At 40.5% G+C, this 72,089-nt stretch overlaps 1 long non-coding RNA gene across 1 annotated transcript; it reads right to left on the bottom strand.

Annotated features, from left to right (window-relative positions):
* Positions 1 to 14,792: 14,792 nt before the first annotated feature.
* LOC309389867 lies at positions 14,793 to 57,327 on the bottom strand. Its single transcript, XR_014175021.1, has 3 exons — positions 57,090 to 57,327; positions 26,987 to 27,041; positions 14,793 to 14,805 (listed from the first exon to the last, which is right to left on the bottom strand). It is a non-coding gene; the product is annotated as an uncharacterized lncRNA (long non-coding RNA).
* Between the last annotated feature and the right edge of the window lie 14,762 nt (positions 57,328 to 72,089).

Raw genomic sequence — 72,089 nt, 5'->3', positions numbered from 1 at the left:
TAGATGGTAATTTGAGTGGATCCCATTGCAGTGTTCCTCCTGAGCTCCAATGATGCCGATCTCTGTAACTACATTTAGTTAAATGTGGTTACAGTTTCTCTCCAAACCATCCAATTAGATTTAAGACTAGAGAGGACTTATATTTGCCAGGATAATACTGACTCCAGTTCTGAACAAACAAAGTCTATTTTTCTCCAACTTCAATAGGCTTCTGAGTCTCCCCTCTAATGAGCATGAATGAATCTCATTGGCAGGCCATTTCCTTCTCAGACTCTGACAAGAAAGTCACCTTTTTCTATTATAATTTGGTTACTAGCTCTTTTGTGGATCTGAATTGTAGAAGTATGGAATAAAATTTTAATATGTTGCCCATATACATACATCATATACTCTCATCCTTAGAAATTAAATGCCTAGTCATGAAGTTGGTCTGCCCAATGTCAACACAAAGAAGAACCTGATATCTGTAAAAGATGATGTGATTGAAATGAAAGTGAATGCAAAATGATCTAAGATAAAGGTAAAGGTTCCCCTCGCACATATGTGCTAGTCATTTCTGATGCTAGGGGGCAGTGCTCATCTCCGTTTCAAAGCCAAAGAGCCAGTGCTGTCCGAAGACATCTCCGTGGTCATGTGGCTGGCATGATTAAATGCCAAAGGAGCACGGAACGCTGTTACCTTCCCACCAAAGTTAGTCCCTATTTTTCTACTTGCATTTTAAATGTTTTCGAACTACTAGGTTGGTAGAAGCTGGGACAAGTAATGGGATCTCACTCCATTACATGGTGCTAGAGATTCCAATCAACAAGATCAGCGTCTTAGCCACTGAGCTTGCAAAATGATCTAGAGGTTGAATTATTGACCAGTGTTTGTTCCTTCCTTCCTTCCTTCCTTCCTTCCTTCCTTCCTTCCTTCCTTCCTTCCTTCCTTCCTCCCTCCCTCCCTCCCTCCCTCCCTCCCTCCCTCCCTCTGTCCCTCCCTCCCTCATTCTCTTTCTTCTTCTCTTTTTCAGATGAAATCTGTATGTCTATTATATGGAGACACAAGTAAATTGGTAACAAATAATAACGGGAAAGTCCAGTATCTTAATTTATATTCTATGTTTTGACTTTTTCTTAAAAAGGAAACAAAACCTTGGCTAGCTATTGTTCTTCCATTAATGGAAGGAGAGAGCTGCAGCTCTGAACAAGAAGAGGCTAATGGAACACATATTTAATATATTCAGTTCCCTGGAACCAAATTAATTATATCCTACAGTACTGAAAGAATTAGCAGAGATGATTGTAGAATTGTTAACTATAATTTTTAAGAACTCCTGAGAAATGGGATCTCAAAAGACTGGAGTAGAGCAAATGTTGATCCATGAAATGTGTCGTCTTCAAGTAAATTATTAAACAAAATATTTGTTGGCTCAGAATGCAACATTTAACAATAGCAAATTATGGATTGTATGGCCAAAGAAAGAATTTAATCCAGTTCTGCCAATCAGATGATTTCTTCATTGCCAATACCAACCATCTTTAAAAAACCAAAATGATGATTATTTGTACTGCATATGACATCACCATATTCTGGGGATAGTATAAAGGACAGCAGATGCCCACCGAAACAAACAAACAAAAATCTTGTGCTCCCTGTAGTAAAACCCTATAATTAAACAAACCAAAGCCTATTAGTTGACAAATATTCCCAGTGGAATATAGGTAGCTCTCAATTTACGACCACCATTGAGCCCAAAATTTATGTTGCTGAGTGAGACATTTGCTAGGTGAGGTTTGCCCCATTTTGCAGCCTTTCTCGCCACAATTGTTAAGTGAATCACTGCAGTTGTTAAATTACTAACACTGTTGTTGTTAAGTGAATCTGGCCTCCCCATTACTTTCCTTGTCAGAAGGTCGCGAAAGGTGATCACATGACCCAAGGACACTGCAACCATCATACATATGAGTCAGTTTCCCAGGGTCTGAATTTTGATCACAGGGCCATGGGGATGCTGCAATGGCCATAAGTGTGAAAAAATGGCCATAAGTCCCTTTTTTCCCCAGTGCCATTGTAACTTCAAATAGTCACTAAACAAACTGTTGTAAGTCAAGGACTATCCATAATGTCTAATTCTAAATGACATTTTAAAAACTAAGTTATTCTTAATAAATAAATACTTTAAAAAGCATTCTAACTTTTTTTTTATTGAAAAAAAGATTTCAACACACGATTGCACATAATCTTGTAGTAGATACCAGTCTCCCTAGAAATGGCATTAGATAATCATGGTTGATGAGTAAAACATACTTTTAAAAATCTTTCCCTAATAGAAACATTATTTCCCACTTCTTATTTTTCCCTCATCAGGGGTAGTAATGACTCTAATTAGATCATGAATATTTCTTTCGTTTTTCTTGAGATGAGAAATAAACATGATTTTAATTTTTCATATCAATGTACCACTATGTCTTAATAGATATAATTGCAACTGGGTAAGGTGAGCCTCATGATTGGAATATAGCTGCTAAATGATTCAACTTGTTCAAAGGGAAGAAACCTAATAGAGGAAGCAGAACAGTTGCCTTGTAGGTTAAAAATTTCCACATCTGCAAGAAAGCTCAAGAGAACAAATCTTGTGGTGCTATTGAGAGCATATGGATTAAAATAAATGGTGTGTGTGTGTTGTATGTGTGTGTGTGTGTGTGTGTGTGTACACAGAGAGGTAAACCATATAGTTGAAGATAGAGGAATGATATCCAACATAGCACATTTTGGAAACCTGGGACTGAATTATTTTGTGCACTGTGAAGAACATTATACATGTTGTATTCAAACTGTTAAACTGAGAAGATATGAATGAAACTTGACAACTGTGGCATTTCAGTTAAGATTGAGTTGTGATTCTTAAGAACATGATACTGTGGACCATTTGCATGTTAATAATCATATAATTAAACAACCCCATCACATAAACAACAATAGTTGCATATTAATAATAAGTGCATTTAGGCATATTTAAATCATTTTAATAGTCCTGTTTCAATAGTCCTATTCTAGCATGGTTAAATCTTAATCCAATATATAAATGCCCCCTTCCTTCCTCCCTCCCTGTGTGTGTGTGTGTGTGTTCCAGCATAACTCTGGATCGCCTCTAGCAATTTCAACCAAACTTGGTACACAGATGACTTACTCTGTGGAAACAAATACTGTGGGGTAAGTGTCACGTTCTGAGCATGCTCACTAAGTTTGTGCATTGGTGGGAGAAAGCCAGCAGTTGATAGGCTAGCCATATGACAGCTTGGAGTATAAAAGGGAGTTGTCAGATGGAGGCTTCAGCTGTTGCCAATCTCCGAGCCGGTTATCCTGTTAGCTTGTTACTGTTATTGGGAATAAACTTGTTAGCTTTTATTCTTGCCTGTGCCTCAGTTATTCTGGCAACCACCCTCATTCTCAGAATAGAACACTGGCGACGAAGGTGGGATCGCCAAACTGAGGTGTCAGAGTCATTGGTCACTACTGAGCTGAATGTCACTAGCTGAAGTCACCGACTGAAACCGAGCTCTGTCACTCACAATGAGACATCGCAACCGGCTCCTGACAGGAATGGCCAACCTAATGTTCGCGCCTTTCAGTCAGGGTTCTGAGACATGGGAATCGTACATAATACGATTTGAATGTTTCCTGGTCGTGCATAACTTCACAGGGTTAACAGATGAAAGGAAATGTGCCTATTTTTTGTCAGTTTGTGGCCCTGAGATATTTGACACAGCGAGAACTCTCATGGCTCCAGCACCTAACAAATCAGTGCCATGGGAGCTGCTGATGACCAAGCTTAAGAACCATTATGCACCGTTGCCATCCAAAATAGCCCACCAACATGCTTTCCACCATAGGAACCAAGCCGAAGGCAAATCAATAAACCAGTAAGTGGCTGCCCTGAGAGCAGCGGCACTCCATTGCGAGTTTAAAGACTTAGATGATGCCTTACTTGACCGTTTGGTATGAGGTTTGCAAGATCTGCGGCTGCAGCGGCATCTGTTGGCGAAATCTGACCTGTCTTTCCAATCTGCACTAGATGAAGCCCACACAGCGGAATTAGCAAAAAAATCACTGACGGCTATTCAACAGAGCGAGCCTTTCTCTACCGACGCTAAGTTTTCAACCTCAAACATGACCTCTGTTCATGAAGGGGATGTGAGTGAAGAGTCAGAGCCCGAGGAAGCTGATAACATTAATCACCTTAATGAGGCGGAAAAAAAGAGCTGGCCCCATGGCAAAAGTTTGTCTAAACCTGTTTGAATGGGTTGCGGAAGCAAACATGTAACAACTGATTGCAGATTTAGACAAGCGCTTTGCCAGCTTTGTGGCAGGAAAGGACATATTGCAAGTGTGTGCCACGCTTCTCAACCAATGACAGCTCCATCAGCCAAAGGCTAAGCCGCCCAACCAGAGAGATGACTGCCATGCAATTCTCTGCCAGCCTACCAGCTCCGAATCTATCAATTGGCAATCTTGCCATAGCATCAAGAAGAAGATTCAATTGATGGTGTATATCAAGGAGGCGCCCTGTCAGATGAAATTGGACACAGGCTCTGCCATGTCCATTGTGTCTTGGAGCACCATTAAGAGACTGATCCCTAAAATGGCAAAAAGCCACCTTCAAAGGTGCAGCTTAACCTTACGGAACTATCAGGGCACACATTAATTTCCCCATTTCACTTGGCCAGCAATGGCCTGGCGGAATGCATGGTATGTTCTTCCAAAGAAGCACTCACCAAAATGGGCCTGGCCAATTGGCAGGAACATATAGATGCCTTCTTGTTGGCCCATCACAACACGCCTTGCCCGACCACCAACATTAGCCCCGCTGAATTATTGATGGGCCGGCTTAGAACTTGCTTGGATAGGCTTCACCCTAAATATACCACGGACAAGCCCTTAGACTCCAGGGGGGGGGGTCCAATCTTTCGTCCCTGGGGAGGCAGTCTATGTTAGAAACTACATGGGCCATCCCCTATGGCTACAGGGCATTGTGGCTGACCAGACACAGGATGAAGCAGGACGACGGCCGTGTTGCGGACAAGATGGGGCTAACCAGCGCATCAATCTGACCCAGTCCAGCTAAGACCTAAGGATGTGGCTGGGAGCACAAGCGCAGCACCAACAGAGGAGTCTGAGGCCTACCCAGGAATGTTGGACACTGACTTACTGTTGGAGTCAGGCTGACCCCTGTTCTTCCCAGTTCCGCCACCATCGTCCTATGAGTCCTGGTTCTCGGGGAGTCGTCCATCAACTCCTGCAGCCAAACCTGAATTGCGGCATTCCAGCCGGGCCAGGCATCGACCGGCCTACTTGCAGAACTACACTTGTGCAAATGTGGTGGGAAGGAGTGTCACGTTCTGAGCATGCTCACTAAGTTTGTGTATTGGTGAGAGAAAGCTGGCAGCTGATAGGCTAACCATCTGACAGCTCAGAGTATAAAAGGGAGCTGTCAGATGGTGGCTTCAGCTGTTGCCTGTCTCCAAGCCAGTTATCCTGTTAGCTTGTTACTATTATTGGGAATAAATTTGTTAGCCTTTATTCCTGTCTGCACCTCAGTTATTCTGGCAACCACCTATCATTCTCAGAACAGAATAGAAGGCACTTTGTGCCTTGCTCGATATGCCCTCGCAAGAGGCTACTGGTGGATCAGGCCATCCAATACCGGCTAGAGATTTGGGCCATCCAACCGGTGGCCTCATCTGAGGGGTCAGGGCTTTTATTCCCAAAGAACCACAAAGAACCAACGCCCATTCTCCTATGATCGTGGCGGTAGCCTCCTCCACAGTAAGACTTCTTAGGGGGGAAACGTTGGGTGTTTCTGTTAGATCTGTCCTGGTTAGATCCCTAGGAGTGAAGGATTGTCGTTGCAGACAGGAGAAGGAAGATCCCCATCCGCCCTTCTGTAGAAGGAAGAGGGGTGACTGCCCTGTTTTTTTATAGATGGATGAAAGGACTTTGTGCTTGTCTTTAGACGCCATAAGGTACAAATCCAAAGGGGTACCAAATAATTGGGTGCCACTGTAGGTGGAGGCTGCTAGGTACCACTTGGTACGGACATCCGCCTGCCATGGCTGAGCCAAAGCAGATGCTTGGCCGTGACTGAAGAGGCCATGGCTTTAGAAGTGAACCTGGCCACATTGAGAGAAGAATCAGCATAATCAACGGTTGCCCTAATCTTGTTGAAGGCCCTATGCAATCTAGTGTCAGTGGGATCAATGCACTCCTGGAGTTGTTCAATCCAGAGTAGAGTTGCCATGGAGAAAAAAGAGATGGCTGTGGAGGCCCTAACAGCCGAAGCCCCTGCCTGATACTTTTTGACTAAGGTTTAGTCTGACCTTTTCTCCTCAGGTTTGAGGACTTCTTCAGGGGCTCTAGACACCACTGTAGGAGACGATAGAGCTGCAACCAGTGCGTCCACTGTTGTGGACCTGTGCATGGGGACTCCCACTGCTTTTGGATCATGTTCATGAAGCTCTTGGGGGCAGGAATCACCTCCTTCTCCACTGTAGGTTCGGTGAATGGAGTGCTGGGACACTCGGTGGTAGCCAGTTCTGTGATCTAGAGACAGCAGCCAGAATGGGACATACCAAAGAATGGGATATCCACTAGGGTGGGAATGATAAGAAAGTCTGTCAAGGCACAACTACTTGTTGCAGCACTCTGTGACCAAAGGCTGCGTCAGCTGATGCTTACTTATCTAACTTGTATTGACGTATGAAGACCGTGGGAGACGTCCCTGTGGATGCCCAGCAAACTTCTACTAATGTAGCTTGAGTAGACCAAGCAGCAGTGGTCGCAGCACTCCGTGTAGAGTGGGCTGTAATGTTCAGAGGTACCTGCAAGGACTGAAGTTCATAAGACAGTTTAATACAGGCCCTGATCCACCACCCCAGACTGACGGTGAAGCCTTGCTACCCAAAGAGGCTCAGCAAAAGGACACAAAGTGAGCCCCTGAGTGGTGGAACAAAGCCGTGTGGTCAATGTAGATCTTGAGGGCTTGGCGTACATCAAGAGTGTGCCACTTACGTTCCCTCTCATGACGAGGAGACAGACAGAAATCAGGTAAGGTTAATTCTTGACCTCTGTGGAATCAGCTATTGACCTTCAGTATGAATGTCGGGTCCAGTCTTAAGATGACCCAGTCTGGGTAGACTCGGTGTGTGTGTTCTGTTAAGATACAGCCTGTTGTGCCTTAAAATGGATTCTACTGTACTGCCATAAAATGGCTTCTACTATGCAGTGCAGTAGAATTGCCATGGTGATGGCTTCACAATACTCCACAAGGGGTCTCCCTCTGGTAAGGGGGGAAATCCAACATTAGAAATTACATTTGGTACTGACATTTCCTCCCTATAAATAAATACCCGGGCAATGTCGGGTTATCAGCTAATAAGGAATCAAAACAGTACTGCAGTATGGCTTTAAGAAATCAATTAAACAGAATGTATGGATGATATTTTCTAGGGACAAACTGAAGATGTTTCAAAGTGATAGTAGTAATGCTAGGGAATTTTAATTAGTCTGATGTCTTGGCAGAAGACAAATTATGGAAGTATAATCTCTCCACAAAACTCTATATTTGCTTTACCAATATTTTTTCTTAAAAGGAAGGATCAACTTTTTTGTACAGCCCCTGCCTTATGAAAGACCATTCCCCTTGAGATCTGGCAAGCCTTAATTCTCTGAACTTTCCACAAACCTTGAAGAACTGTCTTTTCCCCTAAACATTGGGAAAATAAGGTTGGGATTTCAGGGATTGTATTGATGGGTGGGTATAGTGGAAGAATTGGGCAATTATTTTTATTAATTTATTTTGGTTGCCTCCTTAATTCAATATGTATCTTCCTGGAACCATGAAGCTGAGGAAAAAGTATGACTTTTTAAAGGAAGCACCAGAGGTGATATTCAGCAGGTTCTGACCAGTTCTGGAGAACCGGTAGCAGAAATTTTGAATAGTTTGGAGAACTGGTAAATACCACCTCTGACTGGCCCTCACCCCATCTATTCCCTGCCTCTCAAGTCCCAGCTGATTGGGAGGAAATGGAGATTTTGCAGTAACCTTCCCCTGGAGTGGGATGGGAATGGAGATTTTACAGTATCCTTCCCCTGCCATGCCCACCAAGTCATGCCACACCCACCAAGCCACACCCACAGAACCGGTAGTAAAAAAAAAATTGAATCCCACCACTGGGAAGCACCAATGGGTTTAGCAAATGCACCCAAGGCATTTCCAAATTATTTTTCCTTCTTAGGATCAATCCAAAGAACTGCATAACCCTATTTTTGAATATATAAGCTAGTATTGCTGAACTAAAGAACATTGTGCCCACATCACTCACACTACAGAAGAACTCGCACCATCAATGAAGTTTTAGTTTTATACAAATCCACACTGATATCTAATAATCACTGTATGCTTTTGAAAATATAAGTGGATGATGTTAATGTCTACTTTAGAAACTTTCCATGTATCAGACTGATGAAACTGTACTAGAACATCCTTTGATGATAGGAACAATATTTGCTCCCTTCCAATTATTTGATATTTTACTCATTCTATAGCATTTCTCTAAGATGATGGATAGAGATTTAGCAGACACTCAGGAAGTTGTTTTGGTATTCTAGAATGCCCTTTTAGCCAGCGCTTTTTTGACATTTTCCCAGGTTGCTTTCAGCATCGACATCCAATCAGTCAAGCTGACTGAGGAGAGGGGATCTCTTGGATACTCAAGCAGTGGGACAAAGTCCATGCTTCTCACTATTTTGAACGGCGTGAGTCCTGTGCTACTGTGAACAGCATTATTGTATGCGACCTCAGCAAAAGATAAAAGGTCTGCCCAATTGGACTGCTGATAGTTCACGTAGCACCTCAGGTACTGCTCTACCATGGTGTTCAGTCTCTCTGCTGCCCCATTAGTGCTTGGATGAAAAGCTGAACTAAGACCCTGAGATGACCCAATGGACCGCAGGAACTCCCTCCAGAACATAGCTATGAACTGGACCCCTCTGTCTGAAATAATTCTTTGAGGTACTCCATGCAGTTGGTAGATATGCTTCACAAATAGTTTAGCCAGCTTGTGAGCCGAGAGTAGTCCGCTACAGGGTATGAAGTGTGCCTGTTTGGAGAACAGGTCTATTACAGTCCAAATCACTGTGTTTCCTCCACTTTTTGGCAACCCTACTATAAAGTCCATTGCTACCTCCTCCCATGGCCTCGTTGGCTCTGCTACTGTTTGCAGCAGTCCGGGGGGGTTTCCCGGTCGTCTTTTCATTGTGGCGCAGATGGTGCAACTTTTCACGTAATTATCCACATCTTTCTTTATGCCAGGCCACCAGAATTGCCTCTGAGTTAAGTGTAAAGTCTTTAGGAACCCAAAGTGGCCTGCTGGTTTGACGTTGTGACTCCTCTGGAGAACTAGGGTACATAGGGATTCTGGGATGTAGAGTTTCATCCCCTTCCATGGTCATCTCTTTTTGTCAAGACGTGTTGGTTGTTTTGGAGCCAGGGGTCTGCTAGCAGTTCAGTTTTGAGTCTCGTGGTTAGGTCGCTTGCTGGTTGGTCTTGCCGGTCACAGCGAGGCCACGTGGTGGTTACTTGGGCAGCTGTTTAAGAAGAGGGAATTATGGCATCCATTATGTGCTCCCGTTCACATTTGTACTGAGGCATGCGGGAAAGGGCATCAGCTAGAAAGTTCCTCCCGCTTGGAATGTGCTTTAAGACAAAATCAAAACAGTTGAAGTATTGAGCCCATTGGACTTGTTTGGGTGATAGTTTCTGTGGGGTCCTAAGTGCCTCCAGATTTTTGTGGTTGATCCAGACTTCAAATGGTTTTTGGCGCCCTTCCAACAGGTGTCTCCAGGTTAGCATTCCCCATCTCACTGCAAAAGCCTCCTTTTCCCATGCAGCCCATCATCTCTCCGTGTCTGTGAGCTTGCGGGAGGTGTAGGTGCAGGGTTGTAAGTTTCCTTGGTTGTTTCTTTAGAGTAGCACCGCTCCCACTACCAGGTCGCTGTCATCAGCCTGGATCACAAAGAGTTGTTCAGGGTCAGGATACTTCAGCAGCGGCTCCTTTGCAAACATTTCTTTTAGTGTTTCGAACGCCTCTTGGCAGGTTAGGTCCCACTGTAGGTGTTGTCCTGGACAAGGTTTCATTCCTGGGCTTCCTGTCTTCAGGAGGTCTGTCAGGGGTTTGGCAATCTTCGCAAAGGAGGGGATGAATTGCCTGTAGAAGTTTGCAAACCCTAGGAAGCTTTGTAGCTGTCTGCAGGTGTGAGGAGGTTGCCAGCTTAGGACGGCTTGCACTTTGGCTGGGTGCATCTCTATTACCTCATTTGACACTCGGTAACCCAGGTAGTCTAACCGTGCACTGTGGAATTAGCATTTTGATACCTTGATGTAGAGGTTGGCTGCCAGAAGTTTTTCCAGGACTTGGCGGACCAGGGGTACGTGGTCATCCGTGGTCTCCGTGTAGATAAGGATGTCATCTAGGTAGATGAGGACCCCCTTGTAGAGGTGCTCATGCAGCACCTCGTTTATTAACTGCATGAATACCACTGGGGCCCCCTGAAATCCGAAAGGCATCATTTTGAATTGAAAGCTCCCTAGGGGGCAGTTGAAAGCTGTTTTCCACTCATTTCCCTCTCTGATACATACTCGGTAGTAGGCGTCTCTGAGGTCTAGTTTGGTGAAGACTTTTCCCTTGGCCAGATGAGATAGCATGTCCTTCATGAGGGGTATTGGATAGAGGTTGTATACGCACACCCCATTTATCCCTCGTAAGTCCACACACAACCTCATAGTTCCATCTTTTTTTACTTTGAAGAGGACTGGTGCTGCGACCCGTGGCTTGGCTGGCTCAATGAACCCCCTTGCTAGGTTTTTGTCTATTTATTTGCGCATCTCTTGCATTTCCCGGGTTTGATGGCATACAGTTTGGACTTGGGTAGTTTTGCCATGGGGAACATTTTGATGGCACAGTCTGTCCCCTGGTGGGGAGGCAGAACATTGCATTCGGCCTCGCTGAATACTTCTGCGAGGTCCTGACATTCCATCAGAATCAGTTCGGCCTCTGGGGTTTTGTCAGATGTGGTTGCCAGTTGTTCTTGTGGGCTCTTTTGGGGGGTTTCCAGCATGGGTGGTGTTTCTGCTTGCTGGTGTGGGAGGGGTTGGGGGCCCCTTGATATCCTAAGTCTGTGGGTACCCCCTTGCCACCAGATGGTCGGTCTCCACTTGTCTAGCCAGGAAAGTCCCAGTATGATTGCGTCTGTCATTTTGGGGGCTATTATGAATCGAATAACTTCCCAGTGATCCGCTAGTTGTAGCCTCACTGGTTCAGTTAGGTGGGTGGCACCCAGAAATCTTGATAGATTTTTAAAAGTCGGTTTAGGCTCTCTGTGACATTCCCAAGAGATGACCTAATTAATTTACGATCCTCGAGACAAAGTTCAAACAAAAATCATTTATTAGGATCAACATCTTGGCTTGATCTTCTGTGGAGCCTAAACTGTCTTTTGCTTAATTGCATTTGAACTTTACTCCTTTATCTCCTCCCTTCTGTCATACGTCATATATCATATTCACGAACTAGGTTGTAGAAATATGAGATCCAAATCTGGCCGAAGGTACGCATTGAATCCTCCCTCGAATGCCAACCTGATAATAGTCATGGCAACACTTTAGAAGTTGACAAACTCACCATGGATAATTCCATGCAGTATAACTCAATGCAATAAATGTTATCTGCCACTGTTTCTTGGACATTATTTCCATTGACAAAAATAGAAATGTAAAAGAAACAGTGGTGGATAACATTTATTGTTCTGAATTATTCCATGTGGAATTGTCCCACAGTGAGCTGTCCCTCTGTGAAGAGATAGCCACAGTGGGTTGGCTGCAGTAAGATGCTCATGGTAACATGGCCACAGTGAGAGGGCCTTGGTGAGATGGCCACAGTGAATTCACCTTGGTGAGTTGTCTCATTTGCCAAGAAAATGTGTAGTTTCTTAAGGAGATGCCTACTGTTACATCCGCTACATTCCCTCCAAAGCATATTTCTACTTTGAATTAACTACAGTTAGTTTTGGACTTACAACCATTCATCTAGTGACCATTCAAACCATTCAAAATTACAATGACACTGAAAAAACTTACAAGCCTTTTTCATCCTTATGATCACTGCATGATCCCCAGAGTCATATGATCAAAGTTTAAGCACTTGACAACTGACATGTATTTGTGACAGTTGCAGTGCCTCAGGGTCACATGATCATCTTTTACAAACTTCTGAAAAGCAAAGTCAATGGGGAAACCAGATTCACGTAACAATTGTATTACAAACTTAATAACTGCAGCAGTGGTGGGATGTTGCTGGTTTAACAACTGGTTTGGTGAGTGCACCAGAGGTGGGTTTCAGCTGGTACACACAGGTATGCATGTACCAGATTGAAGAATTTAGTATGCCTTCCCGTACTGGGGCTTCCGGAGGTCCCATACTGGAATGGTCCCTCCCCTGGCCTGCCCGCCCCCGCATTTGCTGCCCCTGCCCATCTGGTCACCGCTCTCTCTCACCCCGCCCATCTGCACCAGGCTTGCCTCACCCACCCACTTCCTTTGCCAGAGCGGCAGATTCAATGGTTGGGACAAGCCCACGTGGCATGGACTCTCTTCTCTTTGACACCTGCCCGATTTCCAATGGGGGGGGAGAAGTCCATGCGTTAGAGGGAAGTGAAGGGCGAGCTTCTGCTAGGAACTGCCTTTTCCCTCCCTCTCTAACACATGGATTTCTCTCCACCACCTTTGGAAACCAGGTGGCTGTCAAAGAGAAGGGAGCATGTACCGCATGGGCTTCTTCCAACAGCTGAAGAAGGAACAGGAGGGGAGGATTTGGCTGTTGGAAGAAGCCCACGTGATGCTCCCTTCTCTTTGATAGCAGTCTGGTTTCCAATGGGGGGGGGGGAGAAATCTGTGCATTAGAGAGGAAGGAAAAATGCATGGTTTCTCCCCCTCAATTGAAAACCAGGTGGCTGTCAAAGAGAAGGAAATGCAGGCTTCTTCCATAGCCGAGGAAAGAACAGGAGCGGAGGACTCAGTGGTTGGAAGAAGCCTGCCCCATCAGGCTCCTCCAGGGCTCTGCGCCCCCCAGAAACAACGGGCCCAAAGGAGGGTCCCTGTCCCGGGATCCTCTGGGGAAGGGCTGGGAACCACACTGGACCTCTTTCCGGCTGCTGTTTCTCTCTCGCCCTCCATCATGGGAGCCAGGCAGGGCAGCGGGTGCCTGCACAACCTCACCCAGCACCTTTGCTGCCCAAGCCTGCGGGGGCAGGACCAAAGTTTTGGCACCCAGAGTCAGGGCGTGTGGGGAGCCAAATCCCTCTGATCTCGGCTGGCCCGAGCACCAGCCGTTCCTTTGCCCTCAGCTCCAGGGCAGACAACAGCCGCCTCCCTGGTACAGTTCCCATCCGCCTGCTAGAGAAAGACAAAGCCCCGGGAGATGTGGACAATCAGTTGTGCCGGATTCGCAGCTCTGAGGCAGGGAGGAAGATCGAGAGATGCAGAGCCACAGACTCCCCCCTTTTCTCCCTTGGGTGGGACCAGCTCGCCTCCTTGGGTGGGACCAGGGCACACATGAGATGAGTGGAGTTTGCAACCAACTTTAAAGTGAATGGGATAGATTGTGACTAAATGGGACAGAGAACATAGAGGGATGCAAGGGAATGTGAAGGTAATGTAGTCCAACCCCTTTCCAAGGTAGGAGTCCTTATACTTCCTTCTCTTTGAGAGCTGTCAGTGGCAGACACGAGGGAAATGGTGTGTGTGTGTGTGCGTGCGTGCGTGCGTGCGTGTGTGTGTGTGTGTGAGAGAGAGAGAGAGAGAGAGAGAAAGGAATGACACACCTACAATACTTGCACGAGGCAGTCAAGACCCAGTAATCCCCGCTGGCAAGCAGAAGTCTCCCATCTCCCCCCACCCACCCTTCTGGCAGAGCTGCAGTGTTGGAGCTTGGAGGTAAGGTGGGCTTTTTTTCCCCTCTGCCATTCTGAAAAAAAAGAAATCTAGTGCAGGAAGAGGAGGAGGGGCGACGTAAAGGAGCGCCGCCTTAAACCAAAGCTTCCGAGTAACTGGGAAAGAAAGCTGTGCTTTCGAGTGGCAGTTTTTGGCAGGTTCCTCTCTCTTCCAAGAGAGAAGAAAACAGTGAGAGACAAAGATAGAAAGAGAAAGAGAGAAAAAGAAAGAAGGAGAAAGAGAACGAAGAAAAGAGAAAGAAAGAAAGTTGGAGAGAGAGAGACAAGAAGGAAGGAAGGAAGGAAGGAAGGAAGGAAGGAAGGAAGGAAGGAAGGAAGGAAGGAAGGGGAAGAGAAAGGAAGGAAAGAAAGAAAGATGGAGAGAGAGACAAGAAACAAAGAAGAAAGAAGAAAGAAAGAAAGAAGAAAGAAAGAAAAAGAAAGAAAGAGAACTTATGATCACAATTGAGCCCAAAATTTTGGTTGCTAAGCAAGAGTGTTGTTAAGTGAGTTTCACCACATTTTCCAAGTTGGGCACTCCCATCCAGTCACATGACCACTGAGCCACTCCCACAAAACAGGCCACACCTACAGAATAGGTTCTAAAAGCTTTTTAAACCCACCGCTGGAGTGCACGCTTTGTGCATACATGCACCTAAACCGCTTGTGTGCAGTGCTGAAAATGGAGCATTTAGAAGCTAAGCTGCTTACCTTCCAAGTCAGTAGCAATAAGTAAAACAGCGGGGCGGGAAATCAGCTGTGCCATGCGATTGAGATGAGCTAGAGAGCAGGAAATAAAGGACAAGATAGGGCAGGTATGTGTGGGTGGGGCCAACTGATCGTCAGACCTACCGGTTCACCCGAACCAGTCCAAACTGGTTGAATAGTACCTCTGAACTGCAGTAATTCATTTAACAACGGTGGTAAGAAAGGTCATAGAATGCAGCAAAACTGTTGCTTAGCTACAAAGTAACTTTGATACCTGAGGAACTGAAGACGGAAGAACTGAATGAAACGTCTCAAGACTTTCTTTAAAAAATAGTAATTATTTTTTTGACAATGGGATGGAGGGAAGGTTTCTTAGATGTGCAGAAAACACAAAAAGGGGTGGAACTGTTATGTAATTATATTACATAAAATGGTCTTTGTAAAGAAATAGGCTGAAAATAACAGAAAGGTATTTAAACAGAGAAAAATGCCAAGGTTTTCCTTTACAAAAAAACGTAATATAGTGCACACACAAAGAATGGAAGGGACTTGGTGTGGTGAAAATAAATACAAGTATTCAATAAAATGAATGAAAAAAATTAAAAGCACTCTATTTTTCTTATTAGATTACATCATAATCTAATAAAAATATGGTCCTTTGATATCTGAGAGTCCCACAAGACAGGTGTTCACAAAATCAAAATTATTTGTTGAAAAATAATACAATATTAAAATCCCATCAAAGAATCTTGAAAAGTGGCAGTAGCATCAATTTTAATTTTTTAACATGGTAGTTATCCATAAATATAACTCATACAAACAAAAGCTCTTTTAGGGCCCTTCACGATGTTAAAAGTGGAGCAGAGTCCTGAGAGATTACAAAAAAAGGTTAACAAATGCATGCTTACATTAATCATGGCCCCTGATTCCATATGTGTCTCATATGTCACATGTCTCACTGTCTCATTACAAGTAGCCCTCGACTTACAACAGTTCACTTAGTGACTGTCCTACATTACAATGGAACTGAAAACAGTGACCTATCACCAGTTTTCAAGCTTACGACTGTAGCAGCATCCTGATGGACACCTGATCAAAATTCAGACATTTGGCTCATATTTATGATGGTTGCGCAGTCCTGGGTTGGGTTTTGCAACCTTCTTTCAAGCAAAGTCAATGAGGGGGAAGCCTGATTCACTCAACAAACCTGTTACTAACCAAACAGCTACACTGATTCGCTTAACAACTATGGCAAGAAAGGTCGTAGCAAAATTCAAAATGTAACCAATGTCTCACTTAGCAACAGAAATGTTGGGCTCAATTGTGGCTGTAAGTCAAGGATTACCTGTATTGGTACTTCAGCAACAAGAGAGAGAGTAGGTCTTATTGGAAAGGTTGTGGTGACAATGGATTTTTAGAATTCTCATTTTCCTGACAGACATCTATGGAGAGTCTCAGTCATCCAGGTCATGGTTGTCCCAAAGCTGCGTTTTCAAGTGGCAAGTGGACTTTCTGGTTTTTCTTTGAAGATCTTTCACTTCTCATCTAAGAAGCTTCTTCAGCTCTGACTGAAGATCCTTCCAATCCTCACAATCCAGTCAGAGCTAAAGAAACTTATTGGATGAGGAGCAAAACATCTTCTAAGAAAAACCAGAAAGTCCACTTGCCTCTTGAAAAATCACTTTGGGGACATGTTTCTGACACATCCTTCAAATTAAGCAAAATGCTGTCCTTGGCTGTATCAAAATCTTAAATTGCCAGAGTGGTCTCTTAAGATATATGCAACAATAGGCCCATTTTCCATAATATGATAATATGAATTCTTTGGAGTTAGCAACCTGCCTCCGTCTGAACCCTTTACCCTAATGCAGTGGCAAGTTGGGCAATTCTTCCTATCACTATTTCAAATAGCCCTGCGACTACATTAAACGTGGAAGGATTTTGGTGAGGTTATTTTGTGACAGATGTGTCTTCCCTGCTTTAGAACTAGTCCAGATGTCTGCAATAAAATGGACGATATGGGTTGTGTTTTTTTGTAGAAAACAGGGACTCTGGCTTTGGCACCCGTCTTCATTTCTGCTAAATGCCAGAAGGTCTTCTGAATGCAAATTGCTTCATTAAGGATATGGTTTGTCTTCACTGTGCATTATAGCACAGGTGCTTTAACATCTCCCTTCCCTCATTCCATTCAGTCAGTGTAGAGAGTCTCAAGAATCATCTAATGAAAACACTAATACGTGAACATAACTAAGATTAGTCATATGCTTTTGCTTCTGAGCTAAAAGAGACATTCTGGAGCCCAAATTTGCCAGATAATTATGATATTGGAGTCCCTAGAAATCCCTATTCTCATGGTATAACTGTAGGCTGTGAATATTCTCTCCCTCTCCCTCTCCTACTCTCTCGGTCTCTCTCTCTCTCTCTCTCTCTCATCCATCATATATCATCTATCTAGCTATCATCTATCAATCTCTATTTATTCTGAATGTTCTCCCACTTATTCATACTGAATTCAAGCATCTCTTCCATAAACAAGGAAAGTACCATTCTGGAAAGATGTTTTCCCAAATGAAGTTGATAGTAATTTATAAGATGAATTATTCCATAAGACAGCAGAGAAACATTTTTTTTTGGCATGCTGGGTCCCAAAGTTATATCACAAGAAGTGCATACCAGTGATGTGCGGTGAGGTTTATGGCTGTTGAGGCTGGTGACATCATCAGCGCGAGCCACGGTCCCCTTCATGTTGACTCACGAAGGCGGGGAATGGGACCACATGTTCATGAGGGAGGCTGAGCTAGAGGAGCCTCCTGCACACGTGGTCCCATTCCCGGACCACGTGTGCAGAAGGCTCCTCAGCACCTTTTCCCTTTTCCCTTCTTTTTATTTTCATGATGAGAGCGGTGAGGCTCTGCCTCCCCTGCCTCCCCTGACCGCATGTCCCTGGTGCATACATGTGTGTGTATACACACACACACACACACACACACACACACACAAACATATATCTCATGTAGGAAATGTTATGTAGGAAAAGTTAATGCTTTTAATTAATTAATTTTATTTATTCATTAGATTTGGTTTTAATTCATTACTTTACAAGCAATTCTAGGTGGCCAACATATATAATACCCTTTCCTCTTCCTGGTTTATACAACAACAACCTTGAGAGGTGGGTTGGGCTAAAACAGAGTGACTGGCCACCCAGCTGACTTGTATGTTTAAAACAGGACTAGAATTCACAATCTCCTGGTTTCTAAGTTAGTATCTTAACCACTACACCAAACTGTTCTTTAATAAGCCAGTTCTTAATAAACTTTAATAAATATGTTCTTTAGTAAGAACAAAGGAATGGCTTGCGCTGTCCTCGCAATGAATACTAGAACAAAGATCATGCATATATGCAGTAGATGTGCAAATCTGGCAAGGAATCAAGCGAATGTGAGAAGTATTGGATCTGGGTTCAAAATTCCCAGATCAATTTATATGAAGAACTTCTGACATTCAGCAAATCACATATCTTGAGGCTAAGGTACTCTAAAAAATTATTATAGAGATGAATGAGAGCTGCTGCTGTTTCAATAATTCATATATGCACGTCAATGAAAATCCATTTTAGGCTGTGTATGCCACATTTGTATACATTTTAAAATTATGACTAATCCAACAATAACAAAAACTGTGATGTTGGATACTTGTGTACATTTGCAAAAAAAAAAGTGTTTGGCTAACTGTTGGAGACATAAAACTATAATAGTATTTTACAATATATGATGTAGCCTTTGATCATAGACGCTCCCTATTAGACAGAATTTATTTTACAGATTTATTTTGTCCTAGAAGTGTCATTAGCATTTATTGGTACTAATTACTTTTGAACTACATAGTAACACTTTTGAAATTAAGCAAAAAAGAACATGGGAAAACAATGATAATAAAATAAGGTGAATATCCATTACCTAATTTTATAACCAAATAAACATTTTATTGCCAGGATTCCTGACTAGAGGATGATTTAGAAAATTGGCACCTCTTAATTTATATACTTAGTTTCTAATTATTCCTGTCTAAAACTGCTTAACTGATTTAAAATGTTAATACATTAATTGTATGACATGACTTGGCTATATGCATATAACAGTAGTAATAATTTGTTTAAAAGAGCCATGTTTTGTGGATTTTTATTTTATTTTTCTATACAATAAAAATGATTAAATTAACAATTTCAAGTCCCTAGATTAAGGTAGAGGAAAAAGCTGTAATGGAAAAAATAATTTAGTTATTTTTTAAAAAAAATCTCCCTTCAATGAAATGAGCTTTTAAAAATGTATTTCCTTGGAAATAATGAGCAAAAATCACCAAGTACTTGATCATTAATCAAAGTAAAATTTGAGTGGCAAGTCATTTGCTATCGAACTTAAAATGATTCTCTTTTGCAAAAGGACCAACAGCTCCTAAAGCAACTAGCGTCCTTCAACATTTGATTTTCCTTTAATAATTATTTATAATTATTTTCCTTTAAATAGGGAAAAAGAATAATGAAATGAATAATTATTATGGTTATTCCAAGAACAAGAAAAGCATTCCTTTAATATGTTAGTAATATAAACATATTGTAGTCCTGAATTCTTTTGAAAAGTAAATATGTATGGAAAAAAGTTTCCTAAATATAGGATTAAATCTTGTGAGTGCAGATAATGAAATAACTTATCTTACGATCATCACCTTGTTGGTTGCATCGTATGATTTATGATTGTAGCTCATGATCTATGACTTATCACTTTGTTAATAATAATAATAATAATAATAATAATAATAATAATAATAATAATAATAATAAATATTTATTTCTTAGCCGCACCCTCTCCCGAAGGACTCGGGGCGGCGTACAATAAAACACATAAAATACATATCTAGACAAGACATACATATAACAAAGACGTATACCAAGACGTGTACAAGGAGGAGGTGGGCTGATGAATAAAAACAATTAAAATCACAATGTTTAAAAACCCCTAAATAAATACAATTAAATTACCCAAATAAAAAACCCGTCAGGAGTGATACAGTTAGATCATAGTTGAGCCAGACCAGCTACTTGGAATAGGTGGGTCTTGAGCTTTACACGGAAGGAGCGGAGGTCAGAGGTATTCCTAATATCCAGAGGGAGGTCATTCCACAGGGCTGAGCCCGCCACAGAGAAGGCTCTACTCCTAGGCGCCGCCCCTCGACACTGTCTGGTGGACGGCACCTGGAGGAGACCCTCTCTGTGCGAGCGGATTGGACACAGGGATGTATGGGGCAGAATACGATCCCGCAAGTAACTAGGTCCTGAGCCATGGAGCGCTTTAAAGATCGTTATCAAAACCTTGAAACGCACCCGATAGACCACAGGAAGCCAGTGCAGCTCGCGCAGGAACGGTGTCACATGGGAGTACCTAGTACTCCCCATAATTACCCGCGCGGCTGCGTTCTGGACCAACTGTAGCCTCCAGGTGCATTTCAAGGGAAGCCCCATGTAGAGAGCGTTACAGTAGTCCAAGCGAGACGTCACCAGCGCATTTTGCTGCAACCATGCTTTTCAAATTATACTGGACTATGACATTTTCAGCACAGACCCTAGGCCCCGACGAACTCTTTTAACACTCTATGTATTTAAGGTCAGACCGGTCCAGTAGGGGGCGCAATTGGCGCATCAGGCGGACCTGGTGGAACGCCCCCCTTGCCACGGCTGTCACATGGTCATCTATGGACAGCCGGGCATCCAGGAGGACGCCCAAATTGCGCGCCCGCTCCACGGGGGCGAGTTGAATGCCCCCGATGGCCAATGATGGGATTAATTGGCTGAACCGGGGAGCCGGTACCCACAGCCACTCCGTCTTGGAGGGGTTGAGTTTGAGTCGGTTGTCATCCATCCAGACCCGTACAGCTTCCACACACCAGGACATCACTTCGACGGCCTCATTGGGGTGGTTCGGGGTGGAAATGTACAGCTGAGTATCATCAGCGTACAGATGATATCCCACCCCGAAACCACGGATGATCTCACCCAGCGGCTTCATATATGTGTTGAACAGGAGTGGCGAGAGGACCGACCCCTGTGGTACCCCGCAAGTAAGGGGGCGTAGGGTCAACCTCTCCTCCCCTGCCAACACACGTTGCGTCCGGCCAGAAAGGTAGGAGCCGAACCACCGCAAAATGGTGCCCCGGACCCCCAACCCCTCCAGCCGGCGCAACAGGATACCATGGTTGATGGTATCAAAAGCCGCCGAGAGGTCTAATAGGACCAGGATAGAGGAACAGCCCCTATCTCTGGCCCTCCAGAGATCATCCACCAACCCGACCAAGGCCATCTCCGTGCTGTGACCGGGTCGGAAGCCGGACTGGCGCGGGTCTAGATAATCATTTTCCTCCAGATGTCGTGGAAACTGGTAAGCCACCACACTCTCTACAACCTTCGCCAAAAAGGGAAGGTTGGAGACAGGACGATAATTGGCCAGCTCCAAAGGGTCCATGGAAGGCTTCTTGAGCAAGGGTCTCGCCACCGCCTCTTTCAAGGCGGCCGGGAGAGACCCCTCGCTCAACGAAGCGTTCACTAGGCCCAGGAGCCAGTCTCGTGTAACCTCCCAGGATGCCAGTACAAGCCAGGAGGGGCACGGGTCCAATAAACATGTGGTGGGTCGCAGTCGTCCACGCATTCTGTCCAAATCCTCGATGGCAACCAAGTCAAACTCCTCCCAGGTCGATTCCTCAAGACTAGCCACGGACGTCTCCATTGGACCACTGACAGGGACCCAATCCTTCCGGATTTGAGCGATTTTATCCTGCAGATATTTCCCAAATTCCTCTGCCCTGCCCTGTAGAGGGGCCTCCCGCGGCCTCTGAAACAAGAGGGAGCGGGACACCCGAAACAGGGCGGCAGGGCGGTTCTCTGCGGATGCAATGAGAGTGGCACAATATTGGCGTTTGGCCACTCTCAATGCCACAAGGTACGTCCTTAAATGGGCTCGTGCCTGTGTTCGATCAAATTCAGAACGGGAGGATCTCCAACAACTCTCTAGATGTCTCTTGCGGTATTTCATCACCATTAGCTCCTCGGTAAACCAAGGGGCCAGGGTGGATCGTTGCCGCCGGAGAGGCCGCAAAGGCGCCACCCGGTTCAAGGCCCCGGTAGTCGCATTATTCCACACGACCACCAGGTCCTCTACCTGGGGGCGGGTCAAGGTTACAGAGGGTGGCCCAAGCTCCGTCTGGAACCTATCTGGTTCCATCAGGCGCCTGGGGCGGAACCATCTAGTGCTTTCCGGCTCCGCCTCCCCGCAGCGAGAGGTAGCACCAGGGAAGTCAAGACGAAGGAGTGAGTGATCTGACCATGACAGGGGAGTGATGGTTAAGTCCCCTCCTCCCAGATCACTCAACCACTGGCCAGAGACAAAAACAAGGTCCAGGGTGTGTCCTCCCTCGTGTGTCGGGCCCTGAATCAATTGAGTCAGGTCCATGGCTGTCATGGAAGCCATGAACTCCCGAACCCCCTCTGATGCTTCTCCCATCGATGGCAGGTTAAAATCCCCCATCACTAGAAGTTTGGGGGTCTCAACCGCCACCGATGCGATCAGCTCGAGGAGTTCAGGCAGGGCCGCTGATGTATAGCGAGGAGCCAGGTATACTATCAGCAGGCCCAACTGTCTCCCAGGGCCCCATTTCACAACAAGGGATTCACATCTGGACGTCTGTGGCACAGTAGACTCCCTTGGCTCTAAGTCCTCCCGAATAATTACTGCTACCCCACCGCCCCTTCCCTGGGCCCGGGGCTGGTGAAATGCTCGGTAGCCTGGTGGGCACATTTCCACGAGGGGAAGACCTCCCTGGTGGCCCAACCAGGTCTCCATTATTCCCGCGAGGTCCGGCTCCCCCTCTAAAATTAGATCGTAAATGATGGGGGCCTTGTTAACAACGGACCTCGCATTGCATAACAACAGCCTCAGGCCCTGGGTCTGTAACTCTTGACCACCTAGAACGCGGGGGTTGGTACAAGCGACCGGGTGTAACCAGCATCCACTGTCTCCCAACCGACTGTAAGTTCTTAATCTGTCCTCGTATCTGCCCCTCCCTGCAACCGTTGGGATTAAAGAGTCCTGTATAGGAACGATATCCTCCCCCCCTCCTCCCTTCCGCTCCTTCTGCTCGCGACCACACCTGGAGACCCGGCTCTCTCATCGCTCCTGACCTGACCCACCCACCCCACAACCCCTGAACCCCCACCCCTACAATTTTTTAAAAAACAACTAACTAAAAACCCCCTAAGTCTCCGCTTCCTCCACCTCTCGAGATTAATAAATCCATCATCAAGGTGGGCCCTCGAAAGGGCGGAGGGCCACACCTGCGAGAGGGGGGACTCCCGCAGTAGGATCAGGTCTGACCTTAAATACATAGAGTGTTAAAAGAGTTCGTCGGGGCCTAGGGTCTGTGCTGAAAATGTCATAGTCCAGTATAATTTGAAAAGCATGGTTGCAGCAAAAAAGAATAGTCCAATCATTAGTCTTAGATGGGGGGGGGGTGATGATGGTAGGTTGGTTGGATGACAATCGAGAAGTGGGGCTGGTGGGTGGTAAATGGTGGATGGCAAGGGGTAGTTGGATTGTAGTTGGCAATGGGCAAGGGGCAGATGGTCAAACAGCAGTAAGTCACATAGGATAGGAAGGATCCTATGTTGTTTGTATGTACATGAGAGCTTATGCACCAGAGACAAATTCCTTGTATGTCCAGTCCAGTGGTGAGTTTCAAAATGTTTTACTATCTATTCTGTAGGCATGGCCTATTTTGTGTGCATGGCTTGGTGGTCATGTAAATGGGTGGGAGTGGCCAACTTGTAAAATGTGGTGAAACTCACTTAAAAACACTTTTGCTTAGCAACCAAAATTTTGGGCTCAATTGTGATCATAAGTTCACTTTCTATTTCTTCCTTCCTTCCTTCCTTCCTTCCTTCCTTCCTTCCTTCCTTCCTTCCTTCCTTCCTTCCTTCCTTCCTCTTTCTTTCCTTCTCTTTCTTCCTTCCTTCCTTCCTTCCTTCCTTCCTTCCTTCCTTGTGTCTCTTTCTCTCTCTCTTTCTCTCTTCCTTCCTTCCTTCCTTCCTTCCTTCCTTCCTTCCTTTCTCTCTTTGTCTATCTCTCTTTGTCTATCTCTCTCCCTTCCTTCTTTCCTTTCTCTCTCTCTCTCTCTCTCTCTCTCTCTCTCTCTCCTGCCTCTCTCTGCCTCAGCCTCCTGCACACGTGGTCCCATTCCCCGCCTTCCTGATGACGTCACCAGCCTCACCAGCCATAAACCTCACTGCACGTCACTGATTGCATTAAACACATACTTTTGTCTGTTTAAAATCTATTGCCAATTCAGCTTACTTTATTGAACAATCCTCAGGATAATGTGAGGAGAAAGAAAGGAAAATGACATATTTTTTTTGTAGTTTTCCACTCTCTTTTCCAACTTCTAAAATTGATACTGTTAATCCTCTTTTCTTGTTAGACAAAAAATCCCCAACATTTTGCCTTGCTTCCCAGAAATAGTCAGAAATGATATACATAATGTTTGTTTCTCATAGCAAAAAGAGGAGCCATGCTGGCTGGGGAATTCTGGGACTTGAAGTCCATAGATGTTAAAGTTGCTGAGGTTGAAAAATACTGCTCTATCATGACTAATACAATGTTTTTAAGAAGCATGCATTAAAAAAATCTATTTCAGTGTGTATCTTGTGTTTTTATTTCCAATTTCTTTATAGACCTCAAACTGCAAAATAATAAAAAGTGCTAAAATTTATATTCTATTAAAAATTAATAGGTGCTTACAAGTGTGATTTCTATCAACAAATGCCAATAGAATTCTTTCATATTTAATGTTCCTGTTCTTCTATATATTTACAGTTATAACACAGATATGCTTACATCCAGGTATTTTAATCAGTCACAAATAATCTTGGTGTCTGTGACACAGAATCAGAGGTGGTGAAGGAAGAAGTGAAAGAAGAAGGTGGGAGGGATAATGAAGAGGCAGAAATGGTGGGAAATAAAAAGCAGACAAAAAACTTCATTGGGTTCGACAGTGGTATGGAGAAAATTGAAAAGAGGGGATGTGTCCCAACAAAAGGAAATAAAAAGCAGACAAAAGACCTTATGGAGATTGCCAGTTGCATAGGGAAAACTGAAGAAGGGGGTTATGCCCAACAAAGAGAAATATAAAAGATTTCTTTAGGTTTGACAGTGGCTTGAAGAAAATTGAGGAGAGTGGACATGTCAAAAGAAAGAAAAGGGAGAAGACAGGAACAGAGAAGTGGGACAAAACACTTACTAGGAAAAAATCAGACAACTAGAAATTGTTATATGGGGAAATATAAAGCTGGGATATGTGGTGTACTCCTAAACATGACAATAAAATTGAGTTGCTAACTGTTTGAATATGATAATGGAAAGATAATTAAATAAAGGTTAAAATATATGGAATATGAATAAATATGAAACTGTTATGGGGAGATTGCAAAGCAGAAGTCTGTGACTCACTTTAATACATGATAATTAAACTGAATTGCTAATTGATTGAATATGACAATGGAAGGACAACTAAGCATTGGTTAAAATATACGATACATGGACATATATAGAACTTCTAAGATGATGAACAAAGTGAGATGTGTGCTGGTTATTATCCTATATAGTAGATTAAGGGAATTGTAATGAACATTGAACACTAAGGATTGTCTTTAAACACAATTAAGGGTAACCTAAGCCAAGATATGGAAAAATGGAGAGGGAACATGAAATATACTTACAATGGAAAATTACTGAGATTTAAAGACAGAATCATAAATTTGGGGCTTGTAAGGATGCATAATTATATAAATATAATGATGAGAATAGCTGGGAATTGTAAGCAGGTCTACATCTCAGCCAAAAATAGGCGGGGTGGTGGTGGTTAAAAACACAATTACTATATATGTATACTTTTTTTCTCTCTTTTAAAAAAAGAAGGAGGAAGATACATGTTAAATTAAATATGTATATTGAAAAGGAATTGTAAATACCACCAACATAAAATGAAGTTTGCTCAGAACCTGGAATACACCAACTAAATGAGATGAAAAGTGCGAAGTAGAGGAGAGAGGTAAGGGAAGAAGAGAGGGATAGGAGAGAGGGGGGGAAAGAGGAGGAGAGAAAGAAGGAGTGGAAAGGGGAGAGAGGAGAAGGAGAGAGGAAGGGGAAGTAGAGAAGAGAAGGATGACAGAGGGAAGAAAGGAGGTAGGGAGAAGGAGGAGAGAGGGAGAAGAAAGTGATGGATAAGGTATAATTATGGTGTATGGAGAGAAGAGCCAATAACTGTTTAATTTTGGGGGGGGAGTTGATGGTAAGATTAATTGATGTAAACATTTAATAATATAATGCAATGTTGGCTTTGTAATAGTATACATGTGGTTATATGTTATGAAAATGAAAAAAAAATATAACATAACAAAAAAGAAACAGAAGTGGTATTCAACAGGTTCTGACTAGTTCTGGAGAACTGGTAGCGGAAATTTTGAGTAGTTCAGAGAACCGGTAAATATCACATCTGACTGGCCCCACCCCCAATCTATTCTCTGCCTCCCAAGTCCCAGCTGATCAGAAGGGAATGGAGATTTTGCAGTATCCTTCCTCTGTCACACCCACCAAGCCATGGCCACAGAATCTATAGTAAAAATGTTTGAATCCCACCACTGCACAGAAACTGATTAGGTTCTGACAAACAATGACAACCAAAACCCTGAACCCTTTAACCATGTGATTATTGGATCATCTGAAATTCATTAGGGCAACTCATCCTGCCAGAAGTTTCTAAGGGTAAAAAACTGACAAACAACAGAGTTATGTGATCTTTGTGCACTGATGATGTTATCTAGCCTAGTAATGAAATATCATCAGGAAAATAACCAATCTCAAAGAATATGAGGAGAAACACTTATTACACATTTGAATTTGGATGAAGATATTAATGAATTATGTATCCAGAATTTCTAAGAGAAAGCATCAAGTCAGAAAGGCAAATGAGATAAAAGAGCTTCTGGAAAAAGAATGGCAAGCTAATTCGATGTAAAGTCACCTATGCTTTTCACTGTAATTCAAACTCCCTTCTTCCTTTTCCCAATGTACATAATGCAGTGAAATGATCAAAGCAATCTCAGTCTTATATCCCAACCAAAAATTATATGCAAAAATCAGTATTTCCAAATTACCTTGAATGTGAGTGTCTTCTTGGTCAGATTCTTCAACATTGAAAGCATGTTGTCCCTATAATTAGAAACAGTATGTAATCATCATGAAAATAACCTTGATTATTGCATTTCCAGCTTTAAATATATTTATGCTTCCCCAAAAGTTAGTTGTCAGAAATTACTATTCATTTGTCTTTTATGATGATTTAATATAGACTAAATAGTAAAAATCAACTCAAAACGTCTTTAAACTTATGTGATTTAATTTAATTCAGAGAAATGCAGTTCTTCACTTGGGGGGGGGGGGGTTAATAAATACAAAGATATAAGGATCTGACTTGATAACAAGACTTGTAAAAAAAAATCCAACTAAAAAAAGTTGGAACATAATTGATTGCAGACTGAACATAATAATACCTTTGGATACCCCCAAAAATGCAATGTTAGGTTACATTACTAGATGCATTATTTCCAAACCATATGAAATATTCATTATACTCGGGATCAGATTACTCTCATGGTTAAGTTGCCTGAAGTGCAATCTATGTGAACACGAGTATAAAAGGTAGCATATACACATACATAGTACATACTGTATGGGGTAATTTCATCTCTTAGTTTTATTGCAATTATTTCTTAAATTTTTAAATTAGGTATGTTCCATATTGCTTTGGGAAATGTTTTCTTCTATCCAATGTTTTCTTCATCTTTCCTGCACAAGCCTTTTCCCTATGGGTTCCTGATCCTGCAAGAGATTTTAGAACCAAGAAAATAGTGTTCATAGTTGTCATTTTACATTCCGCCTTCGAATAGCCTACCCTGGGAGTTAGCTTTCTTCTGGAAGAATTAAAAGGAGGCTGTGTAATTTCAGTTTTGAAATGGGGATCTTACCATTACGAAAACCAAACTTTTTTTTAATGTTATAAAATGCCTTATTTGTGATTGAAGAGACAGGTCTAGCCACATCCTTAAGCAGAAGAAAGTCATTGCTTCAAATGGAGATTATGGAGTTATTTGTGATGGTTGCCCCCAGCTGTTTCTCCCCAAGCTATTTTTCTCTACTGAAAAGAGAAATGATTTGCCTTATGTACATGTCTTATATGCCTGAGGTAGCCTGCTGGTCTTAGGTGAAGGGAAGGAATAAACTCCCTTTCCAGTGTTAAGATTCATCTACTGGTCAGTCATACAACAAGATGCTCAAGAGTATATATTGATTGAATGCAATGCATGCTTCCTATTAATATTTTATTCTATTTCCAATTTACTTGCTTTGTTTATCAATTTAAGACTATACAGTACAGCTATACATCTCCAGCTTATTCATGCATTCCTGATTCTGACATACATACAAATCTAATAATTGATGGTCTTAATTTGCAACAAAACAAATCCAGCCATTTCAGTTGGTCCCAGATGGCCTTTATCATGCAAATGACCACAGTGATGCTGGGCAAGTTGTGAAGGTAAACGATTGTTTTTCTGGATACCATCTTTCTTGCTGGAGCAAGGCAGAATGCTAATAACAGATTCCATCAATGGCCACAATGAATTGGAATTTAATATCAACATAGGCCTTGACCTATTTCAACACAGGGTAATTTTAGATGGCTAAAACCCAGCACTTTTAGAATTCTAGCCTGGAGGGTATGAGGTGAAGTTTGAATTATTTATTTGGGGTCAGGTTGTATTTCCAGTGTACATTTCCTTTTGGAATCACTAGTTTTCTCCCTACCTCTTGTTCATTCCTTGTCTTAACTAAAGTATCCATAGTAAAACCACCAAGAGTTTTCCCAGTGTGGGCCATTTATTTGCTTATTTTTCAGCCTTCAGGAGAACATATTTGCAGTTACAGTTGGTATTATAAAGGCAGCATTTCCTTCTATGATACATAAAGGTCATGCTCCATGTTCCTCTCTTTTATTCTATATCGCCAGAGTAATAAAAGTAGGTAATGCTCCATCTTACACTGAGTTGCAGATCTCATTTCTGCTGAACATCTGTGCAATATGAATGGACCTATTATACCCCAAGCACCAATATTTTTTTAGGGAGGGGGGAGAATTATATTATCAACTTCATTCTTCCTTCTATCTTTATGTTTATGTTGCTATGAGGCACCTGGGATATGCGGCATCTGAAGCATGCATAATTTGAACTAGTATAAAGTATACGGAAGGCCATTTGGCTAATGGGAAAATAGGGACTTGAAGGAACAAAACCTCTGGCAATAAGCAGTGTCTCTTAGAAGATTGAGTAGTGCATGTATTGCTCAGATAATAATGCAGCTCACTGTTGAGGCTGGCAGTTTGGAGGAAAGGGAGGAAGTGAAAGACATATGTTAGGTGGACTATAGAAAAGTTCACTCTAGACTTAAAACAGGAAGTTGCTTAGATTCAATTATCATCAATAGCCAGATGTACATCAATAGTTCTTCAACAGAAGCATATAGAAGGCAACTCCTGAAATCCTTAGATTATCCCTCTCCTAGACTTCCAAACATTATACAGGTAATCCTCGAGTTCATTTAGTGACCGTTCAAAGTTACAAAGCCACTGAAAAAAGTGACATATGTCTATTTTCCACACTTATGACCTTTGCAGCATCCCCATGGTCACGTGATTTTCATATGGATGCTTGACAACTGGCTCATATTTATGACGGTTGCAGTGTCCGGGACTCATGCGATCATCTTTTGCAACCTTCTAACAAGCAAATTCAATGGGGAAGCCAGATTCACTTAACAACCTAATTTTTACTAAGTTAACAAATGCGATGATTCACTTAACAAATGTGGCACAGTGGGGTGTAAAGTGGGTTGAAACTCACTTAACAAATGTCTCACTTAGCAACATAAATTCTAGACTCAATTGTGGTAGTAAGTTGAGGACTACCTGCATTCAAATTCATGATAGATGTAGAAATTACTAAATGCATTGCTGTCCTTATTAAATGTGTTTAATTTGAAAGCCAATTTATTTATTTTTTTGTTCTGGATCCAATCTGGGTTGGTCACCAGGATTAGAGGTTTGGTCTTCCAAGATTTCGTACTTGTGCTGGAGCCCATCTTCAGCGAACTTCTCTGTCACCAGAATGTGTGGGATTGTGATGAAACAGAAGTTCCCTGAGTCTGAAAACTCAGAAGACTAAACCTCTGGTCCCAGTGAATGGCCAGATTGGATCCCGCAACATTATCTTGGGACATGTATATTTGTCTTCATTCATAATTTTTGTTCTGACCACATCTCCTTCTTTATGGGAAATATGACCCCTGGCATGCCATCTAGATATCTTGGCCTAGAAAAGTAGCAATAACAATAGCACTTAGACTTATATACCACTGCATAGTGCTTTTAGAGCCCTCTCTAAGCAGTTTGCAGAGTCAGCCTATTGACTCCAACAATCTGGGTCCTCATTTTACCCACCTCGGAAGGATGGAAGGCTGAGTCAACCTTGAACTGGTGAAATTTGAACTGCCGAACTGCAGCTAGCAGTCAGCTGAAGTAGCCTTCAGTACTGGACTCTAATCACTGTGCTACCTTGGCTCAAAACTTGCACATTGCAACTCTATAGGAATAGGAGGAGCCCAATTAGCTTGCTGTATTGTTTAGGATATTGTGTTACTTGAGCTTTTTGTAATAGGGAGCTGAATGACTGACAGCCGTACAGCTGCTTTGCATTCCTCTACATTTCTCTTATTGCTTGCAAGAAGTTTGTGAAACTGCAATAAGAAAATGAGAAAATTCTTGACCAAAGGTTCATTGCACGGAGAGTGTAAGCGTACTTTCAAAGATAGCCACCTTAATACAAAGAGTAAACGCTCCAGGCACAGGCAAAACAGATTGAGAAATGGTCTGGAGGACATTTTTCAAAGTTTGCTCTAAGGAAAGCAGAGCAAATGATTGCTTTGAAGGTAATAATGTCCGTTTTCCTGAGGCTGGTTCAGTTTTGGATGGGCGCGTCATCTGAATGAGAGATATTTCCATCTAATCCTGCTGAACATAGATAAGTTTGCCAATTGAAACTGCAAAGGCCTGACAGCCATTGGCATTTGCTTTGTAATAGCAAACGCCTGGCACTGAAATATCAGAAATGGAACAGCTCTCCCTGACAGCAAGAAATGAATGGGTTTGATAAAACATTTGAGCCACAATCATTGGCTGCTCAAATAGGGTGTCTCTTCGTACCAAGTATGAAATCTACCTGCCCAAGTCCTTATTTCATCGGGGATATTTTTATACATTCTCTTCTCTCCCTCAATCCCCCCCCACAAATTGGTCAAAATTTTTAAAATGTTGTTGGTATCCTTACTCATTCTCAATACTCTATGGCTGTGATGGCGAACCTATTGCACGCACGTGCTGGAAGTGGCAAGCCAGCCATTGCCTGTTGCTCTTTCGGGTTCTGGCATGTGCATGCGTGCCAGTCTCCTGGTCTTCCAGTTTCCGGCACACATGCGAGTGCGAAGACCAGCTGGCCAGCGCACATGTGCATGCAGGAAACCAGAACTTAGCTTCTTGGCACCCACATGTGCGTCAGGGAGCTGCTCTTCTGGTTTCTGGCGCTCCCATGCGTGTGTGCCGGGGAGCTGCTCTTTTGCTTTCCAGTGCTCCCCTGCGCGCATGCACGCTCCCGTTTGAGCCCTCGATGCTGAAAAGGTTCCCCAACACTGCCCTTTTGTCGCAGAAATTGACAGGCTTTAGACTTCTCAGGATACAGGAAAAGTTTATTTGGCAGCCAGGTTTAGAAAAGTTAGCCCATGGCTAACGTTGTGAATTTCTGAACGAACTTCATTATCGAAGCACGCATTCTTATATATTCTCAAAGACAGTGTAACACGGAAACACTTAACTCATTTCTTATTGGTTACCTTGAGGAAAAAGCCTTATAAGGAGATGGGGGTCTTACTTCTCCTTTTGTTACAGGTATGGACTACGTGTCATTAACAAACTTTAATTGAACCTTGTGGTTTTGGACTTTTGACATAGGGACATTTACTGGAACATGTTGTGGTTGAAGGCTGATGACATTTCCCTGTCCCTTTAAGCAAGCTTCTAACTGTCCCTTTTATGCCACGTCTTCAATCTTATATTTTAATCCATATTTTATTCTACTTTACTTTGGCATGTCAACAGCCTCTCCTATGTCAGCTCTTCACTTAGAAATGCAATTGTTCTATAGATTATTTTAAATAATTCCTCTTGTTTTCTAGATGAATAAGCCATTCCCCAATTAAAACATTCTTTAGATGTTTTTATAATTCAGGTCTGGTAGCAGTTCAGGTCTGGTAGCTTGAAGGAAGAATCACAAGGCCTGCTGTGTTTAATTTCCACCTCACTTACGTCTAAATGACATTTAAGGTACTTGATTTCTCCCTTCAGGACAATACTGCATTGTTTAGACCAGGAACCCCCAACCTCTGGTCCATGGACCAGCACTGGGCCTCAGCATGCCAGAAACTGGGCTGAGGAAAGAAATGAAACCTCATATGTGGGATGCAGGCAGCATGCAAAACCACTTTTTCCCCAGAATCAGTCCCTGGTGCCAAAAAGATGGCGGGGGGTGTAGAGGATTGGCCAAAGGGATGAGGTGATTCAACAACTGTATTAACAACAAACAGCAGTCAGAATTATGTACAGGCAGCTTCGGCACCTTCCCTGCTTGACAGCTATTTATATGGAGCTGTCAAGTATTCAGCCAATAGGAACGGCCCGAACAGCCCGCGCTCAGCGAAGCCATGTCTTAGCCAATCAGGCACGGCTTGGCTGTTGCTGGCTGTCAGGTCGTAAGTCGAGGACATAACAGGGGGGGCTGGTTTAAAGCATAGCCTCCAACCCACCATTCAAAGTTTAAGTAAGGCCTTGCTTCCTTCTTCCACAGAAGGTCTTTACTTCTTCACTAGGTACTCCAAATATGATATATCATTCCTTTTTAAACTCACAACAGATCTGCCAAATAAAAATTAAGTTGAGGGTTGGCCAAAAGTTTCACAGCACGTTTCGTAGTCAAGTGGGAATTTGAGGGTGTCCTAAACTATACTCTAATTGCTATACCATAGTGGATTTACACTGGCTCTGTATTGCTAGCATAAGTGAAATGGGTATTAAGTAATATGAAAGATAGATAGATAGATAGATAGATAGATAGATAGATGATAGATAGATAGATAGATAGATGATGATAGATAGATAGATAGATAGATAGATAGATAGATAGATATGATCAAGTGAAATATAAAAATAGCAGATATATAGAACTCCAGAAAGGTTTGTTGGTGATCATTTTAAAAGCAACCTGCATTCACCTTTTATTCAAGGGCAGTATGACAATGTTTTAAATCAGGGGTCACAAACTTGCATTGTCACAGTGTTGTCACATGACGCATCGTGACTTATTCCCCTTCGTTAAACCAGTCGTGGATGTGGCCAGTGCATGATGCATTCGGCCAGCGGGCCACGAGTTTGACATCCCTGTTTTAAATGAATAACTGATGAATTTTCTTTTAGAAATATATAGGTAATACTCACTTAGTGATTGCAACTGGAACTGGCAACTAACCAAATTACAGTGTTAGGTCTGGATGTGGTTGTTAAGCAAATAAACCACAGGTCATTAAATGTGACATCATGTGACTATAACCTGTGACTTCCTGACACCTTCTCCATTGATTTTTCATGTTGGAAGCTGGACATTTGAAAGTCTCAAATGGCAGTCATGTGATGACAGAAGACTGTGACTGTGTGACTGCAAATGTTTGACAGTTAAATGCCCAAATTATGATCACGGGATTGTGGGCTGACTGCAATGGCCACAACTTTGAGGACCAATAATACATCTCCCCTTTCAGTGCTGTCATAACTTCAATAGTTGCTCAGTGTGTGGTTAATAGTCGAGGTCTATCTGTATGCATATGACTGCACATACTCGCGCAAACAAGCTCACCAGGGAAGGATAATTACACAGAAAAGTAACTATCAATACTTCAGCTTTCAGTTCATCTGATTATACAAATAATATACTCAATTATGTTTCATTATCATGGCAGGTGTTTATATTAGCTCACATTTTGATTAGGCATGAACGGAATGTTTACCTCAATAATTTTTCAGATCTTTTTTCCCCCCAGAAATTCAAATTCTAACGCAGAGTAATTTCCTTAAAAATTAATGGGATTTATTTCTATGTAAATATATACGTTTTTGTGATGGCATAAATAAATCAAGCTATCCATAGGCTTCAAACTGCTATTCCAGGCCAAAATTTTCAACTCTACTACTTGGAGTTGTGATTTAGTATAATAAAGATAAATGAATGGATTTATCTTTAAATTCCCCAAATTTACTTGATGGTATCATTGTCATGTCTGTTTCTTTGTTTAAATTCATGTAAAGATCAGATATTGGATGGGATAGTGAAGTTTCAAAAACATTTTACTTGTGACAGCTCAGAACTGGGTTATGGCAGTTATAACATGTGCCTGAAAAAGGGTTTTCTGACAGTGAGTGAATGGTAAGTTTACTGACTGATTGCTGCCTCATAGAACTTCTCTCTCAGAATATGAATTATTTCCCAGAATCCCCAAAATGAAAAGTTGTGAAGTGGGGTGGGACTGTAAAAGGACTACATTGGTCTTCCTTAGCCAGTTAAGCTGTGCATAGGAGAGAGATTCATGTATCTGACTTAATCCATCCTGTGCCAGATTCGTGCATCTTGTATACTACTACAAACATATACCCTTTGGTATGAAACATGCCGCAAAGACGTTCATTTTCAATACAGAATCCCAAATATTTCTTTGTTCCCAGTATTCTAAATAAACACGTGGAAGCTTGTATGCAACGCTTGAGGTAAAAAATAGTTAAGGAATTGGTGGACTCCTTTCATGACAGGCCTCTTTTGCCATGATGGATTGATGACTCACACTATTTCACTTGAAAAGAAATTGGTGTAGTGAGAGAAAAGAGAAAATGCTACCTTTTAAAAAACATTGGGTATCGGAGACCTTCTATCTTGGAGTATGAAGATGAATGCCTTCATCCTAGAGACAAACTTCGGTCATATATTTAATTACAGGTTAGATACAGACTTAATCACAGCTAGAGTAGATCAATTGAAATAGGTACCACAAATCAGCCATTTTTAATTAAAGTCCTCTATTTTAGTGGGTCTGTTCTAAATTTGCCTGGTTCCAACTCAATTCTTCTGAGACATTTCACCTTGATGTGCCAATGATGATGGGATTCTTTGGACATATCCACAACTACCATTTCAGCTGCTCTTCTTCTATGTTTGTGCTGCCTTGACACTGAAAGGGATTAAGAAAATGGTTGCAAGTTATTCAAGTTATTTCAAGCTGGTAATCATTTCCTCTTATGGGCTAATTCCCCACTGCTGTGCCCTTCCACCTTTGTGTACCAGGAAAACAATAGCCAACCATTTCCTTTCCTGTGTTTGGAACCTCCTGGACATGTGTGGACACTGATACATGTGTGTAGAAAGAGATCTCGAAGTTAGCAATTTTAAGATGTGTAGACGTCGAGTCCTAGAATTCTGGGAATTGAAGTTGAAGTCCACACATCTTAAAGTTGCCAATTTGAAAAGCATTGATATAGATCAGAGCTGTCAAACTCCTGGCCTGCAGGCTGGATGCATCACTCGCTGGCCGTCCCTGTGCCTGGTTTAGTGAAGGGATTAAAAGTCCTGACATGTCCCATGACACCGCTGTGATGATGTGAATTTGACATCCCTGATGTAGAATGTGTAGATATAGATATAAAAGTTGTATATGTATAAATTGTATGTATAAATGCAAAGCAAAATTAAATTTAGAAGATTAATCCCTCCCCAAAGGCACATACAATATATTTGAACTATTTTTAAACTCCTGTAACACAGCTCAATACATCTGAGAGCTATGCACCTGTTCATTTTCTGACCATTGAAACAACTTCTGGCTATCTGACTGAAGAAAAATACAGAAAAAGGCATCTTTTAAAGCCAAAACCAGTAAACCATGCCAAAATAGGTGAAACCAAAGATATCAAAGTATAGAGGGTTAGGCACTGTGTGTTCTGACTGAGGCTTCCCAAGAGCATGAAGCAACTCCTTGTTCCGACAAAAACTCCTTTTATTAATTTACTGTGAATTCTGCTCATTCACATACAGTAAAGTCTTTCAAGGGAGGATTTACAATCACAGATGTTATCTGGCTTGGAGAGCTGACAGGCTGATATCTGCAGAACTTGGCAAGGAGTCTGGGAGAGTCATGAACCAATTAAGCAAACTAATTGTCTCCTGCAAACTCCACTCCGCTCCTCTTTTATTTCCTCTGGGAGGGCCATTCATCATCCACCTGTGGCCCTACTCCCAAGTCGACCCCTGTCTTTTAGCTGTTCCCTTTATCTGGAAACTCTGCACATGCGCACACTGGGAACAGGATCCAGCTGTTCATCTGCCCCACTGATGTCTGATTCTGAAGGCAGCTGATAACTGGCATACAACTCTGGCTCCTTCTCTGCCTCTGACACAAAGCCCTCACAGAGCCTTCCCCAGACTCCAGGACTGGCCCTTATTATTCTCCAACCTCCTCACTGTCCAAATCTGCTGCCAGCTCTGCTGGCCGCTGGCAGGCCACAACATTGTGGAATGAATGGTCACTATAAGCAAATTAATGACTCAAGATCCAAAATCAGAGAAAAAGAACTATCCGCTTTCTTAACTGGCAAAATCGGTATTGAAAGGACATTTCTCTTTTTTGAGAAGACCATATTCCAGGAACTGATTAATTATTGGCTTTAGTCCTGCTCTAGCTTTTTGGGATATAGCATGCAGTTTAACTTACATAGACTCAGCTCAGGTTTCAGAGCAATTTCCACAGGAGGGAAGTATTCCACTCATCCTAGGAAGTCTGATGCCCAAACCCAGAACATTATTGCATCCAGGATTGCAGGAGGTCTTGTGTGCATATGGATTACAAAAGAGGTAAAAAAAGATATTTGTGATTCATGTTTAGGTTTTTCATTAATTAAAAAAAATAGTGGCTTGCAATTTTGAAAGCAGGTCACATCCCAAAAAACGAACAGGACAACCAGACATATGCACAAAGCTGTGTGTCAATTTTTTTTCTTCCAACGTGTACTTCCAAGGGTTGCAAAAAGGATTGATGTTGCATTTGTCCAGAAACTCCAACAACAGTTACAGCTTGATTAGATTTAGGAGGAGTAGGTTTGGTCACCACGGAATGTGTGGCACCAGTATCCACAAGAAAAGAAATACTTTCACTTCCCACTATAACAGATACAAAGAGCTTCTGAGGCACTAAGGTCATTTGAAGAGCCCGCCCCTGGCTGCTTCATTCCTGTTCTTCTAGCATAAGAAAGTTGAGATGGGTGATGTACACTGGCTGTCTGCAGCCTGAGCAAGTCCACCTTGGGAATTCAATGGGAATGTTTGCTTACAAAGAGTACATTGATGTTTTTTACGAGGCACTCTGTCTCCTTCCCATACAGACACAGATGTAACATTCCTGGTACTGCTATCTTAACTTTTTGTCCCACTCTTCCATGAAAATTACTTCCCCTACCTCAACTTTCTAAGGCTTATGCAAAAAATGCAGTGTTCAATCTGGCATGTACGGTTGATAGCAATTGCAATAGCACTTAGACATATATACCACTTCACAGTGTTTTTGTAGCCCTCTCTAAGCGGTTTACAGAGTCAGCATATTGCCCCCAACAATCTGGACCCTCATTTTACCCACTTTGGAAGGATGGAAGGCTGAGTCAACCGTGAGACCCGAATTGCCAAACTGCTAGCAGCCAGTGATCAGGAGAAGTAGCTTGCATTCTAACCATTGCACCACCACAGCTCTCATAGAGTCAGTATATTGCCTTCAACAATCTGGACCCTCATTTTACTGACCTCAGAAGAATGGAAGGCTGAGTTCAACCTTGAGCTGGTCAGGACTGAACACCTGGCAGTGGAAAGAGTTACCTTGCAATACTGGACCATGGCTCTTAATGCTCTTAGATGTGCATGGAGGCTGTGTAAATACTGAAGGGAGGATCAGTGGATTCACTTCAAATCTCCTGCAATAGTTACCAACCAGTTACAATGACAGGGCAAGAAGGATGTTTGAATTCACTTTTACCTCAAAGATGCTTTTGTTCTCTATCTCAGAACTGGGGGGGTGGGGGGGATAACACCCCAAGGGACCTTAATGTGCTGAAGGGCATTCAGAAGTGAGGTGGGCTCGGGCTAGGCCTTTGTTTATATCCTCAAAGCAGTAAAATTGTTTTTAAAATAACTTTCTATTCTTCATGACATATCTTCTTTTAAAAAAAAGTAGTAGATTTAAAATGTACTAGAAAGCACTGAGCGTTGAGGGCATTCCAAATATATTTAATTCCCCACAGGAACCTTTGTCTGTAGCCCTATTTTTGGTGACAATGGAATTCCATTCTTTCTTTAGTTTATATGTGAGCTAGAGAATGGAGTGTGTGTGACTGTATATATAGATACATGCAGGTATAGATATACTGTATAATATTTTATAACATTAAATGAAACAGTTTGGCTGATATAAGGTGACGGTTTACCCCCCAAAATAAAGAAAGCAGGGCAATCACAAAACATGTAGACAGATGGCAGAAATGAAGAGAGAAAATAAAAATGGTCCAATAAAAAGCATGTACAGATCTAAATATTTGTTTTAAAGTAGTATTACCAGGGATGCTGCAGTGAGCAACATCTTTTGATAAAGTTGGGCACCTCGTGTGCAAATCAATCCTTCAGGTCAATCTCCTTATTTTTAGTTGTGGAAGAAGAAAAAAATGCATGTTATCAATCTGCATAGCCTTTTTCTTTAACCCATAATGTAGGGATAAGAGAACTGGCAGGTGATGTATTGGATGATGAGGTTGTGTTAACTAATGTGCCAGTTCAGGTAGACAGAAAGAAGAACAGTCTGTGGCATTACGCTTTCTTGCTTAATATTTACAAGGGTCTGCAGTTGTCACCAGAGAGTTGTGAAGGTTGTATATTGAATGCAAAGTTGAACAGAATTGCTAATGTGTGAAAATCAGGATGTTTATGACTCTGGCACACAAAGATTATTATAGGAGAAATAATACTCTTCAACTCCCAGTTCCTCCATATCCAAGATGTTGGCTTATAGTGTTGGAGGGATATTAGTCTGACATGAAAAGAACATTACTCTAGAAGAAGATTGATAGAGAGGGTTAGTTTGACTGAAGCAATGAAGGAAGATGGATGATTGCACACCCATCCGAAGCCACATTAGTGTATTTCATCCCCGTGTGTGTGTGTGTGTGTGTGTGTGTGTGTGTGTGTATTTAGTGTGTATATATATATTTAGGCATACCAGGGGTTGTAACACTAACACAAATACATACATACATACATACATACATATGTGTGTGTGTGTGTGTGTGTTGTATTTGTACTGATAAATAAATAAATACTGATAAATACAAATACAACACAAATATAAAAAGGCAACATTAAAAATAAAAATATGGTTTTCTGCCTGCATGGTCTTCTGTGATGAGCCGAAGGACAGAAAGAGGGAGTAGTGACCTTCCTCCCATATTTAGGCATACCAGGGGTTGTAACATAAATACATACATACATACATACATACATACATGTATGTATGTATGTATATGTATTTGTGTTACAACCCCTGGTATGCCCAAATATGGGAGGAAGCTCACTACTCCCTCTTTCTGTCCTTCGGCTCATCACAGAAGACCATGCAGGCAGAAAACCATATTTTTATTTTTAATTTTGCCTTTTTATATTTGTGTTGTATTTGTACTGATAAATAAATAAATGGAGACTAGTATAGATCTATTTCGAGCTAATTAGCTCTCATCAGCTAGCCATACCCTTACTGGGATTTGAACCTGGGCTGTATTATATCTTAGGCAGGAGTCTTAGCCACTAAGCCACAGGCTCGCCTCCTTATCAATTGAGCCAGGGAAATAGGTATGTATTTGTGTTACAACCCCTGGTATGCCTAAATATGGGAGGAAGCTCACTACTCCCTCTTTCTGTCCTTCGGCTCATCACAGAAGTGATGAGCTTAGTGGCTAAGACTCCTGCCTAAGATATAATACAGCCCAGGTTCAAATCCCAGTAAGGGTATGGCTAGCTGATGAGAGCTAATTAGCTCGAAATAGATCTATAGAATAACAAGTGGTACGTATCTCACTTTGTTCATCATCTTAGAAGTTCTATATATGTCCATGTTTCATATATTTTAACCCATACTTAATTGTCCTTCCATTGTCATATTCAATCACTTAGCAACTCTGTTTAATTATCAGGTATAAAAGTGAATCACATACCTTTGCTTTGGATTCTCCCCATAACAGTTTCATATTTGCCCATATTCCATATATTTTAACCTTTATTTAATTATCTTTCCATTATCATATTCAATCAGTTAGCCACATTTTCTAAAGGATTTGTGGAGCATTGTTAAATTATCTTTTAATCATTTCTTTCCAATATGATTTTGAAACCCAAGGGTGTTTTTTTTAGCCAGTTCAGTCCAATTCATAAGAACCAATGACTAAAAAAGTTTGGCAAAATATAGAATGCAGGGGGGGAGACATGAGTTGAAAAAGATAACTGAAGCTCAGTAATTCTAGGAAGGGAGAGCAACACATCCAGTTGCAAGACCTTGGCAAGAATTGATGTTGAATTCCCCTAGAGATACAATGAGAAAGTGAGTTCCATTCACTCAGAGAAGAGCTGGAACTCAAATGAAGATCAGAATATGCATTGTTCCTTTATTCTACTTCTGTGTTCCAGGAAGCAGATGCACATTGGTCCTGGTTGTTGTTGTTGTTGTTGTTGTTGTTGTTGTTGTTGTTGTTGTTGTGTGTGTGGATGGCAGAGCTGGTATTCAGCAGGTTCTGACCAGTTCTGGAGAACCAGTAGTGGAAATTTTGAGTAGTTTGGAGAACCGGTAAATACCACCTCTGACTGGCCCTGCCCCCATCTATTCTCTGCCTCCTGAGTCCCAGCTGATCAGGAGGAACTGGGGATTTTACAGTATCCTTCCCCTGCCATGCCCAGCAAGCCACACCCAGCAAGCCATGCCATGCCCACCAAGCCACACATACAGAATTGGTAGTAAAAAAAAATTGAATCCCACCACTGAAATCCTTCCAGGTAAATGGAAAGTCTCAACATAAAGGTTTCATATGAAGAGCATATAAGAGAAATAGCCACCAAAAACATACACATGTAGAACAGACAAGAAATGATCCAAAGTCATATTGATATTTCTACTGAAATTGACATAAAACATGACACTAATATGACAAGACCAAATTATATGAACTAATGTTCCATCTCTTAACTTTGATGCTCAGTAACAGCATGACTGTAACCTTATTAAATCTTTTCTAAGGTATCCAATATACATGAAACAATTCTAGTGCATTAATCCAATTTAAAATGTAAAAAGTGACCTCAATTGGTTTACAAAGACAGGACTGTAGACAATGTAAAGACAATGTAAATAACTAATACCACTTTTATCAACTTTCCCAAAAACATTATTATTGGCTTAGGAACTATGACAAATTCCTCCAAAATCTCCACTGTGGAACATCAGTAGTAGCAATAGCATGTGGCCCAAATAACAAATGCTAAAGTTTATAAATAAATCACCAAAAAGCATTATGAAGAAAATTAAACTCATATTTCTTTGCAAGTGAAATGAGTGGCACATTAAAATGAATGAGCACAGAACTCAGCCTACCATTATCCATTCTGCAATAATTCTTAACTTTAAAAATCATATAGAAAAATACATTCTTGAATCTTGAAGAAATTGGGTTGTATATAAGTCTGTGTAATAAAAAATATACAGAAGTATTTTGAAACAGAAGTTTTGAGATGCCAGGTATTTACCCTTCATGTTCAGCTCTGCTGCTATACATTTTGAAAGCTTGATGAATTACATATAGGTATTATTAGCAAGTATGATACAGAGCAGTAATGACTAACCTTTTTGTCATTGGTTGCCGAAACCATAATGCAATCCATGTGCATAAGCTATGTTTAGCTTAAGAGAAAGAAGGACTAGGGGAGACATGATAGCAGAGTTCCAATATCTCAGGGGTTGCCACAAAGAAGAGGGCATCAAACTATTCTCCAAAGCACCTGAGGGTAGAACAAGAAGCAATGGGTGGAAACTAATCAAGGAGAGAAGCAACTTAGAACTGAGGAGAAATTTCCTGACAGTTTAGAACAATTAATCAGTGGAACAGCTTGCCTCCAGAAGTTGTGAATGCCCCAACACTGGAAGTCTTTAAGATGATGTTGGATAGCCATTTGTCTGAAACGGTATAGGGTTTCCTGCCTAGGCAGGGGGTTGGACTAGAAGACCTCCAAGGTCCCTTCCAACTCTACTATTGTATTGCAACCCCCCCCCCACGTGACCGCCCACCCCTGCACATTCGTGCGTAACACGCACACTCCCGCACCCCGTTTTGGGCCTAGTAGGCCTCCCCTGCAGCCTCCTGAGATAGATATAGAGATTAATCTACATATCCCTATTCCAAATAGCCAATTTATCACTTTCATAAGGATCAAGTACTGTTGTTATGTATGTTTCAACATCCACTTAAGAAACTATATATGTAGACTCAAGTTGGTTTAAGATAGCTTACTTTTTTTTTCATTTTTCCTTTAATGATTTGTAAAACAGTATTTGCTCATCTCTCAGCCATAAATGTTCCCATCTATGGAACCTCGGAGGTGTGCCTTCTTGATGGGACACTAGTCCTTAGGAACATCTTCCCATCTGAGATCCAAGGAACCCCTGTCATTTTACCCTTCTGGGGGGGGGGATCATAAAGACCTGCCTTTTGCCCCAGATATTGGACTAGGATGTGAGGGGTTTGCTCCAAGGATGATTGGTCTGGTGCCTTGGGGAAGAACTATGTTTTTAATGGATTCTTGTGAGTCATCTAGAGTCGTGATATGAGTCAGGGGGCCATATGAGTCCTATAAACAAACAAGCTACAGTGGCCTAAAGGTGGAGCTCTTGCCTCACAATCAGGAGGTTTTGAGTTTGATCCCAGGTATAGGGTCTCCTGCTTGGGCAGGGGGTTGGACCTGCAAGGTCCCTTCCAACCCTGTTAATCTGTTACTCTCACTGCCTCTATAAAGATGGAATTTCCTCCTCCCCCCCCCCCCCGAATCCACTGAAGTCTGAACTTTGTTAAATTTAGATTTCCTGATTTTGGGACGGGGTGGAGGAGGTAATTAGTGATAGGGTTTATGGTGGATTTTAAATTAAATTTATCGCATAGGATGGGTTGGTAAATGAAACTAACTGACATGATTTGCTTAAGAACTGTGCCAAAACAGGTCACAAAATCAGGTGTGATTCACCTAACCATCTTGCTTAGTAATAAACATTCTAGTCTTAATTGTGACCTTACCTTGAGGATTCCCTGCATTCTCTTCTTTATCTTCTACAGCAGGGGTGTTAAACTGGCATCCCGCATGCATCACGCAGAGGCTACACCCATCACAGCTCCACAAATGTGGAAAACATCATGAAATGTCACACGACCACAATGTGATGCGGCAAGTTTGACATCCGTGCTCTACAGGAAGAGACAACAGTTGCCATTTCAGAACACTACTGTAGAAAAGTGGAATGGGACAAGTCTCCACTGCCAACACACCATGGCCAACTCACTGCCGCCATCTCACCATGGCTAATTCAGCACAAGGCCACTCGCTGCCAGTCAACTCAATACAAGATAATGATAATATTAGTAATAATATTACTAATAATGTTACTAATAATACTAAGAGAGGAATGAGTCTTTATATTATATATATATATATATATATATATATATATATATATATATATATATATATATATATATATATATATATATATATATATATATATATATTATATCGCATTAAGTTCACCATGGCGAGTTGTCCTAGACCCTATTAAAAAGTTGTTATGAACATGCTATGACTAGTCCATTTCTTCATTTTCACAAGTGTGCCACCTAATCTGTGAGACAGTATCATCATCTATATATCCTTTTGGTGTGTCAATTTTGCAGGCAGGAGAGATTTTAAAAACAAACTAGGTTTTTAAAAAACCTAGTTTGGGACTCGGGGCGGTGAATCCATTTGATCTGCCATTAGCTTTTGCAGGCTGCTAGCCATAGCTGAGTGCTTTATAGAGCACTTAGGCAACTATTGACCTTTGAAAGTTCATTTGCATTTAAAGAAAGTATTCATGTCTTCTCAAAATAATCCAGACTTTGCTTTTTCAGCTACTTAGGAGCCTGATTTGTCTTCTAAACAATTCATAGCATTTACACCCACAACAAATTAGCCAATCACTAATTGAATTTCAGAAACCCAAGGGGTAATATTTGAAGATTATCTTCTGGACACAAGTCCATTTCTAAGTCCTGTGATAGGCCCACGTGTCTCAGATTGTCTAATATATCTCTAAATCTCCCAGGCAGTTTGTAATAGGGCTTCATTAAAATGTGTTCATTTCTAATGTGTTTAACCCCCTCGTTTAGGCCTTTGTGGCAAACATACACAAGGTTTTAAACAGAATGGATTCCGGGTATGAGATGTCTTCTAGCCCACAAGCACTGTAATCTTCATGAAAGTGCCTTACAGTACCTCCACCCAGATTTTGACCTGTTATTTTTGAATTGGTACCTTTTTGACAAGGGTGCAGATAAATCTGGGGGTCTTTTTGAAATGCAGATTTTTTTTCCTCATGGTACATTGTGAAGTTTATATAAAGGCAGGCTCAGTGGCAAATTAATAGCAAGACAATGCTGAACTCTGAGAGTGAAAGATGATAATGACTAAATGAGCAGTGGGAGATTCATTAACTCAACTGCACTGAAATGAATACAGTGCTCTAGTATGGGCATAATTCAATTAGATTTTCATTAGAGCGTACCCAAATTTCATTTCATTTCACAGAAATTACTGTTCCATATCGCAAATATTTCTGTGTGAGAATCAATGCAGATATTCAATATTTAGCATTTGTGCCACAGTGAGAGAGATTAACTGCCTTGCTAAAGGGCTGAGTTTTCCTCTCCCCCTCCCCTTCCTCTCCACAGAATTTATTTCTCACACTATCATTTGATTTAAGTCATCACAGTATACAAATCTTATGTACAAAGCAAAAGACTGGCCTAACTTGATGACTGCTTCTTTCCGTTTGGATTTCATTTTGGCTTTGAAAATTTACTTCAGAAACCTTCTACTGAGTGCATGATTTTCTTGATCCCAAGGTATATTTTAAACAATCAGCTCAGTAACTAAACATTCTTCCTGGTCTCCTTATTAATTAGTCAGAGATGGGTTAATCTTAATTGAGATAACTAAGCCATCAAGTGTAACTGTTAGCCTTTGAAGATAAGGGGGTTTGTTTGTTTGTTTTTGGGTGCCTTCGAGTGGTGGGTTGCAGGCGGTATGCCCCACTACAGGTGTACCAGAGCTTGCCCAGAGCATTGGATACCATTCCGGTACGGTGCTCCGGAAGGCCCACCCGCCCTCCCGAGCTCCTTATCTGTCTTTTAAGGCTTCCGTGCTTCCACGCACGTGCATGGCACGTACAGCCCCTATGCGACACTCCACGGAGCAGCTGGAGAGTCATGGAGGCTTGTGGAGGTGCTAAGAAGCATGTGTGCGCTGCTCGCGTCCATGTGGACACCGCCGGACCCGTTCCAACTGTATCAGTTGGAACGGGATCCAGAACCCACCCCTGGTGCCTTCCAATCAGTATTGACTCCTGGCAATGGCTTTTTCTTAGCAAGAGTTCAGTAGTGATTTGCCATTGTTTATAAGGATACTGCAAAATCTCCATTCCCACCCCCTCTGGGACCAGCCAGAGGTGGTATTTGACGATTCTCTGAACTACTCAAAATATCTGCTATAGGTTCTCCAGAACCTGTCAGAACCTACTGAATTTCACCCCTGCTTTGAAGGAACATTCATTGAGGAGCCTATCCAACATTGGAAAAGAAGCTTCCGTCTGCTGAATACCCACAAAGTGATATTCTCCGTATGAGCTAGAAATCTTAAGAATCATAATTCTAGCACCATAGCAGGATGCCAATCTGGGAATAGAAAATTTTTAGTTTGGATACTGTCTATGTCATGGGCTTCTCTGTCTGACCCATTCCAATCCAATCTGTAAGGTGGTTTTTCAGGAGGCAACTGGACTTTCTTGTTTTGTCTTTGAAGATGTTTCACTTCTCATCCAAGAAGCTGCTTCAGCTCTGACTGAAGAGCCTTCCATTCCCCACCATCCAGTCAGAGCTGAAGAAACTTCTTGGATGACAGGCAAAACATCTTCAAAGAAAAAACAGAAAGTCCAGTTGCCTCCTGAAAAAGCACCTCTGGGACAACCAGGACCTGGATGACTATGAATCTCCATATGTAGATTCATTCCAATCTGTAGATTAATTACTTTAGACCATTTTGGTGAAACCATAAGAAGTCTTCATTTACCTGTTCTCCTTTGCACTTTTTGATAATCTCATAGATAGTGTAAGGCAAATGCTACTGCAGATCCAGGAGACACATCTGCTTTTGCAATTCATTCATTCATTCATTCATTCATTCATTCATTCATTCATTCATTCATTCATTCAGTTTGCCACTCATCTCATCACAAGGCAATTCTGGTTAGTTTACAACATATTATGCATAATATGTTTTAAGTCAATTATGAGCTCTCATCTGGCTACACTAAGGACTGTGACCACACTGTGTAGCAAACTTGAATGTAGAGTCTACAAGAAATGGTCTTATTCTGTGGGTTTCAATCCTTATATAGCCAAAGTAATATCATCTATCTTCCAGGACTCGATATAACAAACTCCACCTGGGTTCAAGCCCATCAGTCCCCAGAAAAGCATGTTGTGCTAAGACAGGTTATTGACTGAAAACCTTTCTGCAAAGATTTTGCTTTCTCTATATGCCACATCATGGAACTCATAAAGCCCTGGAGAGCACATTGGTTATTGTTTGACAACTGCTCACTTTGGGTTTGTAGATTCTGAATGCTGTCAATTTCCTCAGCAAAACTAGGTTCTCTTGTCTAGATACTTCCTTGCTTCCTCTGTTTTTTTTTCTTTCCTTTTTTCTTCTGATAAGTAAAGAGAGAGGGTATGATATTTTTTTTTACAGAGCAAGAACCTCACTTCTACAGAAATAAACCTTGAATGTACAAACATAACTACTCAATTCCCACTGAAATGGAAAATGTTAATTGCTTCTTCTTTCATGTGCCTTACAGGCCTATTAGCAAGCCATGGTCAAGTCATATCGAAATCAAACAGAAAAAATGTAGCAAATAGACTGTAAACTCCCAAGGACAATGTCTCTCTGTGTTACATATTTATATGGTGCTGCGGTACAGTCAGATAATCAGAGAAAAAAAGGATGCTTATTCACAAAAGTAACTACAGAATTAATAAATAATAACCAATTATATGATACAGTTTATGCAGAGTAAAGGCAGCCCAAATGACAATATATACATATATATTTATCTCCATATTATTTACAGTGAATAACATTTTATCTGATGCCATTTTAAATATTCCATCTCTTATAATCTCAAAGTGATTAATACCACCTGCTCCTCAAATAATTACTACATTAGTCACATGGCCAAAGCATATGCATTAGTTAGAAAATAGTTTGCCATATTTCTAAAGGAATATTTAAGAATTAATATTTAAGAATTAAATATCTTAAATGTCTTTGGCATTGTGGAAATAATGAAATGTCTTTGCAACAGGAAAAGGTCCTTGAAGATGGCATCACAAAGACATGCTGGGTTTCAATTCTGAGAGCAAATATTTGGAAATCTTGAAGGAAAACCGTGACTTTCATCAAGAAATGACTGGAGCAAATTATAAAATATATGTAAAAAAAAATCACATAGTATAATCATTTACAAGACATTTACAAGACAGCTGGTAAATGAAATATATTTAACACTTCAAAATTTGGCATATTTCGGGCAGAAATATATACAGTAATAGATAGATAGATAGATAGATAGATAGATAGATAGATAGATAGATAGATAGATAGATAGATAGATAGATAGATAGATAGATAGACAGACAGACAGACAGACAGACAGACAGACATATTTTTTTTTCTAATAATGCAGTAATAAACTATTTGATTAGTATGAAAATTGTCTATCGGGGTCTGGTGTTCAGATAAGATTCATTTTGTTGATTTAATTAATTAGAAGATACAATTGGAGATTTGATTCAACAAAATTGTGTTCCAGTATACATGCCTGTAATATTGAATTTAATGTCTATAATATTAAATGCCACTGAATCGTACCTTATCCTATTCAATCCTATTTCATCCTATTCATGTTCACATTTTTAAAGGTCGGGCACCACATACCAGGGGTGTCCATAATGTCAAAATGACAGTTGTGACAGAATGAGCAAAGTCCCATCCCTTTTTAACATGCATGTTTATGAGAAATATATAGAAGAAACACATCAAAAACAAACAACCCTGGGCTTCCAGTTGTGTTACGGACGTCAAGGGCAGGCTTTCTCTGAGCTTGTCGACCCACTAGACCGTAGAGGCATTTTTTTTAAAGATCATAAACGCCTTGGAAACTCCGAAATTCTTAGGAATCTAGGAGAGAGATTAGCGCTGCTGGGTTGACCTCTTGTAGCTCCCCAGGAGGATTTATGGCCTCTGGGGTGTGGGCAAGCAGAGCCCCCCTTTGCAGACGCTTCAAGCTCCGGTCTACTGGAATCCTCCGCCAAGATTTACGGTGGAGCAAGACGCCGTAAATAACAACGTTTAACTCCGCGCAACCCAGAAGGAAACATTTGCAAGTATTTTAAGTTTTAAGTTTGAAAAACTTTGTTAAAGAACGCTATTACTGAACTTGAAAGGTGTGGGATTAGAACAAAGGATTCAGAACAAAGGCTTCAAAATGGCGTTAATTTACAGCTGAATACCTAAAGAAAACGAAAGTTAATTGAATAATGACAGCTAGAGGCAGCTGAAAGAATTATTAACAACTTTAAAGTTAGTTTATACAATTTGATCTACTTGGAGGAGTATTTTATGAGAAAGTTGGGAAGAAGTGTGTTTTGTTAAGCATGGCAACAGAACAAAAGGTGGCTTCCCCAGGTGCTACAATAAATCTCCAGGATTTGAAGGACTTCATAGGTGAAGAAATTGCTTTTTTAGGTAAAGAAATTAATGAGGTTAAAGAAATGATTCAGGATACCATTAAAAAGCATGACCAGCTTGATAAAAATTTACACGCTATAGCCGCAGGTCTGTCAGAAGTTGTTCTTAAGGTGGACAGTAAAGTTGAACAACTGGCTTTGGATTTGGAAACCAAAACGAAGGAAACGGATCTGAAATTTGTTGAAATGGAGGGGAATATGCAAAGGATGGATAATGAGATTATTATGATGCAATTCAGATCTATGGAGTACGCTGTTAGACTGAGGGGTATCAGAGAAAACCCTAGAGAGGACTTAAGAAAAGTTTGTGCTGATGCTTTGGCCACGTTATTAAAAACGGAGGATTCTTGTGAGATTTCTGCTAAGATTGATAAAACTTACAGAGTAAATTCATGTATAGCATTACAAAGGCAACTACCAAGAGATGTTGTGATATACTTTACTGAGAGAAATTTTAGAAATGACATTTTGCAGAAGTCTTATTATTCTTGTCTTCAAATAGATGGGAACATGATTGGAGTTTTTAAAGAGCTACCACCAGCGATGTTAAAGTTTAGAAGGATTTTGGATTTTTGGTAGTGGAATTGAAGAAGAACAGTATAGATGGGATGTTCCAATTGGTGTTATATTCAGATACGAAGGGGTGAGGCCTGTTTGAATACAATAGACAAAGCCAGAGACTTTTATTATGGAATACTCAAGAAAAATGCAACCCCCCCCCCCACGTACATCTACACCAACGCCAGCAGATTTGGATGTCTTAGAGCAGAGGATGTTTGAGAAAGAGGCAGAAGAACAAAGAAAGCAGACACAAAAAGAGAAGGAAGCTCAGGGTGCTGTAGGTGGATCACGAGCGGACCCCTCTGGATCTTTTTTATGCTCTTTCTTGGAGGAGGAACCGTCCAAGACCCTCATTGAAATGCCATTACTTAAGCCAGTGGAACAACGCGTTACTAGATCTACGACTCGACAAATGCTAGAATCACACAAGCAGGGGAAGCCCCAAGTACAATGTGCCAAGAAGGAAGGTAAGAAGCAAACTGGAGCCATGGGAGGAGCAGGGCCGAACATTAGTCTTGTGGAAAGAGATCTTCAGCAAATGCTCTCAACGCTCCAGATCAGACCAAAAGATGTTTAAATTATTATCATGGAATGTGAATGGATTGAACTGCCCACAAAAAAGGAAAAAAATATTTTATTATTTGAAGCAATTTAATAATGACGTTGTTTGTCTTCAAGAGACTCATATTAGGTTGCAAGACCAGAAGTATTTAGTGAATTCAAAATTGGGAACATCTTATGCTGCCTCTGATTTGGTAAAGAAAAATGGCATGGTGATATATATAAATAAAAGATTTTCAACTAAAGTTATAGAGGCGGATGACACTGGTAGATATATAGCAATTGAACTTGATACAGACTTTGGTCCTATTTTGGTGGTAGGAATATATGCACCTAACCAACGACAAGAAAGCTTTTATAAGATGCTCCATTTAAAAATTTTAGATTGGAATTTTAAGAGTATTCTAATAATGGGAGATTGGAATGGAGTGATTTCTCCAAGGATAGATAAGAGTACAAAGACTAAATTCACTACCAAATTACCAAAGGCTTTTTTTGACTTACAAGACGACTTGAAATTAAAAGATGTTTGGAGGACACAACATCCAAATGAGATGGATTTTTCTTTCTACTCAGATAGACATAAATCCTTTTCAAGGATTGATTTCTTTTTGTTAACACCAGATCTACTTCCTAAAGCTAAGAAAACCAAGATATTCTCCAGGACACTTACTGACCAAAGCCCGGTGTGGTTACAAATTGAGTTAGGGAAGAGGCCAAGAAGGTCTTGGAGAGTAAATGAAAATTTATTTAGATACGAAAAAAAATGTTGATGAAGGACACATGAAGGAATTTTTCAGTTTTAACATGAATAAGGGTACTCCCATTGAAACAGTTTGGGATGCAAGTAAAGCTTACATGCGTGGGGTCCTGATACATATGAATTTCAAACATAAACAAATTAGACAGAAAAGGAGAATGGAATTGGAAGATGAAATAAAAAGTAAGGAACAGCTGCTTATAGCAAACCTGAAAGACGAGGTGCTCCAGATGGCGCTAAAGCTGTTGAAAGATCAATTTCAAATGCTTATAGCAGAACAAACAGCAACTAACTTACAATTTGCTAAACATAACACCTTTGCTAATGCTAATAAACCTGGTAGGTGGTTGGCTTATACTTTGAGAAGGAACACGAATGACAGAATTATTGATAGAATTGAGTATGGAGGGAAGACGGTATATCAAGAAGATTTGATTAAAAAATCATTTGTGGACTATTATGCTAAGCTATATGTACAGGATAATATACAGAACAAGTCAGTAGATGATTTTTTGGAAGGAAAAAGGGTTACTAAAATTTCTGTGCTTCAAAAGGCAAATTTGGAACGTCTGATAACTGCTGATGAGATCGCTTTAGCTATAAATCAACTTAAATTAGCTAAGGCTCCAGGGACTGATGGTTTGACTGCAATGTACTATAAAACTTTACAACTGGAAATGATTGAATATCTTACACAACTATTTTGTAATATACAGCAAGGAGGTAAAATACCCTCCTCATGGAAAGCGGCTTTTATCTCATTGATACCTAAAGACAAAGAGGGCCCTAAGAAACCAGAGAATTACAGGCCGATATCTCTTCTGAACACAGATTATAAAATATTTGCTAAGGTACTAGCCAACAGATTGATGCCAGTTATCCAAGAGATTATTCATCATGATCAAGCAGGATTTATTGAAGGCAGACACATGAAGGAGAATGTAAGGCAACTCATAGATTTAATTGACTATTTTGATAAGAATAAGCAGATCTCTGCAGTGCTGGTCTTCTTGGATGCAGAGAAGGCCTTCGATCGAGTGAATTGGAATTTTCTAACCAAGACTTTGGAAAAGATAGATATGGGACCACGATTTCGGCAGGCGATTGGAGCAATTTATCAGCAACAAAATGCACAACTTATTATTAATGGAAATTTGTCAACAACTTTTGAGATACAAAAAGGCACAAGACAAGGTTGCCCATTATCCCCATTGTTATTTATTTTAACTTTGGAAATCTTGTTGAACGCAATTCGGGACTCAAAATCCTTAGATGGCATAGCTATCAGGCAAAAGGAATACAGAACTAGAGCATTTGCCGATGATCTGGTTGTTACCCTTTCACATCCTTTGAAGTCAATAATCCAGATGAAAAATATCATAGTAGAATTTGGCATGGTGTCTGGGTTCAGACTAAATCAAAACAAAATGAAAATGATGGTTAAAAACATGACAGAGACTCAAAGAAAGAAACTTGTAAGTTTAGCAGGTTTTGAAATAGTCTCCAAAGTCAAATATTTAGGAATACAAATAACAGAATCAAATACAAAACTTTTCTTTAATAACTATGAAGTGTTGTGGCAAAAGATACAGAAAGATCTTGAAGTGTGGAAAAAGTTACAATTGTCTTTGCTTGGAAGGATCTCAGCAATTAAAATGAACATTCTACCTAGATTTATCTTTCTATTCCAGATGATTCCGGTGCTTAAGTCAGATAAAACCTTGTTAAATTGGCAAACAACATTAAATAAATTTGTTTGGAAGGAGAAAAAACTGAGAGTAAAGATGAAGATTATGCAAGATACTCGTGAAAGAGGCGGCCTTAGACTCCCAAACCTTCGATTGTACTATGAAGCTGCGGAACTAACGCATGTAGCAGATTGGTTTGGGAAAACAAAAATGGATTTGCTGAATATAGAAGGCCATGATCTTGTTCTGGGATGGCATGCATATCTTTTTTATGAAGATAGGGTGGATAAAGTGTTTAACAATCATGTTCTCCGAAGTGCCTTGATGAGAATATGGAAGAAGCACCGGCCCAATTGGGATTATAAAATACCGCTTTGGTTGGATCTTGCAGACACCATGGGGATTATGAATATTAAGTCACTCGGGGGTTGTTTATATAAAGATGTGCTTATTGCTGATGGGGACGAATGGAAATTAAAAACTTTGGAACAACTGTTGGAAGAAGGAATTATTTTAAATTGGTTACATTACATACAGCTACAGAAGAGATGGGAAGAAGATCGTAGGGTCGGTTTTATGGATAAAGAAGTGGAACTGATCAAGCAGATAAAAGAGACTGGCCCAAAACAAGTTAAAAGAATATATAATGTACTGTTAGAAAGAGACTCAGAGAGTGAATTGGTTAAGGACTGTATGATTAAATGGGCTCAGAATTTTGGTGAAGTGGTCATGTTGGAAACGTGGGAAAAAATATGGGTTCAGAATGTTAAATTTACACAGTCACAGAATTTAAGGGAGAACTTTTATAAAATGTTTTACAGATGGTATTTAGATCCTAAAAAATTATCATGCATGTACCCAAATGTTCAACCAAAATGTTGGAGATGCGGGTGCCTAGATGCTACCTTTTTTCATGTATGGTGGACTTGCAACAAGGTTAAAGCTTTTTGGATAAAAATATGGTGGGTTATGCAAAATGTATTTAAGAAAAGAATACAATTCACTCCGCAAATGTTTTTATTGGGTATAGCTAAGGATTTTACTAAAGGGGAAACAAAATTGGTCTTGTATATGGTTACAGCAGCTAGGTTGTTGATTGCGCAACATTGGAAAAAAGATTTTTTACCGATAATTGATCAATGGATTCAGAAGGTGGCGGGGTTTGCCGAAATGGCAAAAATTTCAGCTTTCTTAAAAGCTCAGAATCAGGAGAATTATACACAGGAATGGGTAAAATGGATTGATTACATACAGAATAAATACCAGACTAGGAGGTATTATGTAGCCTTTAGGTAAGAATGTTTAGACTGATAGATGATTCGAGTAAATAATACATGGGCTGCTTGGAACTGTTAGAGTGGTGTATAGCGGAAGTCAGGGGGGGGGGTTGAGTGGGAGGTGGGGGTGGGTTAGGGTGGAGTGTGGGGTAATATATATGCATAATTAAACTAGAAGATGGGATTAATGAAATATTGTTATTTTAAGAGAAATTTATATTATGATTTAGATATGTTTAATTAACTTAGAAGATGGGATTAATGGGCTATTGTTACTTTAAGAGAAACTTATATTATGTTTGTTGGGAGGTGAGGGGGTATAATATGTGAATGAGTAATCTATTTTAAGATGGGGGAGGGGAGGGGGTAAAGTATTTAGTATAATATTTGAATGAGAAAATTTTTTTGGGGGGGGTTGGGGGGAGGGGATGGGGCATAGCATCTGTATGAGATTTACATTGTATGGTGGGGGGGTTAAAAGGGGGAAAATTTGTTTGTATAAAACTTTTTCAATAAAAAAACAACAACAAACTACCCTCAAACAACAAACAAACTCTTCTCTCTCTCTCTCTCTCTCTCTCTCTCTCTCTCTCTCTCTCTCTCTCTCTCTCTCTCTCTCTCTCAATAGTTAAAATCAATCGATAAAATGAGTCTAGGTTACTTATTTTGCTTGTCTTTTTCTTTGATTTGGCAATGTTATTTTCAGAAAAGGGAGCAATTTTCATTATCTCTTTTTTAAATAATTTTTTTTATTTTCAGACAAACACAAACACACAACACATACAACATAAAAGCGTCTTCAACTACACACAGTGTCTCGATTGGTTACAAGATCTTTCTGTGTCCTTTCCATAGTCATCACTTGAATTTTATCAAAATTCACATATTGACAATCAAGATATCTTTGTATAGATTGTTATTATGCTTCCTCCTATTCTAAGTCATTCTTTAAGTCATTCTATCATTTTAGCATTGATAACATTCTCTAATAATTTTCAATTCCATGTTTTTTCTCCATTATTAGTATCATCAATCTAATATTCATGTATACAAATTGTTATAATTATTAAACATCTATTAAACCTAGCTATTATTACATCCTTTCAATATAAGGCATATTAAATTTGAAGTAAATTTATATTATGACATTTTATTACATCATCCTGAAATCATCCAATGATATTACATCTTTATATTCTATTCTATATAGAATTGTTTATCTTTTATAAAAAGGCTTTTCAACATCTCCATGATCCTCACAGTTTGTATAAGATTTCATATCAATCTAGTATATATAAATGCTTTGTTATCATTATTAATCATTTATTTGACTACAGCTATTATTACGTTATACATAGCACTCAAAATTTAACTATATTTAACTAAAATTTATTGTGACATCATTCTATTATTTTAGCATTGATAACATTCTCTAATAATTTTCAATTCCATGGTTTTTCCCATTATTAGTATCATCAATCTAATACACTTGTATACAAATTGTATAATTATTAAACATCCATTAAGCGTGGCTATTATTACATCCTTTCAACATAAGGCATATTAAATTTAAAATAAATTTATATTATGACATTTCATTACATCATCCTGAAATCATCCAAAGATATTACATTTTTATATTCTATTCTATATAAAATTGTTTATCTTTTATAAAAAGACTTTTCAATATCATCTCTATAATCCTCACTTAAAATATTGTATAAAATTTCATATTATCAATCTAGTATATATAAATGCTTTGTTATAATTACTAATCATTTATTTGACTCTAGCTGTTCTTACATTGTACATAGCACTCAAAATTTAACTACATTTAACTTAAATTTATTGTGACATTTCATTTCATCATCCTGTATCCCTTCAGAGATAGTGTAGTCCAATATCTCTTGCCATTTGTAAAGTCTGTATTCTAAGTGTTTTCTTGATAAATCTTATGTGGACTTTTCTTAAGAACTTGTGGTTCATTGCATGTTTTATAAGAACTCGAAACCCTCTATTTGCTCTTTTTATCAGCTTAACTTTTGTTGTTATTAGTGCTTCTGCCGAGATTACTCTAATTATTTCTGCCAAATTTTCTCTCCTTTCTTCATCTATTTTCTGACATCTGAAATAAAGTTCCAGTTCATTGATTTCTCCATTCCATATTTTACACTTGTCATTTCCCTCCACTCTCATTTTGCTGTCAGTATCAACAATTTTCTTATCACTTTCATATGTCTCTTATTTTTTCAGCTCTGTCCTCAAACTTCATCACTGTCCCCATACTTTCTATATTTTGATCTATAATTTCAAGTCTCTTTTCAATTCTCTCTGTAATTATTAAAAGTTTTTGAATTTCTAAGAAAATTATTTGCAAAGTTAGTGCCTTTTCTTCTTCACATTGTGCCATTTTCCAGGTTATAAACACTGCCAAAACATTCGAGACTTTTTAGCTCAAACAAATTCAGTGGAGTTTTTCCAAACAAAGCTTTCTCTTTCCTTCAAAGGAACACCTGTATCAACAAAACATTTTCCACTGAGCCTTTCAGTAAACAAAGCTTATAGCTTTATTAGATATTGCCAAGCCTCTAGCCACTAGTTGGCAGTGTTACCTCTTTTCCATCTATTTCTGCCTCTCTCTGTAAACACCAAGTTCCGAGAGAGGTAAAAAAAATGTTTAAAAATTACGCTCCATCCAAGCCTTACAAGAGAAGAAGATTTTAATCCACGAATACAAAAAATGGAAAAAGTATAGAGGAAGAAGGAAAAAAAGAGACCAGTCCAGTTTAAAAGTAAGAAGCATTTGTAAAAAGTCCATCCATAGAAAACAAACAAAGTTAAGGTAGAAAAGATAACATGATAGTCTTAAACCAGGGTTAATTCGCCACTTATTTTCTTCTGTCTTCAATTTTATTTTAAATTCCAATTCTTTTGGGTTTTCCCCTCTCTAATAATAAAAAAAATTCTCACCATTTCGACACCACTCCTGTACTGCTTCTGTTTCAGAGGTTTGTCCCAACCTTCTGTAGCCATTTTGGCTGCTTCTCTTGTAGCTGGCAAAAAGAGCTTTCTCCTGGATCAATCAGGGGCTTTGCGATGCCCCTGAGATCAGCAGGACATGCTCTTCTCTATCACTGTTCCTTCAGAACAGTTTAGGTCCAAAGGGACCGCCCAGGAACAGAGATATCAACAGCAATTCTGGAGCCCCAAGATTACATGTCGTGTCATTGTGACATCAGGCCCCGCCCATCCGATTTTCATTATCTCTTGACATTGCCCACACTAGGTGAAAGGGCAGCTTCCAACTAGGCAAGTGGCAAATGAATGAAGGATGTGTTGTAAGACACCCAGAATCTTTTGGGAATTGAGTGATCTTCAAATCTAATATTGTAATAGTGAAATAAATGTTCTTGTCCACTGAAATGGAAACAAAGAAATATACCAATCCTAAGATTGTGAATTTACTTTTTTAAGATGCTTTTTACTTTTGGGTATCCATCTGGTCTCTTCTGTGGAGCTTTTAATTGTTTCTATATCAATCAGTGCTTCTCCCATTATCTTTGTTCTTCATATATCTTCACTTTTGCATTTAGTGTTCTGGATTCTAAGTCTTGAAGTTCAAGTTAAAACAGGGAGAGGCCCTTTCATTTTAAGTGCATAGTGCTTTATTTTCCATAGACATTCTAAATCTTTTTGTCTACTACATATAAACCAAGTTTCCTTGTTTGCCTGACAGTGTTGCTTCCATGCTACCTTCTGGTGATCAAATCTGTCAGAAGAATGGTATTTTAATATTTTATTAATTCATCCTCTGACAAACACTATCTTCCCCTTTTATCCTCCCCACATCTAAATGAAATTCTCACATGTGATGCTCCTCAGATTTCTTGTGACACCAGCTTTATGAATCTGTCTTGGTATTTTAAGATATTGTGTTCCTCGCAATCCAAACGGTACCAGTTCTTCTATGTTCTCTGAATACAGACTGACATTCTGTCTGCCTGCCCGCCTGCCCCCCTTCCCTCCCTCCCTCCCTCCCTCCGTGTGTGTGTGTGTGTGTGTGTGTATGTGTGTGATTTATAGAAGACTTTGGAAAAGATATTCAAATGCCATGATATGTCTATACCTATAAAGATCAATATTCCCTGTGATTCTGTATGGAAGTGAAAGTTGGATTTTGAAGAAACAGGATAGGAAGAATATTTACACCTTGACTTTGAATATGCTCTTCACAAATGTATGCATATCCTTGTATGTCAACTGCAAACTTATAAACCTAGGCTGGCTCAGTATTTGAAGCTAGGGCAGTGTGTTTTTAAGTAGAAATGGTTACAACATCTAACATAAGTTTATCATCCCACTTTATGACAAACTCCTAAGGCACCTTGGGGCCTTATAAATACTTTTCAAGTAGTGTTACAGATAAAAATAAAAAGAACACTAAGCATTTCTTTAAGCACTCTCCAAGTATTGAAACAACACACACACACACACACAGACACAAACTTATTAATTCTATGTCATCCTTGCAAGGTACACCAATAGTTTCCATGTATCTTAGATGAGGAAGGGGTGCAGACTCCTATGTTTGAAACTAAGATAATTTGGATATCATAGATTTATGAAACTCCAACTCATTTCAAAGTTTGATAATGCCTACTGCTCCTATTATTAATTCTAGTGGGAATAGAAAATCAAGTCGGGATTGGAAAACTTTCATCTATCTCTAGTGAAAAGTACACATTCAGCGGAATCTATTTTAATTTAAATTGTTCTGTGATTTGTTTCTCTTAGAATGTATCGGGGAATGCTGAGATGTCACTAATGTTAGAATACCTAAACATTATTCATTGCAAAATACTGTTTGCCAACTGGGCAGCTCCACTTTTCCAGTGGTCATTTAATTAATGAATGTCTAATAGACCCATCTGCAAATCTTACAATGCAATATTTCCACCAACTGAAATAGAGCTTGCCATTGCAAAAATGAAGCAGAAAGAGGAGGGAGGGAGAGGGGGTTCCAATTAATGATACAGAGACATACTTGATCTTAGGAGCCTTAAGGGTAATCAATAATGACTTTCCTTTCTGAGAACACAATGTAGTTATAAGCACAAGATGATAGGCTTGAATTACTTACATTCTGATGACCTTTTGCTATGTTTTCAGTTTCTTAATAAGTAAGAAATCTAGGCAGTTTGGTATACAATGAAATTATAAGACAATTCTAGATTTAAACCAAAAAAAAAAAAAACTAGCTGGCTAGGTTATAAACCATTGCCCAGTCTGTGTAAAAATTAATAAGTACAATATTAATAAAACAACATGAGTGCTGACTGAAATATATCTTCTGTCTTTTAGTTCCATGGACACAGAACCAAATTATTTCATTGCGTGAAATATTATAAGGCTGACAGAAGAAATGGAATGGTTTCATCGACTAATAAGAATTCTGAACTGTGCTCCAGACTAGTTCCCGCCTCAAAATTTACGAGTCTCATCATTACATTAGCAGGAATTTCAAGTTCAGTGATTATAATCAGCACAATTCGCGAAAAAGAGGAATTTATGAGCCTCATCAATTTAGCAAGAGAGGCTGGGAGAAACGGAATGACCCGATTGGTTAAAAAGAAATGCAAGAGTAACAACTTCATTTCAGCCCCACGCTTGGGGATCTAAACAACTGAATAAATATATGTTCCATATGGATGAAAAATACAAAGCAGGCAAGGATATGTTTCGATGGATTCTTTTTCCATGCATGAAAAATGGGTATGCTAAGGGAAATAGATGAAGAAAAATGTAATGTGGCCAGTATGAGGCATTTAGCTGTTCAGGGCTGTTTCAACTTGTGGAAGAAACATAAGAAATTGTTTTTGCTTCATTACCCTCAGATCCAATATCTTTGTTAATGGTGCAGGTTTGCAAGGAAAGCGGAGTTCAAATGCTTTGAACAATTGGACACCTGATCACTATAACAGTATTCAATAAAATATTGCTGGATTTTCTCTGAAGACTTCTCCCCTGAAGAAGATTGAAGAGGATGCCCCAGCTGTATATCTCCCCTATACTATGGTTTACACTCAAAGAAGCAGCCATGAACATGGGTTAGGCCGGTTTGCTATTGATACATTAGTTTTTTGCCCTAGCTGCTATTTTTTTTAAGTGTGTCTTTTGTAAAGTTTTAAAGCACCAGCCTGAAGATGATGAATGAGACTTCATCGAAACGTCGTGAAGATACTTCCAATTCTACCCGGGAGAAAACCTGAACAACCAAAGACGTATATATATATATATATATATATATTCGTAGATTTTAACGGGTACAGGTATGCAGGTCCTTTCCCATGTAAGATTGAGAGTATCTTGGCAACGTTTCGACGAGGTCCCACTCACCATCTTCAGGCTGGTGCCTTCGGCTTCATGCTTGTGTGAGCAAAGCGTAATCGGAGCTGCCGTATTTCTATAAATATGGGGGGGGGGGTTGGGGGTCTGCTCAGGACATTACATCACAGAATTCAGGAGGTTACAACGCAGCCAACCCCCCAGGAGATTGCAGCACAGGACTCAGGATATCAATAGAGCTCAGGATGTCATCACACAGCCCATTACCCAGGTCGTTACAACACAAAAGAACAATAGGCACACAGCCAGTACCTCAGCCACACAGGATATTACAAAACAGCCAGTTGATCTGGGGTATCCCTTCTCTTCTCCCAATTCATAATATCTAGTCAAGATAAAGGCTTATGAATAACTATTCACAGTTGGAAAAATAATATATGGATAAATTAAAAGGATCAATACACTGATCCAGCCTGATTTTTCTTAGATCTCAGAAAAAATGGGACTTAATACAGACTATTTTTCCAAAGAACAGATGTCGTTCTATGGGAGCCTAATTCTGTCCTTTAAAGTGTATTTGTTACTTATCTTCTTGGTTGCTTTCGTGAGATGGGTGGCTTTGTAAATCTGAATAATGGAATAAATAAAATAAAAGTACAGAGAATACTCTTGACTTTTATTCTAGCCTCTATTACTCACTTATAGGCAGTAGTGCCTACTGCCTGATAGGAGAATTAAAATAATTTCCTTCTATCTTTCTATTTGCCTATCCCTAATCACGTATTTTCCGTCAATAAGTCTCTTTACTATTATAGATTTTAAAAAAACCTACTTTACTAAACTGTTTTTGTTAGAGTCCTGTCCCCAAAATAGTAAAATACAGAATGCTTCAACCTCCAATAGATCTTTATTTTAAACATTATGGAATAGTTAACTTGATTACATGATCATCCAAGTTTATCAACTATACCTTCTTTTAAGAGAATGCAATGATAATTTGTGGCTTCTAAATATGGTAAATAAATAATAATTCCTAGTGCTTTTGGCTTCCTGCCAAACAAAGTTGAGCAAGGCTGAAATCTCAAGGGAAAGTAAATTTTGTAATGTCCATTGAATCAAAGGGGAAATATTTATTATGTGTTCTGAGCAATGAACACGAAAAAGCAGAAATACATATTCAATGCTAGAAATATTGCAGAAATTTATTGAGAACATTTTTGGTATTTATTTAACATATGCAGTGATTTTTGTTCCTCTTCACACAAAACACCATGACTCTTAAATGCAATATAGTCCTTATTCTACAGGGTGCCCTTATTATATTGTATTCATAGTTATAATCTGAAAGCCAGGTCATTTCAGAGAACAGGAAAAATCTGTGGTGCATTTTTTCCCTATTAAATAGAGACTTGGTTTATTTTAAAATGTAAATGGTTGCCAATTATAGATCTATTCAGGAATTATATTTATTATTTAGTAGAATAAAGACCAGGCTTGGCAAAATATGGGTCTGCCTTTGACTTCATATGCTCCTCACTTTACATTGCGTTTATAGAATATGGATGACTGTTAAGAGGGAACATTTGCTATAATAGATGTATACATACACATACTTAAGAAAACATACTTATGCAATGAGGAAATATGCTCCGGTCATATAAGCCCTTTTGAATCAGCTGGATGCAACAGGAGATTTATGTCTTCGGGTTATGTTCAGGGGTGGGCTGCTACAGTTTCACCCATAGCTAACATTATGGCCAGTTCGGAAAACCTCCAAATCCCATCTCTGGCTGGCCCCACCCACCCCTCCCACTCCACCCCTCCCAAGAGCCTACAGATGGCCTGTTTTGGGTGTGAGATAAGTGTAGGGCCCATGCGGAGGCTCAGGGAGGGAGAAAAATAGGCCTCCCAGAAACCTCCAGAGCCTAGGAGAAGCAGTTTTTGCCCTCCCAGAGGCTCAAGGAAAACGCCTCCCCCACCATGGTGTAGGAGGCTGTCTAGGCCACGCCCACTATGGTCACGCCCACCCAGCAACCAGACAGAGAACCCGTTGCTGAAATTTTGGAAGCCCACCCCTATTTATGTATGCTTTAAAAATCAATTGAAAGAAGTGGTTTAGGCCTCACACAAACATGAGTGCAACAACTCACTACCATTCATTAAACTAATATATCTTTTATTCAGGCTCTTATATGTACCTTAAAAAAAAAGGGGGGGGGACTATTTTATGAGTCATAAAGTGAATTAAAAATAATAATTTCATCTTTTAGGGATAACAGAGATGTGTTGCACTGTTCCTTGTGCAGGGGCTGAAATCCCTTTTCTGAATCACTTTATAAACACATAAGACCCTGCTTTATTCTTTTAAAGCAGAATAGCCATCTTTATCAGCCCAGATTAGAAATGATGCTTCATAAATAAGTCAAACAAACTTGTGAGCTGCTTGTCAAGCTCCATGCACTGAGCAATGTCAAGGAAGCAAGGACTATACATATTTCAGTAAGGTATGTTTAATGCCTGAAGAGCCAGTTTGGTTAAGGCATCAAGCCAGAAACCAGAAAACCATGAGTTCTAGTCCTTCTTTAAGGCATGGATCCATCTGGATGACCCTGGATCAGTCATTCTCTCTCATCCCTAAGAAGCAGGAAGTGATAAACCATTTCCAAAATTCTGGTCAACAGAACTGTGGGAAATAACCCAGGCAATTGCCACCAGGACCCAACACTGACTTAAGGCATTCCCCACTCTTCCCAAGAGCAGCCACCTTAATATTAGTCTGAGGGAAATACACAATCTTGGAAACTATCTGACAAATTTGTAGTGAGTTCCTCAAGGCAGAGTCTCTTTAACAAATTTGAAAAATTTCTTTCAAAGATCTTTGCAATCTAGGCTAAGTTTCCATTTATGAGTTAAGTTGTCACTTGTCCACTATCTTCCCTTTTAGCCTAAATAGATGATTTCCCATTAAGACATCCTGATGGTGCTAAGAGCTATTGTTGCTAAAGGGCTGCAGGGTGCCCATCTTCCCCTTCTAGGGATGTGTACTAAGGACACTGGGAGGTTCCCAGTCCCAGTATTGGGGGTCTTGGTTTAGGAGATCGGGCTGATATTGGGGTGGTGGAAGTAGGCCATAATATTATGATAGAGTTGGGCAGGAGGAGATATGGTGGGAGACAGGGAGTGGGCCATCCTTAGGGACTGCAGATCTGTTGTCTCTTAATAGTTCCATGCTCCTGCTCTTTGATCTCAGCCCCAATACTTTATCAGCAGACCTTTATGGCACTGGCCTCTGGCTGCTTCTACTGAATGCCAGGTCTGTCTGTAATAAGGCCCTCTTCATCCATGATTAGCAAGGGACACAGTGGCTCAGTGGCTAAGACACTGAGCTTGTTGATCAGGAAGATCGGCGCTTCGAATCCCTAGTGCTGCGTACTGGAGTGAGCTCCCGTTACTTGTCCGAGCGTCTGCCAACCTAGCAGTTTGAAAGCATGTAAAAAATGCAAGTAGAAAAATAGGAACCGCCTTTGGTGGGAAGGTAACAGCATTCCACGTGCCTTTGGCATTTAGTCATGCTGGCCACATGACCATGGAGACATCTTCGGACAGCGCTGGCTCTTCGACTTTGAAACGAAGATGAGCACTCCCCTATAGTCAGGAATGACTAGCACATATGTGCGAGGTAAACCTTTACCTTTTACTATCCATAATTTGATGAGAGGATTGACTTGGCATGTTTATTCTCCCTTCCATTCTTTCCCCAGTCTCCTTATAATCTCTTCTACATCTAATTGACCAGCTTGTAAATTGTGAAGATGAGCTAAGCTCATAAGAAGAACAATTATGCTTTGTAGTGTTTCCATTAACTGATGGTGTTGGATTCATCTTCATTTAGTATGGTTTTGATTGTACATTTACTCTATTGGCTTAGGCTTTTGTGTGAGGATTTCTACCCTTAATGGCTGCCTAAAACTACTTTGAAGAAACAAACTGATAAACAAAATGTGTGGTATCCAAAATGGAGGTCAATCTGAAGACCTTTTCTAAAAAAAACTGCAAAGGTCGTCTTAACTTCCATATTACATTAAAAAACTTTTTTGCAGCAATAATTTATAGCATCTTTGCCCAGCTATCACTGAAGTGATTTAACATCTGTCTGCATTACTGTTATTTTTACAAAATGAAGGTTGGATGACTCTTGAAAATACTTTAAATTGCTAATGCAGAAATGACCTTAATATGCATATGGAGAGAGTACAGGAACAATTATGCCAGGCCCCAGAGATGAAATGGGAGGTGGGGGAGGGCAATGGGGATGTGGGAACTGATTTCCCTCTTGAACTATCAAGCACCTAGGGAAAGTACAGTCTGAAATAGGGTTGCTGGACTGCTGTGAGGGCCTGGGATGAGTGTTTATCTGGGCTGAGTTTTTGGGAATGAATTAAATGGGTGAATTAATGAACATTAATGAATGAATTAACCCATAGGGTTAGGAGATGAGAATGAGGATGGAACTTGGATTATATGTGAGGGCAAATTGGAAGATTGACGGACCATATTGGGACTGAGTTATAGCAGTATCCTGAGGGCAGGCTGCTCTGGGGGATGCTAGGCTCACTGTTTGAGTGTGCAACCACACAATCTCTGCTTGGAGCCACGTTATCACAGCTATGTTGCTATTGAATGCCAGTCTGCCTGTAATAAACCTGACCTCATCCATGGCCTGATGGGGATTCAGAAGTAGTAAATCTGGATTGCAACTCTTAAACCTGGGTGGGCCAAGGAGAGGTTTCTCCTCCTGGAGATGTGCCCCACCTTGGTTTCAGGTTTACCAGCAGTGACTCTGGGAAAGGAGATGGGAGGCTGCAATTGCCATCCATAAATTGTTATTGGCTTTTAAAGCCTCTGCATAATTAAATGTGAGACTTTCTGGTTGAAACTGGGCTCTAAGGAAAAGATGGGATTGTTATTGTTGTACTTCTCTCCCTGCTGCACAGCATCTTTTCTGTCTGAGCGGCTGGATTTTATTCAGGGGTGGGCTTCAAAAATTTCAGCAATGGGTTTTCTGTCCATTGCTGGGTGGGTGTGGGCATGGTGGGTGTGGCCTAGTTGGCCTCCTGCACCACAATGGAGGGCATTTTCACCTTTCCAAGCTCTGGAGGTTTTCCTTGAGACTCTGAGAGGGCAAAAATGTCCTCCCCCGGGCTCCGGAGGACCTCCATAGGCCAAAAATGGGCCCTTTTCCGGCCTTCCAGAACTTCCGGGAGACTCTGAGTCAATTAAGTAATGTCATTTTTCCAAATCCAGGATGGGTGTCTATTCTGTTGTAATACCTACTCTCTTGAAAGATGTTTCCTGCAGAGATTTATGTGTCTCCCACCCTTATGTTATTCAGGAGAAACCTGAAGTCTTGGTTGTTCTCCCAGATTTTGGGGACAGAATCAGAAGTTGGTTGCTGCCAGTTCAGCTGACCTGGTAGTAGCGGTGGCGGGAGGCTCCACCCACCTGCCCGGATGCTTCTGCACAATGCGCGCGAGCACTCCCAAACTGGTAGTAAAAAAAATAGCGACCCACCTCTGGACAGAATGTTTCTGGAGTCCTTTTCTTGTTTTTGTTTTTGCTTTGTTTTAATTTGAATTTAGTCTTCTTCTTTTTTCTATTTTGCTGTTCTGCTTGTAGACAAAATACTGTATTGTTTGTTTGTTTGTTATGAGATAGAGCTGGGGGGGGAGGGGGAGAGAATCTTAGCTATAAACTGGCCAGAATAAGTTAGGAGTCAGGTGCCCTGTGAATATGGAAGGGAGGAAGGAAAGGAGTGAAAGAGAGTAAGTTTCAGTATTTTAAATAGTCAGATGAATTGATATGTTTTAGTTCAGGTCATTCTCAAATCAGTTAAATGACAGTTCATAGTTATTTTGGTATTCCAGGTATTTTACTCAGGTCACTAGTGAAAGACCTACATTAGTAAAAGAACTACATTGAGTGAGGATGTGAGAGATTAATTAATGTACTGACCCCATCCTTTCAGAATCTTGAAAAGGTCTTATGATAATAGTATCTTGTTTACTAAATTATGATACACTATATCTGTAAATTTCAGAACAAGGGTAAAAAGCAGATGAAAAATTAGAGTACTCCTGATATTTCATAACATTCTTATTATCTCTATGTACTTTTCTGAACTATCTTGGCATTGTCAATTAAGTTTTGGATAATCTGAAGTTTTGAATACCAATTCTCTTGTGCTGGTAAATGACTGCAATAAAGTTAAGTAAGCATAATCTCCAAGAAATAATATCTGTGATGAATCTAAGCAAAGTCGGAGAAGGCTTGAGTCAGAATGCCAAAGCTTTGCATTAGGCAGGGCTAAAAAGCATGCTTTCTCCGTTTTGCATTCTTGCACTGGCATGATAAATGAAATAAGTAGCTTTATTGCAAGGAATTAGGAAGCTATAGATGAAAGGAGGTTCAGTATAGCAGCATACAAAAACTTTGTCCTAACTAAATTTATATTACTTCCACCATTAACATCCCGGCCTACTTCCCCCACTGCTTTTTCAAGTGTAGATTTTTGACTGTTCTTTCATCAGCTGTAAAGCTCTCTACTCTCTGCCCCTTGCTTATATAATGGCTGTCTCTAGCATGAGGCATTCCCCTTGTTAGCTTTACCAGCCTTTATACCTGGAGAGACCAAGGCATTGCAAGTAACACTAGGAGAATGGGTTTAGCTACTCACCTCATTGTGGTCCCTGAATGTACCCAACAAATAGTCCCAAAGGTGCTTTTTCAAGAGACTTTCTTGTTTTTCTTTGAAGATGTTTCACTTCTCATTCAAGAAGCTTCTTCAGCTCTGACTGGATGGTGGGGAATGGAAGGATTCATATTCCTTGCAGACAGCTGGTCATTTGCATTTTTTTAGAGAGTTGATGAGGCCACTTGGAGGTTTATCTGTGTCCTCAGAGTCACCAAACGGCTGTGGAACATTCTTAGAATTGCTGAATGATCTGTGTTGTCGAGCTGTGCTTTCTGCAGGATGTTTTCTGCCCTGTGTCCCTTCACTGTTGGACACAAGCACAGGCTGTTGGGGTAGAGTCTGTGTTGTCTGCATCTCAAACTGAAGTGCAAATGGTTCCTATAGTCTGCAATTTTTTCTGTAAATCCATTCATACTCCCGCACCATTCGAAAGATGTTCATCCCAAAGTGCATAGATAAATGTCCATGGAGATTCTCAGTCATCCAGATCATAGTTGTCCCAAAGGTGCTTTTTCATGAGGCAACTGGATTTTCTTGTTTTTCTTTGAAGACATTTCACTTTTTATCAAAGAAGGGACAGTGAAGGGACACAGAACAGAAAATATCCTGCAGAAAGCCCAGCTCCACAACACAGTCCTTTCAGCAGATCCCAAAAAAATCTCCACACCCATTTGCACTACTCAGGTGACCCTAAGGATACAGGCATTCCTCCAAGTGGCCTCAACGATTCTATAAAAGAATGCAAATGGACAGCTGTCTGCATGGAATATAAATCCTTCCATTCTCCACCATCCAGTCAGAGCTAAAGAAGCTTCTTGGATAAGAAGTAAAACGTCTTCAAAGAAAAACAAGAAAGTCCAGTTGCCTTTTGAAAAAGCACCTTTCGGACATCCAGGACCTGGATGACTATGATTCTCAATAGACATTTACCTAACAAATAAGCAGTTTTCTCTCACTTCTTTGGAAAAACTAAAGGTCTGAACCTGGGAACATTGTTATGGGTCCCTGGGGATTTTGTGCATGGAAACATTATTGACAATTCACATCAGTTGGCAGATACTCAGAGTCTCATTGTCATAGCAGTATGGAGAGGTTTGTTGTTGTTGTTGTTAGTTGTGAAGTCGTGTCTGACCCATGGATAACATTCCTCCAGGCCTTCCTGTCCTCTACCATCCCCCAGAGTCCATTTGAGCTCACACCGACTGCTTCAGTGACTCCATCCAGCCACCTCATTCTCTGTCATCCCTTCTTCTTTTGCCCTCAATCTTTCCCAGCATTAGGCTCTTCTCCAGTCAGTCCTTCCTTCTCATTAGGTGGACAAAGAATTTGAGTTTCATCTTCAGGATCTGGCCTTCTAAAGAGCAGTCAGGGTTGATCTCCTCTAGGAGTACAATATCTCTCTACGCATGTGTACAACCTGGATTAACAATGAACAGATTGGTAGCTAATGATAACATTAATATAATTAAAAGCCTGTTTGAAAGATTGCAAAAGAAGGGAGGAAGAAGAAAAATATAACATAAGACAGCAACCACACAAAATTGTTATGTGGTTATAATTATCAGAAGGCAGCTAAGTGCTGGTAATATTCATTATACAGTGGCAAAGTAGTTTTGAATAAGTCCTGGGGGTGGGGGAGCAATTATTTACTTTTTTCCATATTTCAGTGGTTCTCAGTGGAATGTATGTTAGCTATGGTATGGTCCCTGCTGTGACTCAATATGAAAGGTAGCCAAGCTTATCTTTTCTGAGGAAGTGATTTTTACTCTTTTAATGCCTTGTCTTAAAGAGTCGACGCTAAAGCTTTCCTCAGTTGTGTCTTTGCATTCAGGTGTGGTTCTCTTTGGATGATATGTGGCATCTGACATTGAAAACTTGCAGAAATATTTTTTTCAGGGAGAGATTTACTTCAGAACAAATACCTAAAGTAGAAAGGGGGGGGGAGGAGGAAAAAAAAGTAAACTGGAGAGATGGAGAAAAACATCCGTATTTAGATATTCGGTTCACAGCTGCAAAGAAACATACTTGTTTCTCATCTAACAGACTTGGCATTACAAAGACGCTTAGAAAGAAAGTTAATATTACAGTAGGTGGGGTGGGGGATTGGGGGTTGGGGAATCTCAAACTGACATTGTCCTTCATGGAATGTCCTTTTATGCAACTGAGTAGCAAAACAACAACTGCCAATAAAGCTTTTAACACCACATATGCTCAAATTGTGCTGGTTGTCTTAGATAGATTTGCTATCGATGTGACAGGTCACAATGCAATTTAGAAGCAATTAAAAGGTAATGAATGTGCTGAACGGAAACCTCTGCCTGGGAGGGTTTTTTTCCCCGTGTACTGCAGAAAGCAGATAGATCTATGCCCTTCAGTAATTTGGCCTGGTGAAAAAGCAAGAATGCTTGATGGAGAGGGCTTTGTAATGCTGGAGGGGCTGTTTGCAGATACTTTGCTGAGGCTGCATCATCAGCCGGTTGGAAAGAAGAGCTGATATTGACCCTGATGTTGGGAAGCTGCAGGCTCAGGTATACAGGTGAGGCAAGATGAATGTAACAGGGAATTGCACTTTGGAGATTGTATTCAGATATGGAGCTCAACTACACATGGCCTCTTCAATTACACCAGTACTTCCTGATTTCTTTGTTGTTTAAGCCTAGGCCGAGGGAACTGATATAGGATTCCATTAAGAAATTTGGCAGGGCACTATATATGACCCTTTTAAAATAAAATATTTTATTGTTAGTAATGTGATTATCGTGTGTGGGAAGCCACTACCCCCCTAGAAGAATGAAATATTTGAGGGATATTTAAAAAGGCAGAATGTTATATTTTCCTAAATGAGAAATGGAGAAACGTGTTTTTTGGAGGCAGGAACCAGACTCAGTCTTTCTTAATAGCCCCCAGCAGATATTTTGTGCCTATTAAGAAAGATTGGGCCATCCTATTCAGAAACCATCCCTAGCTCCCTCCCGCCAAGCAGAAACTGAGGAGGCCACCTTTTAGAAATGTAGATTTGGTAATCGATTCAAGAGGATATTTTGAAACAAAGGCAGAATGGTAGGATTAGAAGCAGCCCAGAGCAGTCCAAAGCCCCTTCATTGCACGACCCCCAGAGCAGTCCAAACTTCAACCAAATTAGCTCAGACAAGCACTAGGATTTGCATTTCCTCTTTTGCCTATAGAGCCAGCTATGACCCCTACATAACCCCTACATGACCTCATAGGACTCGGACAACAGCCAATAGAATACATGTTCTTGCAAAGAACAGGAAGCTCAAATACAAAGCCCAGAAGGTATAAAAAAAACCCACTCACAACTCCATTTTCTTAGCTGCACCCAGAACCATAAACACAGGTGGTTCTCTTCATTGTTAAACCATCTTTCCAATCAGCTTCCATGTTTCCAGTATCTTTCTCCCAGTTCTCCCAGAACTGAACCAGATGGATATTTCTTCCAACATGTGTTTGAACTTAACAGCTTTTTTTCTTCAGAGTTTTGAACTGGCCAATTCACACTTCAGGGAGTTCTTTCAGGATGCATGCATGTGCATATTCATTTATCTGAAACTCAACGTAGCAATTCCTTCTTCCAATTTTCTCCATAGGGACCTTCTGAGGTAAATTGGGCTGAGAGAGAGTGAATAATTAAACTTACTCAGCAAGCTGAGGATAGACCTGAACTGGAATCTCTCCAATCCTAGACCTTACTCATAATATCAAATTGCCAACTTGGTGCAGTAATTTAACTTGAAATGATCCAGATAAAACTACAAAACACTTTAAAATGAGCACTTCATATTAAATAAAAAGAAAGAAGCACTGTTAGATGAGACTGAGAATGGTCTCCCATGGAAACCATGTGTTGAATGACAGAAACAGTCAGTATGATGTGGCAGGAGATCCAGAGACCAAAAGACAGTACAGTGACTTTGGGCCAGTCACTCTTTCTTAAGTCTAGCCTACAAAGTCGAACAACATCTATCTCCTAACCTGCACTGGACCAGCACTGTAGATTATGGTTCATATCCTTTGATGAAAACCACCTGGCTGGTTTTGAAAGTTTGAACCATATAAATTTCTCTTGGTTTAAATTTTGTAGGGAATGCTGAAGGCAGTGGAAATTAAAATCTGCTTCCATTTTGGGAAATGAAAAGAGATAAAGTTATGTATAATAAATTGTGGAGATGTAAGACCAGTTTTATGTACTCATCTCTGAAGCCACCATCCATACACACATCCATTGGTGTGTGCATACTAACAATTTCATGGAGAACATGGGGAAACATTTATGGATAACAATATGTTAGTTCCATTGGCCCAATTTTACTACTTTACATTCATGACAAACCATGACTTGGTTTAAATCCTTTTAGGGAAGAAAAGAACATATGTGCACAAGCACATTTGAAGGTCTGTCACAGAGAAGAGGGAGTCAACCTATTCTCCAAAGCATCTGAGGAATAGACAAGAAGCAATGAATGGATGTTTATCAAGGAGAAATCCAGCTTAGAACTAAGGAGAAATTTCCTGAAAGTGAGAACAATTAATTAGCAAAACAGCTTGCTGCAGATGTTTTGGGTGCTCCATTACTTTTTAAGAAGACAGCCATTTGTCCAGAATGGTATAGGCTCTACTGCTTGGGCAGGGTGTTGGACTAGAGGACCTCCAAGGTCCCTTCCAACTGTATTATTCTGTTATTCTGTTATTATTCCGTTAGTTTTCCCCTGAACATCAGAAATATGTGTTGAAGAATAGGAGCACCTAAGGTTTGAATGCTTAAATATCCTAATACAGATAATAAGAATTAGAGAACTGGAGTGGAATTTGTACAGAGAGACAGAAACAACATTTATGTTTTCTAATATCTTTAT

This window comes from Natrix helvetica, assembly GCF_964273705.1.
Source record: "Natrix helvetica genome assembly, chromosome: 3".
In the NCBI taxonomy this organism is placed as follows: domain Eukaryota; kingdom Metazoa; phylum Chordata; class Lepidosauria; order Squamata; family Natricidae; genus Natrix; species Natrix helvetica.
This window is presented reverse-complemented; position numbering and strand designations above follow the sequence as displayed.